We start from the raw sequence: 72,089 nt of genomic DNA on the forward strand, positions 1-72,089 counted from the left end.
AGGCCTGCGCCACCGCATTAGCAACGCCGGGTTCCCGTGGGGCCAAGGCCTACAGTTGGGCAAGGTCTTCCGAGAACAAAAGGGCCGCGAGCGGACAGTCACTGGCCGGAAAAAGGCGCGCCGCGAGGGACTGCGGCGGCCCCCAGCTTCCCGAGCCGCGCGCACGCCCCACGGCCCCCGCCCGCCGCGAGCGCAAACCCTGGTGCCAAGCTCAAGGGGCGGTAGCGCGTGCGTGAGGGAATGCACGCGCGGAGGGGCGGTGCGAGAGCGGGGGAGCATACGCAGAGGGGCGGGGCGAATGTGTAGGGGCGGGGCGAGGGCGGGGCGACGGCGCGTGCACGGAGGGACAGCGGGTGCGCGGAAGGGCGGCGCGTGCACGGAGGGACAGCGGGTGCGCGGAAGGGCGGTGCGTGCGCGGAGGGACAGCGGGTGCGCAGAAGGGCGGTGCCTGCACGGAGGGAGGGACAGCGGGTGCCCGGAAGGGCGGTGCGTGCGCCGAGGGCTCCTTGGGGGCCCGCGGCGCCGCCTGAGGTGGCAGAGGGGTGTGACCGGCGGGACCGGCGGCGGCCCGCGGACTATGCTCGCCCTCCTGGGCACAGCGGCCCTGGTGCTGGTCGCCGGGGCGCCCTGGGTGTCTCCCGCAGCCGCAGGTGAGAGACGAGGGGCTCCGGCGCGGGCCTGCAGGCGCGAGGCTGCGCGGCGGCGGCGTTGGAAACGGAGCGCCGGGGAGGTGGGCTGGGGAGGGACAGACGGCGCCCCGGGGAGACCTCGTGCCGCGGTGCAGGGGGGTCCGCGGCCGCAGCGCCCAGGTTGACACGGGGCCGGGCTGGGAAATGAAGCCGGAGAAGGCGGTGTCGAGGTCCCTCCCGCCCGCCTGCGAGCCGGCTGAACGGGAGCCCTGGTGTCAGATTGTTTGAGGCCGCTCGGTCAACGAGGCTGTAGACATCAGCAATGCTAAAAAAAAAAATAATAATAGTAAACCCAAACCCGATGCAATGCAGTCGATCCCGACTCCTAGCGACCCTGTAGGACAGAGTAGAGCTGCCCCATAGGGTTTCCAAGGATCTGCCCACCTTTGGCTTAGCAGCTGAGCTCTGAACCACTGCCCCACCAGGGCTCCATACCAGCAGTGCTGCTGCGCTGAAAGGCGGTTCCTCAGTTTAGTAAAGACTTAGTCAGTTCCAAGTGGGAGTAAAGTAAACGCTGCGGGGATTTTTCTGCCCTCAGGCTTTGTACTGTCTAATACAAAACAGTAATGACAGAGAAGTGAACAGCCAAAAGAAAAAGATGGGAGCCACCAGGCTGCTTTACTGATGCTGAGCAGGAGCGCGTCAGGGAATGGCAGCGATTACAAGGTCGACCGGAATGGAAGGGCATTTCATAGGGGTAAGGGGTACTCAAGGCAAAACGGAGCTTAGCAGTTGAAGGCTGGAATCCAGGAGGTAGATGCGGCCACCTAAAAAAACCACTGCTGTTGAGTACTGACCCTGTCGGATAGAGTGGAACTGCCCCATAGGGTGTCCAAGTTAGTAAATCTTCACGGGGCCAAATTGCCACCTCTTTCTCCTGCGGATCAGCTGGTGGGCTTGAATCACCAACCTTTCTGTTAGCAGCTGAGCACTTTAAACACTGCACCAGGGCTCCTAGAGGCCACCTAAACAAACAAACAAAAAAAACCCAAACCCATTGCCATCGAGTCGATACCGACTCATAGCTACTGTATAGGACAGAGTAGAACTGCCCCATAGAATTTCCAAAGACTGCCTGGTGGATTCTAATACCCACCTTTTGGTTAGCAGGTGATGTTTGGGTTTGCAGCTGTAGCTCGGAACTGCTACACTATCAGAAGGCGCCTAGTGGGGTCAGAATATTTATGAAGTGCTTCCTTAGAAAACTGCACCCCTATATGTGGTACATGAGGAGTCCCTGTGTGGCGCCAACGATTGAGTGGTCAGCTACTAATCGAAACGTTGTGGCAGTTTGAACCCACCCAGAGGCATCTCAGAAGGAAGGCCTGGCAATCTGCTTCCGTACCAGTGAAAACTCTGTGGAGCACAGTTCTACTCTGCACACCTGGGATGGCCGTGAGTTGGAATCCACTCACTGGCGACTGGTTGGTTGGATGTGGCACATGATGTCCTGTGTCTCAAACGCTTCCACAAATATAGTATACGGATACTGGGGTCCCGGTGCAGCCCATGAGCATTTCTTTGAAGTCTTGTTCATGAAAAATTTTTGTGTTTGTTTTAATATAAAAATAATTTCTCCAGAACTTTCATGTAAAATTCACATTCCAGGCGGATGTGCATTAAGAAATTAATTTTAATCTAGATCATAGGAGAGCTGTTAAAATATAATTCATATGTAGTTAACATTTATTGAGCTCTTTACTGTGTGCCAGGCACTATTCTAAGTATTTTAAATGCATACCCTGTTCTGGCTCTCAGAAAAACCCTAGGCACTCTTGTTGTTAGGTGCCGTCCAGTCAGTTCCAACTCTCATAGCGACCGTATGTACAGCAGAAGAAAACACTTCCTGGTCCCGCTCTATCCTCATAATCGCTGTTATGGTTGAGCCCACTGTTGCAGCCGCTGTGTCAGTCTATCTCATTGAGGGTCTTCCTCTTTTTCACTGACCCTCTGCTTTACCAAGCATGATGTCCTTCTCCAGGGACTGGTCCCTCCTGATAACATCTCCAAAATATGAGACAAAGCCTAGCCGTCCCTGCCTTCTAAGGAGCATTCTGGCTGTACTTCCAAGACATATTTGTTCATTCTTCTGATAGTTTATGGTATAGTCAGTATCTTCACCAACACCATAATTCAAATGCATCAGTTCTTCGGTCTTCCTTGTTCTCTGGCCAGCTTTCGCATGCTTGTGAGGCTATTGAAAATAGTGGCGTTGTTCTGAATATTTTCAATGCATAGTTTCTTTGTAGCTCTCAGAACAGCCTTAGGCACTGTTAGCTTCATTTTACAGATGAGGGAGACACAGAGATTGACTAACTTGCCTAGGGCCCTGCAGCCAGCCACTGGCAGGGTGAAATATCAGACCCTGGGGCTTCACCAGACTACACTGTTTTTCCAAAGGCAGTTTAAAAATTCTTGATTATTCAACGATGTGTTAAGGGCCTAGTTACCAGTTTATCTTTCAATTAACTAATGTATTTTCCAAAAAAAAAATCATAATGTCATTCAAAACCAAATGAAATGTGCACGCAAATGTGATAACTAAAACTTGAGATCACAGTGTTGCTCTTTCAAGTCATTAAAATATTCATACTTTTCGACCTAGTAAATGCAATTCTGGGACACTAGCCTAAGAAAATAATCCAGAATATGGAAGGAAGTTTGTATTTATGTGAATGTGCCTGTTGGGATTTACATCAGACTTGAAGAGATGGTAAACCACTTCTGGTCATCAGTATGAATGTGAAAGATTGGAAGCGACCAATCAGATATGAATAATTGTTGGATTAAGTACCCATTTATGCTAAAAGGGTAAAATATACTATTATTAAATTAAAAGGAGTTTGCTAATATTAATAGATCGACTCTACAGAAACTAAAATCCTGTTTCATAGCTCTCTTTCCAAGTCCCTGTCGCTGTTTGTGGGTCAGTTTTATTAAAGATTTATTCATTAAGTCTCTCAAATGACACCAAACTAAAAACTAAACCCGATGTTGTAGAGTAGATTCCAACTCATAACAACCCTGTAGGGTAGAGTAGAACGGCCCCATAGGGTTTCCAAGGCTGTAAATCTTTTTCCTGCAGAGCTGCTGGTGGGTTTGAACTGCTGACCTTAGGGTTAGCAGTTGAGTGCTTAACCACAGCGCCATCAGGGCTCCTCCCAAATTACAAGACACCTACCTCTAACTCCAGGATCTCCTTTAGCAGTAAAAGGATTGCATCCTGAGGAAATTCTGGCTCGACCCCCATCACATTTCCTTTCCCTGTTTCAAAGTTCAGAAGCTAATAGGATTAGAGTATTCTGGAGATGATTTATCAACTCCTTTAAACATGATCTGTGTCCTTTGGCTACATTGAATCTGTAAAGTCCCAACAAATGAGATGGAGATCCAGTTTAGAAGACTGGTATAAGGGGCATAGTCTGTTCAGGGATGAAGTCCCAGTGAATACAGAGTGAAACAGAAAACTCAGGATGGGAAGCCTGCATGGTCACCTCCCCAAATTAAAAAAAAAAAAAATTCAGGAAATGTTTTCTCAGATGTCTCCCCTTTTGACCACATATAATATCCCTAAAAGTAGAGGAAGCAGTCCCAATAAAGTTCTAGACAAGGATACCTGTGGTGGAAAAAGCCTCTGAAAGGAAATTAACATGCTTTCCCTGAGGCAGAAGTAAAGGCTAGAAATATTGTAGGGACCAGAATTAAGTGTAGAAGTTGGTCTTTAAAAAATTACAGCTTACCATAGTGCCAAAAGAACAAACAAATCTGTCTTAGAAGTACAGCCAGAGTGCTCCTTAGAAGCAAGGGTGGTGAGACTTTGTCTCACATACTTTGGACATGTTAACAGGAGGGACCAGTCCCTGGAGAAGGACATCATGCTTGGTAGAGGGTCAGTGAAAAAGAGGAAGACCCTCAACGAGATGGGTTGACACAGTGGCTGCAACAATGAGCTCAAGCATAGCAACAATTGTGAGATAGGCACAGGACCGGGCAGTGTTTTGTTTTGTTGTATATGAGTTGGAATCGACTGAGGGCACCTAACTGTAGTGAAATATCAGTCCTTGGTGATATTAAAGAAGTTTTTGTGGAGTCAGCATTATGCTGAGTACTCTGAACATGCAAATTAAGTATGAAGTGATATAGACCCTACTCTTCAAGAACTTTAAGTCTGCTTGCATAGAGATTTGTGTTTAACACAAACAGCAAAACAAATTGAAAGTACATTTTTCAGCAAAAATCGGAGAGCCTACTAGATGTCAGATACTGTGGCAAGTGTGTCTCCTTAAGCATGAGTGGTACAGTATGTGAAAGAAGAGCAAGATGAGCGTGCACAGCAGTATCTGGAGAAGGTCTTCTACAAGGGCCATGCTTGAGCTGAGCTTTGGAGGATGTGGGTAGTCAGAGAGGAAGAGACATGCACTGCAGGCTGGAGGAGTCACAAAGGAAAAGTGAGAAGGGAGGAGATCCAGCTGGTGGGACACGTGTGTTAGAAGTAATAAGAAATAAAGTAGGACCATGGATGGAAGTTCTCAAAAATGAGAAGGGTTCAGACTTAATCTGTCAGCAATCAGGACCGTCTCAGGTTCCTGAAGAGCTTGGCTGATGTGATAAACGTTCGTACCCGTTCGTACCTCTCTCTCTCCATTTTCTGACTTCAGTTCCTGTGAATAGCTGTCAGCTTTGAAACCGTGTTTGTTCAGTCCTCTAGTGAAGAGTATGGTGTCTTCATCTCTGAGCCTAGCACGTGCAGCCATGTTAAGACTGTTCAGTAGTCTTTCCATTAGTATCACTTCAAAGACCAACGCAACTTTCCATTTTTATACATTATATTTTTTAATAATTTTTATTGAGCTTTAAGTGAACGTTTACAAATCAAGTCAGTCTGTCACATTTAAGCTTATATACACCTTACTTCATACTCCCACTTACTCTCCCCCTAATGAGTCAGCCCTTCCAGTCTCTCCTTTCGTGACAATTTTGCCAATTTCTAACCCTCTCTACCCTCCTATCTCCCCTCCAGACAGGAGACGCCAACACAGTCTCAAGTGTCCACCTCATACAAGTAGCTCACTCTTCATCAGCATCTCTCTCCTACCCGTTGTCCAGTCCCTTCCATGTCTAATGAGTTGTCTTCGGGAATGGTTCCTGTCCTGGGCCAACAGGAGGTTTGAGGACCATGACCACCGGGATTCCTCTAGTCTCAGTCAGACCATTAAGTATGGTCTTTTTATGAGAATTTGGGGTCTGCATCCCATTGTTCTGCTCCCTCAGGGGTTCTCTGCTGTGCTCCCTGTCAGGGCAGTCATCGGTTGTGGCCAGGCACCAGCTAGTTCTTCTGGTCTCAGGATGATGTAGGTCTCTGGTTCATGTGGCCCTTTCTGTCTCTTGGGCTCATAGTTATCGTGTGACCTTGGTGTTCTTCGTTCTCCTTTGATCCAGGTGGGTTGAGACCAATTGATGCATCTTAGATGGCCGCTTGTTAGCATTTAAGACCCCAGACGCCACATTTCAAAGTGGGGTGCTGAATGTTTTCATAATAGTATTATTTTGCCAATTGACTTAGAAGTCCCCTTAAGCCATAGTCCCCAAACCCTGGCCCTTGCTCTGCTGACCTTTGAAGCATTCAGTTTATCCCGGAAACTTCTTTTCTTTTGGTCCAGTCCAGTTGAGCTGACCTTCCGTGTATTGAGTATTGTCCTTCCCTTCACCTAAAGTAGTTACAGAGGCCTTTTTGTTTTGTTCAATGAAAAGACCAAACTTACTTTTTTTTTGTTTTTGTTTTTGATAACTTTACATCCTTTTTATTAAAACCACTTTGACATGATTAACTTCTGCCTTAAACTATGCACTTCTGACAAGGGAATACCTTTTTTTTTTAAATTAACTTTTATTAAGCTTCAAGTGAACATTTACAAATCCAATCAGTCTGTCACATGTAAGTTTACATACATCTTACTCCCTTCTCCCACTTGCTCTCCCCCTATTGAGTCAGCCCTTTCAGTCTCTTGTTTCCCGACAATTTTGCCAGCTTCCCTCTGTCTCTATCTTCCCATCCCCCCTCCAGACAAGAGTTGCCAACACACTCTCAAGTGTCCACCTGATTTAGTTAGCTCACTCTTCATCAGCATCTCTCTCCCCCCCCCCGCTGACCAGTCCCTTTCATGTCTGATGAGTTGTCTTCGGGGATGGCTCCTGTCCTGTGCCAACAGAAGGTCTGGGGATCATTGCTGCCGAGATTCCTCTAGTCGCAGTCAGACCATTAAGTATGGTCTTTTTATGAGAATTTGGGGTCTGCATCCCACTGATCTCCTGCTCCCTCAGGAGTTCTCTGTTGTGCTCCCTGACAGGGCAGTCATCGATTGTGGCCGGGCACCAACTAGTTCTTCTGGTCTCAGGATGATGTAGGTCTCTGGTTCATGTGGCCCTTTCTGTCTCTTGGGCTCTTAGTTGTCATGTGACCTTGGTGTTCTTCATTCTTCTTTGATCCAGGTGGATTGAGACCAATTGATGCATCTTAGATGGCAGCTTGTTAGCATTTAAGACCCCAGACGCCACATTTCAAAGTGGGATGCTGAATGTTTTCATAATAGTATTATTTTGCCAATTGACTTAGAAGTCCCCTTAAGCCATAGTCCCCAAACCCCCGCCCTTGCTCTGCTGACCTTTGAAGCATTCAGTTTATCCTGGAAACTTCTTTGCTTTTGGTCCAGTCCAGTTGAGCTGACCTTCCGTGTATTGAGTATTGTCCTTCCCTTCACCTAAAGTAGTTACAGAGGCCTTTTTGTTTTGTTCAATTAAAAGACCAAACTTACTTTTTATAGACAAAAAAAACTCTAATCTCTTTTCCAGGTCTCTTAAATGCAGAGATTGTAATAATCAGTAGCCTCCCTTTGCTGAGAGTAATCATTAAGTTTTTTAGATTTTTTGTACACTTTGTTACTTTTAAACATATTCATTCTTTAATCAGTGATGTGAAGTGAACAATAACTTCTTAGACATATTTGTGCAGTGCATATTAATTATTTTCTTGTTGCCTTTATAGGTGGAAAAAACCTCACATCTCCTCAAAACGTAGAGGTCTGCATCATAGATGACGCCTTTACCCTGAAGTGGGACAGGAGTGACGAGTCTGTCAGCAACGTGACTTTTTCAGCAGATTACCAAACGTGTGTGGCTCTGCTTGTTGACTTGCCAGAATTAGCTGAATAATTTTTCTAATTTTAACACCAGTATTTTGTTCTCAGGTTTAAGAAACATTTGATTGTTCCATAATGAAGTTATAAATACTATGTAAATTAGGCATAAGTTTTTTAAATAATGGAAGTTTCATTTTCTTAATTATGTTGATTTACATAATATTTATAACTTCATTTCTACAGGATCAGAGTGGTTTTTTTTTGTGTGTGAAAATATACACAGCAAAAGATATACCATTTCAACAATTTTTACATGTGTCATTCAGTAACATGGATTACATTTTCAAGTTGTGCAACCATTCTAGCTATTTTTTTCCAAATTATTTCACCACCATTAACATAAATTCACTGGCCCCTGAGCTTCTCATCTAACCTTTTGAGTTGCTGTTGTCAGTTTAATCTCTCATAAATACTACTTTAAAAGCACCGTACTCAAGACAGACATACTTTACTAATTAAGCTGTTGTTTGGTTCAGAGAATACTTCAGGGGACAATTTTGGTTTAAAGTTCGAAGATTATCTCAAGACAGTAGGTTCAAGGGTTCATCTAGCCTCAATGGCTCCAGAAAGTCTGGATTCCGTTGAAAATACAAAGAGTTTTAGTCAAATTCATCGTTTTGGGGCATGGAAGCAAAAAAGATTTGCAGATGAAGGTAGGAGACAGCTTCTCTATTCACAGCCATCCGTCTCTGGCTGTTCTGGACACTCCAGCTTCATTATGTAGAAAATAACAAAGAGCCACAGCCTGTTCTCAAACTGCTGTTCTTTTGCAAGTTATTGCTTATACTAAATTTTCTAGTCCATAATAACCTTTTACCCTCCCATTCAGACTTTTAACATCAAATGCACTATTTCAGTGCGTTCTCACCCTGTTTTATTCTGCCAGCTTTATAGACCATTGCCTTGCAAAAATACGCCACACTACAAGTTTGAGAGACAGTGTGGGATAGTGTCGTGTAGTACAGTCTTGAGCCAGGCTGCTTGGGCTTAAATCTATCCTCTTAGTTACTCTGTGTGCCTCAGTTTCCTAGCCTGTTAAGCAGAGATGATAACTTAAATGGCCACGTAATTGATAATCCAAACCAGGATGTTTTGAGAGTGAAAAGAGGCACTTAATTTTAGGTAAGTTGGACCAGGACTGCCGAGCAAAACGGGATAGGGTACCCCCAAAATAAAGCGTCTAACTCAGAAGGTTGTCTTGAGTACTGAATAATGGTACATGAAGTCCTCAGAGCAGTGGTACAGAGCACGTGGTCTACTGAAGTATAAAACCAATAGTAGCAGCAGACAGGTATTTTTTAATAGTGTTTCTGAGAATGTGTGATAAGCGATACACAGATACGTAAATAAGTCATTAAGATTCCAGCCTGTGGAACAAATGCTATTTAAAATTTCAGTGTTTGCTTCTTATAGCTGGTGGGTTCAAACCACTGACCTTTTGGCTCACAGCCAGTGCTTAACCACTGCACCACCTGGGCTCCTACTTAAATCTACAGTTTATTATCACGTATGTGGTGTGTAGCATTCATTCTTGCATTCAACAAATACTGAATGCCTTTTATGCCAAGCACTTTTGGGTACATAGAATACATCAGTGAACAAGAGAAACAAAGATAGCATGAAGTTATATTAGTGAAACTGGTTTTGTGAAGTGAATATTATATTGCTTGTACAGTCATATTTTAAGTTAGAGTTTATCCAGACCTAAACACTGTCTACGATAAAGGTGTTCTGTTTTATGAAGCTAGGAGCTGCTTCAGCTGTGGTACCTCCGTTCCATACAGAAGCAGTTGTAAAAAAGCACACAGCTCTATCTCCTGGAGCAAGAGAGACAAATATAAAAGCTGGTATTGAGGCAATAGTAAGGTTTAGTTTTAACTTTTTTTGATAAGGTTTTAGTTTATGTCTCTGGATTTTTTAAAATAAATTCTGACATGGAGAGGTTTCTCAGGGATATTTGTGTTGAAATGAAGGTATCATTAATCCCAGCTCTTATCTCAGAGCTCAGGAAGTTCATATGGAAGAGGAAACTGGCCAAGAATGAGGTGTTCCACATGCTAGTGTAGATTTTTCATAATTTTTTAAATGTTTCCCTTTGAAAAATAAGGTAGACTTGTATATGGGCATCCCTGGTTTCTAATATCCTAAAATACCTTTAAAAGAAAAAAAAGCTGGTGCTAGAATGATGAACTAGATTTCAAAAATGTCCTCTCAGAGGACTGCTTCTGTGCCTGGCATAGGGCAGACAGGGCTGGCCACAGGCAGAGCACTGAATGTCCCTCCCTTTCACCTGTCTCTTCTCCGCACCTAGTGCTAGCGTACTGTCTCTGCTTTAGGCTGTCCGTGCCAACTTGAGTTCTTCACCGGTTTCCCTTCTATAAATAGAAGACAACTAACATCAATCACTTAAACTTTGTATTGGCCAGTTTTACTTTGAGGAATTTATTCGTTTATATTAACATTTTAAGTTTTTTTGTTTCTAATGATGAAATTGAAGGAATTGTAGAGATCAGCAAGCTGAGAGGGTGCTTTGGTTTTGGGGAGGGCAGAGGAAAACTGAAATCACACTGATTTTGAGGTTATCCTCAGGACAGGTCATCTACTCTTATGAGGAAGTCAGAAGAGAACCATCAAATCTAATTCTCAGATTTTCAGTAAGCAAGCCAAGGTCCAGAGTAGTTTGCCAGAAGCCACACAGCTCTTTGTAACAAAGCCGACGTTAAATGCAGGTCTGCCTTACAGCTCATTTCTTCTCTGCTTCTGTGGAACCCTAATGCATTCACCACACAAGTGTATATAGAACCATGTTTTAAAAATTGACTCTGTGTTGAACTATTCCATTTTATAAATAACAGCTTGATACAGATGCATGAAGAAGACTACAAGCTATAAATTAAAATGCCATTAACTTCCAGGAGAAGAAATAACTACTTAAACCAGCTTTATAATATTAGTAAACAGAAAACATTGTTTGATTCTCTTTTTGCATTTCTCTACTTGCTCGTTCATTCATTATTTGTTTTTTTTTTTTTGTAAAGACCTAAAATGCGTAACTGGGAAAAACTGCCTGGGTGTCAATATATTACTGGTACCATGTGCAACTTTTCTTCAGTCAAGCTAAACGTGTTTGAAAAAATTAAGTTACGTGTAAGAGCAGAAAAAGGAAACGAAACTTCTCCATGGCATGAGGTTGGCTCATTTGTCCCCTATCGAAAAGGTAAGAGAAACTGGCTAGCTACATAATATATAGTTCTTTATTAAATATTACCAAGCCAGCTCATTTCCCAAGTGATTTATTTACATAATGAAGTATCACCCATTTGAAAAAAAAAATTTCCGTTTTCCTGCCTGCCGTATTTTCCTCTAGTGGTGCTTCTCAAAGTATGATCTGGGGGCTTCTAGGGGTCTCTGTGATCGCTAGAGGGAATCTGTAAGGTCAAAACTATTTTCATACTAATTCTAAAACTAATATCTTTTTCATTCTCATTCTCTCACACATGTACAATAGAGTTTCCCAGAGGCAACATTTCTTTTCTCATATCCTACATCTAGTCCAACAAATTCTGTCTGTTCCACTTCAGCATATATCCTGAATCTAATCCCTTCTCAGGTCACACTGCCACCAGCCTTGACCAAGCTACTTCTGTTTCTCACTTGCACTACTACAGTTGCTGCTTACTGGTCTCCCTGCTTCCTCAAATGTTGTCTTAGTCATCTAGTGTTACCATAACAAATACCACAAGTGGATGGCTTTAACAAAGAGAAATTTATTTTCTCACAGTCTAGTAGGTTACAAGTCCAAATTCAGGGTGTTGGCTTCAGGGAAAGGCTTTCTCTTGGCTCCAGAGGAATGTCCTTGTCCTCAATCTTCCCCTGGCTGAGGAGCTTCTCAGGTGCAGGGACCCTGTGTCCAAAGGATGATCTCCTGGTGCTGTTTTCTTGGTGGTATTACGTCCCCAACTCTCTGCTTGCTTCCCTTTCCTTTTATCTCTTGAGACAAAAAAGGTGGTGCAGGCCACACCCCAGGGAAACTCCCTTTACCTTGGATCAGGAAGGTGACTTGAATAATCCTTTTAACCACAGGCAGAGATTCTAATTTATAACACATAGGAAGATCACAAAATGGAGGACAACTACTACACATGGCCTAACCAAGTTGACACACATTTTTGGGGGACACAGTTCAGTCCACTACGGATGTTAACCAGGATGATCTTCCCAAAATGTCAGTCAGATCATGGTACTTCTCCAAGCTCAACCCTCCAGTGATTTCCACAGATGCTACCATGACTACAAAGCCCTTTGTTCCTTGCTTCTAGCTACCTCTCTGACGCTGCTTCCAGTCTCTCGGTCTTGTTTGCTGCCCTTCGGTCTAGCTCTGTTACCCTCTCGGAAATGACAAGCATCCTTGGGGCGTTGCACTTGATGTTCCCCAGGCCTAGAATACTTGTTCCGTAGATGTTTGCGTGACTTACTCCTCAGTTTATGCACGTTTCAGCTCACAGTCACTTTCTCAGGCTTTTCTTGACCAACTTACCTAAAGTACTTGCTGCCCTTCTTTGCCCCTGGCATCATTTATAGCACACATGCCATTGTATGTGTTTGTGTGTTCGTTTGCCACATCCCCCGCTAGAGTTTGAGCTCCATGAGAACAGGGACTTTTCTGTTTTGCTAAGACGGGCACATATTAAGCACTCAGAAATACTTGTTGAATAATTATTTTGGCATTATATTAATGATGTTATGTAATGATTGACTTTAACAGCTCAGATTGGCCCTCCGGAAGCGCGTTTAAAAGCTGAAGATAAGGCCATAATAGTCGACATCTCTCCTCCTGGGACAAAAGACAGTCTCATGTGGGCTACGGATCGGTCAGCCTTTACGTACCGCTTGGTGATCTGGGAGAACTCAGCCAGTGTAGACGTAAGCATGGTTTTCACCTTTGTTTGATGTGAGAGAAAAATGCAGGGAATTAATTCTACAATTTGATTTTATACTTTTTTAAAGAACAGACTCCTTTTCTTATCTCGTAGGAAAGGACTGAGACTGTTTATCCTGGAGGTAAAATTTATAAACTCTCCCCAGAGACTACTTACTGTTTAAAAGTGAAGGCAGAACTACGTTTGCAGAGAAGAGTTGGTTCCTATAGTCCAGTGTATTGTATAAACACCACAGGTAAGAAGGGAATTTTCCTTTAGATTCAATAAGGGTATTACAGAGGGGCAGTATGTTAATTTGGGCATCTTCCCCTTAGGTGCAGAAGTTTCTGTGGTAGTTTAATAGATATTAAAACAAAAGTACTGGCTATAACAGCATTTACATAAGCAAAAAAGTGTTATTTGGGATTTTTGTCTAAAGTAAATGGTAAATTAATTTTGCTTAAAAGTACAGATATTTTATTATGGACAAAAACTGCTTTTATTTGTTCAGAATCCACAAACAGGGGAATAGTTATCAGTAGAGCACCGGGTCTTCCAGAGAACGTACCTTTATAAGTGTTGTAGTGTGGTTGAGAGGAGTGCCGGTAGTGCAGCAGTTAAGTGCTCAACTGCTAACTGAAAGGTCAGCAGTATAAACTCACCAGCGGCCCTGCCGGAGAAAAGACCTGGCTATCTGCTTCCATAAAGACTACAGCCTTGGAACCCCTATGGGGTGTTAGAATGTGAAAGCATCCTGACATACACTTAGTGTCGTCTTGCCAGTAAAGTCAGAACTATCGTTGTTATTGTCAAGTGCTGTTGAGTCGATCTTCAACTCGCAGTAGGGACCCCAGGTGACAGTAGAACTGCCCTGAAGGGTTTCTGGGCTGGCGGGTCACCAGGCCTTTGTCCTGCAGAGCTGCTGTGCTGGTTCAGACCACCAACCTGTCGATTGGCAGCCTAGTGCTTAACTGTTGTGCCACCAGGGCTCCTAAAGTCAGACTAGGTGCTAGGATTTGTTTATTATTGTAACTATAAACATAATATGCTTTATTTTAAAAATCAAGCAATACTGAAGGGTTTAAAGTATAGCTTTCCTCTGCTGCCTCCATTTATCAGAGGCAAGCCTCGCTAGCAGTTTGTGTATATCCTCCCATGTTTTTTTCTGGATTTACATAAGCATATATATAAAAAACAGGATCATGCTAGACATATTTTATCATTTGGTTTTTTTGCCTAGTATATTGAGGATCTCTTTCTGTCCCAGAACGTACGGATGTAGTGCGTCCTTTTGAACAGCCGCATAATATCACATTGTGTAAATGTACACCTTAACTTATCTGTTACCTTACAGAGAGAAAATGTGAGTCTTTCACCTTGTCTCTCCCATTATCTCACGACAGTAAAAATTTGTGTTCTTGTGTATTCTTTGGCTTCTAGTTGAAAATAAACTGCCTCCACCAGAAAATATAGAAGTCGATGCTAAAAATCAGAGCTATGTTCTTAAATGGGATTACACGTATGAAAACGTAACCTTTCAAGCTCAGTGGCTCTAGTAAGTTCTATTGCATAAGTTTTCTTTTGCCCAGTTTATCTGATTATGCTTCTTTTTACTGTCTTCAGCAGCCTGAAACTCCTTGCACGGGTTCAGGTTGCTGAACTGAGAGACTGACAGAGAGGTGATTATGACATACTAGAAATGAAGGAGATTTCATTTCAGTCCCAAACTCTGCCAGAATCTAGCTGAATAGTATTGAGCTAACCACTTTGCCTCCCTGGGCCCCAATTCCTTTGCTGTTTGTAAAATGAGGGGTGAGGGTGTCCTGAGCACATCTCAGTGCTTACCAGCTCTGAACAAGGCGTGGCTCTAGCTGCATGGGTTCCTTCCCCAATCTGGAATGTTTGATACTTGAACCTGATCTCGTCTTCAGAATTCACCTCTTCCCTGAGTCCTTGAAATGACCTCAGTCTGTTCACTCAGACTTGTTCAATTCAGAAAGCTAGCTGTCTCATTTTCCTCCTTTCTTTTTTTTTGGGCATCTGTTGTTTGGTCGGTAGTGAAGATACGTACGTTTCTTCTGCTAGATGTGAGTTTCTTGAGGGTGGGAAACAGTGTATGTCTATAACCTTCGCTCCTAGAAAAGTGCCTATCATATTATAGGTACTCTGTAAATACTTAAGACACTGATACACTAAAATTAAAAAGAATTTTTTTTTTTTTGGTCTTAAAGTGCCTATTTTAAAAAGATTCTTGGGAACCATTCAGATAAATGGAAACAAATACCTGGCTGTAGAAATGTCAAAACTACCCAGTGTGTATTTCCTCAAAAAGTTTTCCCAGAAGGAACTTACCTTCTCCGTGTACAAGCCTCTAATGGAAATAAAACATCTTTTTGGTCTGAAGAGAAAGCACTTGATACTGAAATTAAAAGTAAGCAGATAGTTTTTACTTTAGATTGTTATTCTCCAGTTTGTGCAAGTTCTTAAAGTTGTTTTTCTGGTTTAATTTGAACATTGTGTCTTCACATTGTTTTTTTCTAGCTGCCATACTTCCTCCAGTCATTAGTATGAAATCCATTAGTAATTCACTGCAGATCTACATTGGCGCTCCAAAGGACACTGAAAACAAGTCTGTGAGCCAGGCTTATGTACTTACTTATGAAATTATTTTTTGGAAAAACACTTCAAATGCTGAGGTAAAAAGACTACATAGTATAATTTTGTTGCTTAGAGTTATAACTATGATTTAGATAAACAAAGCTTGAAGCTACAATTTTGCAGAAATTTTTAAGACTGTGATTAGCTCAGATATTTACACTACGAATAATAAGAGAACAGGTGGCCCCCAACTTATGACGTATTCAAGTTACAAAGAATTGCACTTACAACTGTCTTTTTTTTTCACATCTTATCATTAATAGTACGTACTACATACAGTGTTGCAGTGCGTAATTTGCTGATGTTAGCATTCTCAGATATTCAGTGTTATGGTTTATAAAGATACTGATAATGAAAACTAAAAAAAAAAATGAGGTATTTGACTTACATTATAAGCCGACTTAGGACGGAGTCATCAGAATGGGACCCCGTCGTAAGTCAGGGACAACCTTGTATATATTTTCACTTTTGCTTTGTAGAGCCATGAATCTCCAGCATCTAGGCTCTATTAAAATGCAGATTCCTGGGCCCCATTCCTATTGAATTCAAATTTTTCTGGGGTAAAACTTAGGAATTTCCATTGTCAACATGATTTCCAGGTGTTCCTCTAAACCAGAGTTTCTCAGCCTTAGCACTGTTGACATTTGGATCAGATAATTCTTTGTTTGGTGGAGGGGAAACTGATCTGGCCACTGGAGGATGTTTAGCAGCATCCCTGGCCTAGGTCTAGATGCCAGTAGCACTGCCCCCCCCACCCCGCCCCAGTTGTGACGACCAAAAATGTCTGTAGATGTTGTCAAATGTCCCTTGGGGAGTAAACTTGCCTCTGATTGAGAACCACTGGTCTTAGTCATACATTCTCTGTTGAGGTGATGCCACCTGCAAGAGGGTAAAAGACTCAGACACTGTAATGATTAATGGCTCTCCACAGCTGAGTTCTGCCCAACAACATCATATTCCTTAGTATTTAATTTCATGCTAGAGGAGCAATTAGAAAAAGCTTATCTAAAAAAGGCTCCTTAGAGGGGACGAAATGAAAAAAGGCTTGAGAAACACCGTCTAAACACTCAAAAACTCAAAAACCTCTGACATAGTATAGAATATCAGATATGCTATATGGTCCCTGGATCGCTTCTCCTTGGAGAATTACAGTCAAGGAATCAACCTTTAAAAATCCTGTACTGCTGAGCTGTTGGTGAATTCTGTAACTTTGCCTCACGTTCTGTTGGAAAATCTAAGCAAATTCCAGTGACTTGGCTGCTTGCCCTATAGTTGTCTGTACACTGGGACCTTAGCATAATCTGGCCCGTTTATTATCCTGGTCAGTCCTCAGTTGTCCCTAGATCAGGCAAGCCTAGATTTGTGTCTCAAACTACCAAATTGTGTAGCTTTAGGCAAGGCGCTTTACCTCTCCAAGGCTTTGTTTCCCCTTATCTAAGGCAGAGCTCATTAATGCACCCAAATTTTTCAAAAAAGATGTTTACAAGGTTTAAAATTAGATGAGATGTAGGAAAATATGTAGCACGTTGCTTGACAAATAAGAGATTCAGTGAATTTTAGTTCCCACCCCATCCTGTGTCAGTAATTACTATAATAACAACAACTAAGATTTACTCAGTACTTATCACGCGTCAGGTACTGCGCTAAGCGTTTTGCATGAACTGTCTCAGTCAGTCTTCAAAATAACCCTGCCAGATTGTGTGATAGATGAAATGATTGTTGAGAAATACTTGGGATGGAGCATTCTCCCCTGCCTCACTAATGCTGGTCTTGGCCCTGTGGCTTGCTTTAGACAACGGAACATGAATGAATGTGATGTGAGCCGAGGCCTTAAATGTGTTTGTGTGGTTAGCCTGGCTCTTGTGTTCCTGCTGTTTGCCCAGCATATCCTCTGGGCCAAGCTGACCTAAATGTGACCCACAGCCTCACCAAGAGCTGGCCCAGCCAAACCAGAAACTTGTGAGAAAAATACAGAATTGTTCTTTTGAGCCTCTGAATGTTGGGGTGGTTGACTGATACAGATACAAAAGAAAATCCAAACTCACTGCCTACGAGTTGATTCCAACTCATAGCGACCCTGTAGGACAGCGTAGAACTGCCCCAGAGAGTTTCCAAGGCTTTAATCTGTACGGAAGCAGATTGCCACATCTTTAAGACAACTGCATCACCAGGGCTCAGTACAGATGAAAAAATACAGGTTAAAAAACCAAAATGAAACCCATTGTCCTTGAGTCAGTTCTGACTCAGCCACCCTATAGATAGGAACTGTCCTCATTTTACAGTCAGGAAACCAGGCACTGAAAGATTAAGTAGTTATTACCTTGCCTAAGGTCACATAGGAAACCCTGGTGGTGTAGTGGTTAAGTGCTACGGCCGCTAACCGAGAGGTCAGCAGTTCAAATCCACCAGGCGCTCCTTGGAAACTCTATGGGACAGTTCTACTCTGTCCTATAGGGTCGCTATGAGTCAGAATCGACTCGACGGCAGTGGGTTTGTTTGGTTTTTTTTTTTTGGTTTAAGGTCACATAGCAAGGATACCTAAGCACAGGAAGTTCGAGTCCATAATCCCTTCTCTTAACCATTCTGCCACCAGAGGTAAAAACCAAAGCCAAACGCAGTGCCGTTGAGTCGATGCCGACTCATAGCGACCCTATAGGACAGAGTAGAACTGCCCATAGAGTTTTCCAAGGAGCGCCTGATGGGTTTAAACTGCCACCCCTTTGGTTAGCAGCCGTAGCACTTAACCTCTGCGCCCCCGGGGTTTCCGCCCAGAGCTAATACAGTGGCCATTAAACCGCATCACCAGATACTTAGGAAATCAGCTAGAGTTATTTTAGGGGTATTTCATATGCTTTTCTGGCAGCAGCATGTTTAACTTCCACATTCGGTTATAACGTATCATCCAAAGGAGATTTACATTTCTTAAACATGTGCCAGTTCAATGTTTAGGAGAGGCCAATCTTATATTGACTATTTAAAGATTTCAGAAAATAGAAACACCGTATCTGATTATTCATGAGGTAACTGTCTCAGTGATTTGGTTGTTTTTATAGCGCAAAATCCTGCAGAAAAAAGGTGATTTTGTTATTCCCGATTTGCACCCGTTGACTGTATATTGTGTCAAAGCCCGAGCACTCGTGGAGGGTGAACGATGGAATAAAAGCAGTGTTTTTAGTGATACCGTGTGTGAGAAAACAAAACCAGGTCGGAATCTTTCATTTTATCTTCTTTTTAAAATGTAACTGGGCTTGATAAAATAACTCAATACTTGAAAATTAAACCTTCAAGCTAAAATTGTTCAGTTTTACAAAATATTTTTAATGTTCAACTCAATTCGGTTTTTTCGCTTTCTGTTTCATCCAATATCCAAATAATTCATTTCCTTTAATTATTGCTCATTAGCATTTAATAAGACTTTAATTTTTTTCATAGTCTTTAATTATGTGGAAATCACTTAATTAGTTCACGGATTTTTTAAAAATGGGAACGGTTTACTCTTGTTCTCTGTTGACTTGTAGATGCTTAGTCACAGAATATTTTTTAAATTTTACTGATTTTATCTTGTAGAAGTAATGCTGGAGAATACTGTGCATGTTGGGGGCCTATGTGTCAGTGTTGTGCTCTTAGCTAAGGACCTCTTATTTTAGCTCCTAGACCACTCTTTAAGTAAAAATGCCATTGCCTACCGCTGTCGTATGCTTCCTGCTACTAGACATGTTTTTAAGGATATCACTTAATAGATTTTATATTTGTCTGCACACAGTTAGTCTGTCACAAAATCTGTCAGCACTGTTAAAGCGTTTGTGCGTCAAAACCTGTGTTGATGCTAAGCATAATTTCCTCGTTTTTAGGGAATACATCCATAGCCTGGCTTATATCTGGAGTTTGCACTGTGGTGTTCTTCATCCCGGCTGTCATTTATGTTGTGAAACACCTCTTGGGATATATCAAATATGTATTCTTTCCATCATGTAAGCCTCCTCCCAGTATAGACCAGGTATGTTATTTTTCTTTGTCAGCAGCTGGGTTTTTCTTAAAATGAACAGGAAACATGGCAGATTTCAACAATGTCTACATATGATTTCTTGATATCCAGAAAAATAATAGAGACTGATGTGGATATTTTCTTCAAAGTTTTGGTAAATTACCGTCATGAACAGGCATTTAATGTTAAGAACATAACATGAAATAGTAAGGTTTGTCTTTAATCTGATATTTTCTGGCAAAGAGATCGAAGCATCATCAGTGTAGAAACTATGTTCTGTGGATGAAATCACAGAAGACGAAATAACTAAAAACACAAGTTTCCTTTGACAACACCTCAAAGCATTTTGCTTGGCACTCCTGTGAGGTTAGCATGTTTAATGAAAACTCAGTTATGAGGACCTAAGCACAGAATTTAGCCTGGGGAATGATATGTTCACCTAGCAGGGCCAGATTACCCAATAAGCAAGGCACACACAGGCCCGATTGTGCCTTCCCACCAATGTGCAGTACATAATATCACTTGTCCCCCGCCACGTCAAAGATGTGGTGAAACCCATGTGAAGTTGCTCACCACAGATTAGCAAGTAAATACAATTAAACTCATGCTGCCTAGCTCAGTGCAGGCTGGTGCATAGCGTATTTACTGGTTAGTCCACCCCTGGGTGGGTGTCAGGTTGCTTATCTTGCAGGTGCATAGTTAGAGCCCAGGCTTTGAATCGGACAGTTACAGTCTACTCTGCTGGGAATGACAACTTGAAGAGGAATGACATTGCAGTCCTCATCAAAAAGAACATTTCAAGATCTATCCTGAAGTACAACGCTGTCGCTGGTAGGATAATATCCATACATCTACAAGGAAGACCAGTTAATACGACTGTTCAAATTTGCACACCAACTGAAGATGAAGAAATTGAAGATTTTTACCAACTTCTGCAGTCTGAAATTGATCGAACATGCAGTCAGGAGGCATTGATAGTGCAGTGGTTAAGAGCTGCAACTGCAGCTGACCCAAAGGTTGACAGTTCGGATCCATAGGCCGCTCCTTGGAAACCCTGTGGGGCAGTTCTCTGTCCTGTGGGGTCTCTATGAGTTGGAACCAACTCAGTGGCAATGGGTTTGGTTTTGGTTTGGAATACGAAAGTTGGAAACAAAGAAGAAGGATTGGTAGTTGGAAAATATGGCCTTGGTGATAGAAATGATTCCAGAGATCTCATGATAGAATTTTGAAGACCAACGACTTCTTCATTGCAAATACCTTTTTTCGACGACATAAACAGCAACAATAAACATGGACCTCACCAGATGGAATACACAGGAATCAAATCAGCTGCATCTGTGAAAAGAGACGATGGAATAGCTCAATATCAGCAATCAGGACAAGGCCAGGGGCCGACTGTAGAACAGACCATCAATTGTTCATAAGCAAGTTCAAGATGAAGCTGAAGAAGATTAGAACAAGTGGAGAAGAGCCAAAGTACAACCTTGAGTATATCCCCTGAATTTAGAGACCGTCTCAAGAATAGATTTGACGCATTGAACACTAATGACTGAAGACCAGACGAGTTGTGGAATGACATCAAGGGTATCATACATGAAGAAAGCAAGAGGCCGTTAAAAAGACAGGAAAGAAAGAAAAGACCAAAGTGGATGTCAGAAGAGACTCTGAAACTTGCTCTTGAATGTCAAGTAGCTAAAGCAAAAGGAAAAAATGATGAAGCAGAAGAGCTAAACAGAAAATTTCAAAGGGCTGCTCAAGAGGACAAAGTAAAGCATTATAATGATATGCGCAAAGACTTGGAGATAGAAGACCAAAAGGGAAGAACACACTCTGCATTTCTCAAGCTGAAAGAACGGAAGAAAAAATCCAAGCCTCAAGTTGCAATATGGAGGGATTCTATGGGGAAAGTATTAAACGATGCAGAAAGCATTAAAAGGAGGTGAAAAAATACAGAGTCACTATATCAAAAAGAATTGGTCGATATTCAGCCATTTCAGGAAGTAGCATATGATCAAGAACCAATGGAACTGAAGGAAGAGGTCCAAGCTACACTGAAGGCATCGGCAAAAAACAAGGCTTCAGGAATTGACGGAATACCAGTTGAGGTGTTTCAACAAATGGAGGCAGTGCTCACTGGTCTGTGCAAAGAAATATAAAGACAGCTACCTGGCCAATAGACTGGAAGAGATCCATATTTATGCATATTCCAAAGAGAGGTAATTGAACTGAATGCAAAAATTATCAAACGATATCATTAATATCACATGCAAGTAAAATTTGCCGAGGATCATTCAAAGGTGGTTGCAGCAGTACAGGGAACTGCCAAAAATTCAAGCCAGATTCAGAAGAGGCTGTAGAACCAGGGATGTCATTGCTGATGTCAGGTGGATCCTAGCTGTCAGTGGAGAATACTAGAAAGATGTTTTCCTGTGTTTCATTGACTATGCAAAGACATTCAACTGTGTGGATCATAACAAATTATGAATAACATTGTGAAGAATGGGAATTCCAGAACACTTAATTGTGCTCCTGAGGAACCTGTACTTAGACCCAGAGGCAGTTTTTTGAACAGAACAAGGGGATACTGTGTGATTTAAAATTAAGAAAGGTGTGTGTCAGGGTTGTATCCTTTCACCATACCTGTTCCATCTGTATGCTAAGCACATAGTCTGAGAAGCTGGACTATGTGAAGAAGAATGTGGCATCCGGATTGGAGGAAGACTCATCAACAACCTGCGTTATGCAGATGACACAACCTTGCTTGCTGAAAGCAAAGAGCACTTGAAGCACTTCTGATGAAGATCAAAGACTACAGGCGTCAGTGTGGATTACACCTCAATATAAAGAAAATAGAAATCCTCACAACTGGACCAATAAACAACATCATGATAAATGGAGGAAAGATTGAAGTTGCCAAGGATTTCATTTTACTTGGATCCACAATCAAAGCCCATGGAAGCAGCAGTCAAGAAATCAAAGGACACATTGCATTGGGCCAATTTGCTGCAAAAGACCTCTTCAAAGTGTTAAAAAGCAAAGATGTCATTTTGAGAACTAAGGTGCACCTGACCCAAATCATGGTGTTTTCAGTCACCTCATACACATGTGAAAGCTGGACGGTGAATAAGGAAGACTGAAGAAGGATTGATGCCTTTGAATTATGGTCTTGGGGGAGAATATTGAATATACCATGGACTGCCAAAAGAACGAACAAATCTGTCTTGGAAGAAGTACAACCAGAATGCTCCTTAGGAGGAAGGATGGCAAGACAACATCTCACATACTTTGGACATGTTATCGGGGGGATCAGTCCCTGGAGAAGGACATCATGCTTGGTAAAGTAGAGGGTCAGCAAAAAAGAGGAAGACCCTCCCTCAACGAGATGGATTGACACAGTGGCTGCAACAGTGGGCTCCAGCGTAACAGTGTTTTGTTGTACATCGGGTTGCTATGAGTTGGAGCAGACTCGGCAGCACCTAACAACAACAGGCTTTGGAGCTGGAGACACCTGACAGTGAACTGTGGAGGAGCTCTAGTCTATTTGCTCTTATTATCTCTGTAACCTTGAGCAAAGCACTTAGGGCATCTTTAGGCTATAAAACAGGGCCAGTCATAGGGTTGTGAGGAACAAAGGAGATAAAAGGTTTAGCACTGTAAAAATGCGCAGTAATTGTTGGCTGTTTTACTCTCATACCCCTGGGTTTTTAAATATCAAGCTCCTATACATTCTTAATATTCATAGCCATTACTTAACAATAGACTTAAAACTAGCTAGTTACAACAGCTGATATTATTCTTAGTTGAACAGAAAATGTTAATGTATTCCCTGTGTTTCCTCTTTTGGATTTGTGAATTGGATACAATCATTCTGTTGGTGGCACAATCCCAGTGCTCTCTCCCTTCTCTCCTCTGACATCTTCCCCCTCGGCCCCTGATACCCCATCCGACTTTCTCAGGCCCTTTTTACGGACTCGCTGGAAAAGGTTAGATGGAAGTGCCCCGACTAATGCTGGTTTTATTCCAAACATTACAGTGTTGTTGGTGGGCTCTTAGCTGTCTTTTGAACATGCATGCCAAAAGAGAGGTTTTCTAAATAATGAACATAAGAAACTAAAGAGATTAAAAAAAAGAGAGATTAGAGCTAGAAAACTAATTTTTATTATTCTAAGTAATCCATTTCTCTTCTTTCCTTTTTCAAATTAGTATTTCTCTGAACAGTCACTAAAGAATCTACTCCTTTCCACTTCTGAGGAACAAACTGAAAGATGTTTTATCATTGAAAATACGGACGCTCTTGTCACAGTAGAAGAAACTAACCAAGTTGGTGAAGATCACAAAAAATACAGCTCCCAGACTAGCCGAGATTCAGGAAACTATTCTAATGAGGATGAAAACAGCGGAGGTAAAACAAGTGAAGAACTTGTACAACAGGAAATCTTGTGACCAGAAATGACTCTAAAATATGAGTGAGGTTGGTGGAAGTTACTCTGGGAGCCTGAGTTCTTGGTCCTCTCGGTGACTAAAATGCGGACATTTGCTTGTTGGGGAAGAACAAAAATCTTCAAATCATAGATCCTAAAAATATGGGTAAGCACTTAACTATTTAAAGTGGAAGTACAGAAGCTTGAAGAAAATTTTCTATATTCTCTTCCATATGTAAGTCTTGAAAGACCTGTCATCAGACCTGCCTTTGACAAACTGAGTTAAACCAAGAAGATGGCCAGCCACCTTTCTAATGACATCTTAAGCGTCACTATGTTAACTGTGTTTAGTGGCTAAGGATAGTATTTGTGTTCCGGTCAGGGAATACTAGGAGCCCTGGTGGCACAGTGGTTAAAGCACTCAGCTGCTAACCCAAAGGTCGGTGGTTCAAACCTACCAGCCACTCTGTGGGAGAAAGCTGTGGCAGTCTGCTTCTGTAAAGATTACAGCCTTGCAAACCCTATGGGGCAGTTCTCTTCTGTCCTAAACGGTCGCTCTGAGTCAGAATCAACTCGATGGCAGTGGCTTCGTCCTGGCTGCTGCTGGTTACAACGTATGCCATCTGTTGGTTCTCCATTCCCAGTATTGTATGTCATCATCTTAGATATTTAGATTTCATCTTGTCTTTTGACCCTGAGGTAGCCCTAGCCTAAGTAGCTTACCGTAGAAAACAGCTCCAGATGCCTGAAAGCTGATGGGTGAAAATTTGGGGGCATTCTGTCCATTTATCCCAAGATCCATTGGCCCCTATGTTACCATCACCACCCCTTACATGATTAGGATAAAACCAGTGGTCTCTTTACTGGGCATTAAGACTTCCTGGTGAATAACTTACCCAACAATAGTTTGATCAGAATTTGCAGTCACTGAAGTTATAGGGAAATGGGCAGCTATGTAATTAGAGAAGTAACTTCTTTTTCAAGATCTGGGAATATGCAGAGGTGGGTCAGTTCATGCAAGGAGCCTTGGGGCCAGAAAATGCTGATAAGGTAAGAAGTAGAATAACCTCAGTAGGAATAATGTATATAATCAACTTTTAATTGCTAACATACTCTGAGGTTAGCTTGTTTTTATGGCTGATCTTGGACATTTTTAATACCAGGCCAACTTCTCTGCACTGTCTAGCAGTATTCAGGATTGAGGTACCCCTTCTGCTCAGCCTGCATGTTCTCAAGAAAATGCAACTTACTTAATATCAAAATGAGGGAGAAAATGTAACTAGGAAAAAAAAAACTTATTTATAAAAATTAAACAATCCTTTCCAAAGGCAACGTATAACGTATTTTTTAATTGTTTGATATGTGGGATTATCCATGGATACCCTTCTAATGAAGGAAGCCTAGGAATTCTGGTGGCCTCTAGGGCAGAATTCTCAACTGAGTTGTAACAGGGACCAATGAAAGAGAAAGATGAAGTTACAGAGAACATTCTGGGAAGTACACATAACTGTTCTTTCTACCGTATTTACTGAAGTAACAGGCCTGTCTTGGCGGGAGAAAAGGTTGAAAGCAGCTCTTCTAGAGAGGGCTGGGAGGCTCAGCATACCTGACACCACAGGCCATACCATCCATCTTACCGGACCTGAGGTCAGGCGTCCGGAGTTATGTTATAATGGGAGACCAAGGAGGCCAAGGATCTTGGAGACAGTTCTCTGCTGAAGAATCCCCACAGTGACCCAGAGGGCTTTGGTTTAAAGTACATCTTCTAGGTTGCATTCAGGCCCTGGATTTACTGCACTAAAAAAAGCTTTCTTGAGCTGGGTAGCCTAAAAACAAACCACGGCTTTGTAAAACGTGGAGAGTGAAAACTTAGACATTAACAATGGAATTGTTAGATTTCTTAGATGTGGGCCCACATTTCTTCCGGCGTGAGCATTAAAACAGACTCCGTTTCCATGCGTAAGCACCCCAGTAGCAAATAGGAGAAACAAAACCAGATTTCTTTACTCCTGCCTTGTCTTCCAGACATGAATTGTCCATTCCATTCCATTCTTTATTGTATTCTACATGTTGCTTCATCAGAATGTGCTTACTTGTAAGGTGATGGGTTTTTTTTCTGAAGAGTATTTTACTTGGGCATTCCATGTACTTGGCACCAGTCCACTGCCTCAGAATTAGAATATTGATAGTTCTTGTACAGGCAGGGTATAAGAATTGGTATGAAGGAACTTTAGAGCCAGAAATAGTAATGTTAATATATGTAAGTATTGTATATGGTGTGCGTATATGTACACAGATATATAAACAGTAGCATGGACTTGTAAACACATACACCCATGTGCGCACGCATGTATCATGGCAGCCTTATTCCATTAGTATGGCCTAAAGTACTTGTTAGTATAGATTCTAATTAGAAAATTAGAAGTGCTGCTCTGAACTATGAACTTTAAGAGTCCGACCAGAAATTTGCGACATATAAAACTTACTTTAAAATATGATTGAGAATTTGTATCATTTTCCCAAAGGAGCCCTGGTGGTGCAGTGGTTAAAGCACTTGACTGCTAACTAAAAGGTCAGCAGTTTGAACTCACCAGCTACTCCACAGAATAAAGATGTGGCTGGTCGGCTTCCTTAAAGATTACAGCCTTGGAAACCCTATGGGGAAGTTCTGCTCTGTCCTATAGGGTCACTGTGAATCGGAATCGACTTGAAGGCCGTGGGTATAGTTTGGTTTTTTATTTACATCTTCCCGAGCTACTAGCTTGGGGGTTGTATAGATGCTTTCCCTTGTTTTCTCACCCCCTGTAATCACAATGACTACTTGACGTGTAGAATGTTTGTTTTGTTTGGTGTATGTCTCCCTGCCCCACTAGAATGTAAGCTTCAGAGAGCAGGGACTCTGTTTTATTCATTACTGGATTTGTAGCAGCTATCACCATCTGGTGCCTTGCACATAGAAGGTGTCCAGAAAACAATTATTGAATGAATGAAATCTAAAATTTGAATCAAAAGGGTTGTTCGTGATGCTTGTATGGTTTATCAGGTTGTGGAAGGACATAGCCATGTTTTCAGCGTTTTTATGCAATAAATTTATATCTTTTTTATTTTCATCTTAAACCCTACTGTTGTAAACAATTTTATAGAATAAACATCAGTCTTAAAAGTCTTGGTTTTTGTTTTTATTATTGTACTTGAACTTAAATTTTTATGCACCGACGGTGCTGCAGCTGATGCCTGTCCCAAGATGAGTGTCCCCAAGGGGCCACCCCGCCATTCCTGTCCCGAGGCTTCAAGAGACATAGCTTGTTTGCTTGCTTTTTCTTCTCACACCATAAGCCTAAGATCTGGCTAGAAAATAGCCTGAAGTGAAAGTTTGCAGTGGCATTGCACGCTCCTTCCCTCCTTGAGATAAACTGCTCTCCTCTTACAAATACGTCTTAGGCCAAAAATCCTTTCTGAGAAGGCTCCTCAGCCCCATGCGGAAACAGATCTCTCCTGCCGTGCAGACATACTTGGATCGGAAGGTGAGCGCAGTTTACCTCTAAGCTGGGAACCCTCCTTAACTTGTTTTTAATAAGCTCGCTCACCTTCTCTTTCAAAATGGACAAGGAAGCAAACATGAATGTAGATTTATTTCTGATGCCCGAGAACTGTCCCATTACTTAACAGCAGTGACAGATACCAGTAACATCCAGTGTTTTCCACCACCTTTTTTCTTGGACTTCGGTGGTTTATAGACTTATAGGTCTTGAGGGCCAAGTAAATGATGTGAACATTTGTGGGGAGTATTTACATTGATGGAAAAATAGGAATATCGTTTTACCTGAGGGGAAAAGGGGAAGAAGAGGAAGTTGATGCTGCCTTTCATACAAAGGGAGCCCTGGTGGCACAGTGGTTAAGCACTCGGCTGCTCACCAAAAAAGGTCAGCAGTTCAAATCCACCAGCTCCTCCTTTGAAACCCTAAGGGTCAGTTCTACTCTGTCTAGGTTGCAATCAGTCGTAATCAACTCAACTGCATCGGGTTTGTTTTGTTTTTTTGTTCATGCAAAGAATATACTGGTTTTCTACCCTTGCTGTGGTTTTGTCCCCACTTGGAACTCATGTTCCAGCCGGGGAGATCATATGGATGAAGAATTAGTAATTAGCGATAATGGAAAAAAGGAAAGGTTGGCAGATATTCTGACAAAAAAGGGACTTGAGAGGAAAGAGAAAAATTACACCACCTGATAACTAAGCTCTTCTCATGACTCACCTCTATCCCTTCAGAAAAGTTTCCTGGGCCCCTGGTAGAGGAAGAGGCTGAGAGGAAATGGAATGAAGAAGAAGAAAGGTGTTTTTCTCTCTAGTAGGAAGATGGTCCATTTTTCCAAAAGGTTGGAATTAGTCCTTAAAGATATAAAATATATAAGGTAGTACACGTACTTGGCTCTTGTTGATTCCCAAATTTTATAATGTTTCTAATACTACAGAACTTTACTTATAAAAAGAGGTGGTTGTGAGTTTTATAGTACAAAGCTGCATCACCCCCTCTAAATCTTAGGCCCTTCCCCACGTACACATACAGAAGGCGTCTCTGTACCCACCCGTACCTGAATGTCCCGTATGTCCTTTAGAAAAGGAATTCAGAGCATTTGCCCAAATACAGCTCCCCGGAATACATGGCAGCCTCCTGAAAGCAGGCACTATGCTTTTCTTAACTTTGTAATTGACACTTGGTGAGTGAGTGATGAAGTGGGGCGTTGAAGGTATACACGTTGCCTAGATTCACCACTAGGGGGAATGAGTCTCCTTGCTTAGGTTCACAGCTGGTACCAAAAAAAGAAAAAAGAAAACCTACTGACTTCTAGTGGATTCTGACTCACAGCAACCTTATATATAGGACAGAGCAGAACTGCCCCATAGGGCTTTCAAAGCTGTAATCTTTATGGAAGCAGACTGCCTCATCTTTCTCCCATGGGGTCGCTGGTGGCCTTGTACTGCTGACTTTTCTGTTAGCAGCCGAGCACTTAGCCACTGCGCCACCAGGACTCTGATCCCTAAATAGCTGTGTTATGAAGAAGCATGAAGGCAGTGTGTAGCTAAGATTGTGTATATCGTTTAGGGATATTGTTTGGGGTTGCTGGAGGTAGCAGAAAGAAATATATGACGACCAGTTAAATTAGAATTTTAGGTAAGCAATGATTTTTTTTTTATTGTGTGTATGTCCTAAGGGGGCCCTGGCGGTGCCACGGTTAAGAGCTCAGGTGCTAACCAAACAATCAACAGTTTAAATCCACCAGCCACTCACTGGAAGCCCTATGGGGCAGTTCTACTCTGTCCTGTAGGTCACTATGAGTCAGAATCGCCTAGACGGCAACAGGTTTTTTGGTTTGTTTTGTTTGTTTTATGTCCTAAATATTACATGGGACATACTTATACACTAAAAATTTTTTTGTTGTATAATATTTTGAATAATCTGACATTTTACTCACAGAAAGAGATGATTGTGAATTTTATAGCATAAAAGTACGTCATTCCCTCTTAGAAAACTTCCTGCGTGGTTTCTACCACACACACGTAGAAGTCACCTTTGTTCCCCGTCTGTAGTTTCAGATAACAAATAATTTTTTCAGTATAAGTTGCTCAATGCTTTATACAGAAATTTATGTTAGATACATTACATATAAGACTTTACACATAATTTAAAACAATGGTAAGTGTTAATGTTGCAAATACAGCCAAAAAATAAATCCCATTGTACTTTTAGGACATTTGCTTTGATTTACTACAGTAATTTCCGCACCTTCTTACCCCAGCTTTTAACCTGGGTCCTGCCTTCCTGTGGTTGTTGTAAAGAGAAATAAAGGGCTCACACGTTACAGAGCATATTGGTTACCCAAACTTGCTAAGGTTCAAAGTAAGCAAAAACTAAGCTGGGAAGACTGAATTTGGAGAGTACACAGTGAGTGTATTTCCATGAAACAGGAATACTTAGGGGAATATGTGGTCCTTGGGTGCTGTTGAGTCAGTTCCAACTCATAGCAACCCTACAGGACAGAGTAGAACGGCCCCATAGGGTTTCCAAGAAGCGGCTGATGGATTTGAAGGGCCAACCTTTTGGTTAGCAGCTGGGCTCTTAACCACTGTGCCACCAGGGCTCCTAGGGGAATATAGTGTGTTAATTTTAACTATGCATTTAAAATATATAAGAGCCGTGGATTATCCGCAATGTATGTGGCTTTGTTAGTTGCTTGACTCCCATTGAATTTAAGACCATCACCCGGGGCCTGTGGAGGTCTCTGCGGTACTGGTGCAGCAGTCACAGACGTTGAGCTGTGTCTTAGGCTCAGCACTACCCAGTGCTGAGATTTCACCGGGGGCTGCAGTCCTACAAGCTCTGCTGAGCCCCTGGGCATTGCGGAATCACATTTAACTTTGATCAGGGAAACCCAGTACTAGAATTTCCCCAGAACTGTATGATTGTTACCCTTAAAAAACAAACCAAACCCATTGCCGTCGAGTTTATCCCAACTCATAGCGACCCTAAAGGACAGAGTAGAACTGCCCCATGAGGTTTCCAAGGAGTGGCTGGTGGACTTAAACCGCCAACCTTTCTGTTAGTAGCTGTAGCTCTTAACCACTGCGCCGCCAGAGCTCCTTTAGTACCCTTAGTTTATTCAAAAATCCCTAAAATAACCAAATCAGCACTTCTTTCTGGACCTAGAGAGCTACTGTGTATATGCAAAGATATTCTAGTTCTCATTGAAGCCTACCTGTGTGCCGCTGGTAAAACTGCCAGAGGTCCTCCCTTCCTTCCCCGCGTATCCTTAGAATAAACCTTCAGAGCTGAAGGAACGTGAGGAGCCCAGAACTCTGTTCCTGCCGTCGGCAAAAGCTTAGCTAGCCCTAAGAGGCTTCCTGCTTGCTAACCACCCTGCGTCAGGCTGTGGTCAGGCTGGTGCATCTTGTCCAAACGAAGGATAAATCACCACATCCCTTGGTTTTTAGAAATTCAGGTAAAGCTAGTGTTATGGATTATGTCCCCCAAAATATGTAATAAAATCCATACTTGTGGAAGAAGCCCTGGTGGCACAGTGGTTAAGTGCTCAGCTGCTAACTGAAAGGTCAGCTGTTGGAACTCACCAGCCACTTCAAGGGAGAAAAACGTGACGGTCTGCTTCTGTAAAGATTTATAGCCTTGGATCCCCGAAGTTCCCCCTTCAGCCAAAGATTAGACAGGCCTATAGGGCAAACAATAACACACATGAGAAATGTGGTCCATAGGTGAATCACGGATACGAGCCAAAAGCAAAGATGAGAAGGCAGGAAGGGACAGGAAAACTGGGTAAATGGAAACAGGGAAACTGGGGTGGAGAAGGGGAGAGTGTTGACACATTGCAGAGTTGGCAACCAATATCACAAAACAATTTGTGTATTAATTGTTTAATGAAAAACTAATTCTTTCTGTAAACTTTCACCAAAAGCACAATTTCTTAAAAAAGGTTTTATAGCCTTGGAAACCCTATAGGACAGTTCTACTTGTCCTATAGGGTCGCTATAAGTTGGAATTGGCTCGATGGCAATGGGTTTGGTTTTTGGTTTGTATACTTGTGGATGTAATCCCATTTGGGAATAGGGTCTCTTTTGTTATGTTAATAAGGTCGTATCAGTTTATAATGTGTCTTAAGCCAATCACTTTTGAGATATAAAAAGGGCAGATTTGGCCCAGAAGCAAGGCAGCACAAATGGAGAGACTGATGCCACCTGGAGATCTCCAAGAAACTCTGAGAAGAAAGGATTTTCCTCCAGAGCAGACAGAGCCTTCCCCAAGAGCCAGTGTCTGAATTTGGACTTCAAGCTTCCTAAACTGTGAAGGAGCCCTGGTCGTGCAGTGGTTAAGCACTCAGCTGCTAACCAAAACATCCATGGTTTGAACCCACAAGCTGATCTGTGAGAGGAAGTTATGGCAATCTGCTTCTGTGAAGATTATAGCCTAGGAAACCCTATGGGGCAGTTGTACTCTGTCCTGTAGGGTCACTGTGAGTTGGAATCAAGTCCATGACAACGGGTTTGATTTGGTTTGGTTTAAACTGAGAAAATAAGTTTCTGTTCATTAAAACCAGCCACTTGCAGTATTTCTGTTATAGCAGCACTAAGAAACTAAGACAGCTAGCAAGATATTATAAACAGCTCAGAAGAAACTACACTGAAAACCTATTTTCATGAATATACATTTAAAAATTGTTTCCATAGTCATTTTGCCCCCAACATTGACAGCATCTTCGGTACAGTGAATTGCTATTACACTAGCCATGGTCTTGTAACTCCCACAAAATGATTGGTTGCGACCATGCAATTAAGTGCGTGGAACCCTTATAGGGGATTTGTCAGTTTTGCTATCAGATTAGGCTTAAAGGGAGCCAATCTCAGAGCCTGAGGGAGGACCTCACCACCATAAAAAAGAAGAGCCGGGAGGGGAGCACATCCTTTGGACCCAGGGTTCCTGCACTGAGAACCTCCTAGACCCACAAAGTGAGAGATCTGAGCACCTTCGAACAGGCATTTGCTGGCAGAGTGGGATGCCTCTAGGCACTTATTGGTAAAGCTAAAGAACTTTGTAACTTTGTAACATTTGCTGGAGGAAGACCAAGGGCCTAGGCCAAGGACACAGACTGAAGGCCCAGGGCAAGAGTGAGGTCCTGGTGGTAGCAATGAAAAAAAAGCTGTTCCTGATCAAAGAGCTGTATCCTGACTTCTTCCTGTTACTTCCAAGTTGATCCTGATCCTGAATTGTAACTTGTTAAAAAAAAAAACTTCCTAGTAAATCCCATAATCATAAGTATGGTCTGTGAGTTCTGTGTGGCCATTGTGATGAATTATTGAACCCAGCAGGGAAGCAGAGACAGCCATAAGAGGGACCGCTGCTGTCAGAACTGATAAAATGGTTGGAGGGTGGAGGTATGTCTGACCTCCTCCTCATAGGAATCAGCCTTGGGCTGATGATACTGATCTTGATTCTTTCTCCTCCCCCTGAAGTCAAAGGAGGTCTGACGCCACTCCATTTTTTAAAATTTTTATTGTGCTTTAAGTGAAAGTTTACAAATCAGGTCAGTCTCTCATACAAAAATTTACATGCACCTTGCTATACACTCCTGAAATTGCTCTCCCTCTAATGAGACAGCACAGTTCTTCCCTCCACTCTCTCTCCTCGTGTCCATTTGGCCAGCTTCTGGCCCCCTCTGCCCTCTCATTTCCCCTCCAGACAGGAGATGCCAACATAGTCTCAGGTGTCTACTTGATCCAAGAAGCTCCTTTTTCACCAGTATCATTTTCCATCCCATATTCCAGTCCAAACCCTGTCTGAAGAGTTGGCTTTGGGAATGGTTGCTGTCCTGGGCTCACAGAAGGTCTGGGGACCATGGCCTCCGGGGTCCTTCCAGTCCCAGCCTGACCATTAACTCTGGTCTCTTTATGAGAATTTGGGGTCTGCATCCCACTGTTCTCCTGCTCCCTCAGGGATTCTCTGTTGTGTTCCCTGTCAGGGCAGTTATCGGTTGTGGCTGGGCACCATCTAGTTCTTCTGGTCTCAGGCTGATGTAGTCTCTGGTTTATGTGGTCCTTTCTGTCTCTTAGGCTCATAATTACCTTGTGTCTTTGGTGTTCTTCATTCTTCTTTGCTCCAGGTTGGCTGAGACCAATTGATGCATCTTAGATGTCCGCTTGCTAGCATTTAAGACCCCAGATGCCACACTCCAAAGTGGGATGAAGAATGTTTTCTTAACAGATTTTATTATGCCAATTGACTTAGATGTCCCCTGAAGCCATGGTCCTCAAACCCCCACCCCTGCTACGCTGGCCTTTGAAGCATTCAGTTTATTCAGGAAACTTCTTTGCTTTTGGTATAGTCCAGTTGTGTTGACCTCTACTGTATTGTGTATTGTCTTTCCCTTCACCTAAAATAAAACTTATCTACTATCTAATTAGTGAATACCCCCTCTCCCTTCCTCCCTCCTTCCCCCCTCTCGTAACTATCAAAGAATATTTTCTTCTCTGTTTAAAACTATTTCTCAAGTTCTTATAATAGTGGTTTTATACACTATTTGTCCTTTTGCAACAAATTTCACTCAGCATAATGTCTTCCAGATTTCTCCATGTTATGAAATGTTTCATGGATTCATCATTGATCTTTATCGATGCATAGTATCCCATTGTGTGAATATACCATAATTTATTTATCCATTCATCTGTTGATGGGCACCTTGGTTGCTTCCAACTTTTTGCTATTGTAAACAGTGCTGCAATGAACATAGATGTGCATAGATCTGTTCGTGCAAAGGGTCTTATTTCTTTAGGATATATTCCAAGGGCCACTCCATTTTTACATCTTGGTGATGTTAATGTCTATGGCTTTATGTCTATATTCTTTTTCCTTGACCATGAGGATGTAGGATCTAGTATGTGCAAATTGTCCATCATGCCCATTAGCTATATATCAATATCCAACTGTCAGCACCTGCAACTCTTTGACTGAGGGCTTCCTCTATGTCTTAGCGCTGCTTTAACAGAAATACCACAAGTGGATGGCTTTAACAAAGAGAAATTTATTCTCTCTCAGTCTCGTAGGCTACAAGTCCAAATTCGGGGTGTCAGCTCCAGGGGAAGACTCCCTTCTCTGTGTTGGATCTGGAAGAAGGTCTTTGTCATCAATCTTTCCTGGTCTAGTCACTTCTTAGGTGCAGGAACCCCGGGTCCAAAGGACACCCTCTGCTCCCGGTGTTGCATTCTTAGTAGTATGAGGTTCCCCCTCTCTCTGCTGGCTTCTCTCTTTTATATCTCAAAAGAGATTGGCTTAAAATGAAACCTAATCTTGTAGATTGAGTCTTGACCCAATAACATAACTGTCACTAATCTCACATCATTAACATCATTGAGGGAGGATTTACAACACAAAGGAAAATCACATCAGATGACAAAATGGGGGACAATCACACAATACTGGTAATCATGGCCTAGGCAAGTTGACAGATATTTTGGGGAGTCACAATTCAGTCCATGACACTCTGGCTATGGTGTCCACTCTGCCTGGGCAGACTGAACGGACGGGAAATGCCAGAAAGTCCATACCTCAGCCAGGACTGACAGTATTTAGTGGAATAATACCCCAACTCCCTTCTGTTGGGGGCTAGATGACACCCAAGTATCTGTTCTGTACTATCTTGCAGGGTTTCTCAGAAGGATTAAGCTTCAGTTGCCCACAGTGGTAACTAGCTTGATAACCCCATACTAGCTTCCCTTACCTGTTCTGCCTCATTTCCCTGCACCTCTGGTGGTGGTTCTTGAGATCACCTCCCAAAAAACTGCCCTGAATCTTGGAGTCTGCTTCTGGGATAGCCCAAACTAAAAGAAGTGGGCACAGAAGTAGTCCCAGGAAGCGGATTCTCAGAATGGGATTCAGGAGTTGGATCCCTTGCCAGACAGTTGGCAACAAGAAGTATGTTAAAATGATACTATAGGGATTATTATTGTTATGTGCCGTGTAGTCGGTTCTGACTCATTGCGACCCTATGTACAGCAGAACGAAACACTGCCTGGTCCTGCGTTATCCTCACAATTGTTGCACTGTAGGGACAACCAGCAAATTCCAGAGCGTAAGAAACCCTATAAGACAAAATCTAGAGGATAAACTACAAGGAGAAAAAAAGAGACGGGAACTCGAAACTAAAAGAGATCTCAGAGACAAATCAAAAAAACATAATATGTGAATCTTGTTTGGATCTTGATTCAACACACCAATGTAAAGACAAAAAACTAAAGACCATGTGACCACAGCCTCCACCAGACGGAGTCCAGCACTACCGGATGGTGCCTGACTACCACCACCAACTACTCTGACAGGGATCACAATAGATGGTCGCAAACAGAGCTGGAGAAAAATGTAGAACAAAATTCTAAGTAAAAAAAAAGAAGACCAAACATACTGATCTGACAGAGACTGGAGAAACCCCGAGAGTATGGCCCCCGGAAACCCTTTTAACTCAGTACTGAAGTCACTCCTGAGGTTCACCTTTCAGCCAAAGATAAGACATGCCCATAAAACAAAATGAGACTAAATGGGCGCACCAGCCCAGGAGTGAGGATGAGAAGGCAGGAGGGGCCAGGAAAGCTGGTAATGGGGAACCCAAGGTCAAGAAGGCGAGAGGGTTGACATGTCGTGCGGTTGGCAACCAATGTCACAAAACCACATATGTATTAATTGTTTAATAAGAAACTAATTTGCTCTGTGAACCTTCATCTAAAGTACAATTAAAAATAAAAAAGACAAAAAATTGAAATAACCACGGCAGTTTCACCTCTGACTGGATGATATCAAGAAATTATTGTGATTTTTTTTTTTAGGTATAATGATTTTGCAGTTATATTTTTAAATCTTTATATTTTAATTAAAAGCATTGAAATATTAACAAATGTCTAACTTTTTAGGAGCTGCCAGACTGTTTTCAAAATGGTGTACCAGTTTCCATTCCCACCAGCAGTGTGTGAGGGTTCTGATTTCTCCACATCTTCACCCATGCCTGTTTCAATTAGAGCCATCCTAGTGGGTGTGAGAGGAGCCTGGTGATGCAAGCGGTTTGTAATCGGCTGCTAACTTAAAGATTGGTGGTTCAAGCCCACCAAGTGGCTCTGCAGAAGAAAGGCCTGGAAAACTGCTTCCATAAAGGCTACAACCAAGAAAACCTGTGGTGCAATTCTACTCTGTAACACATGGGTTTGCATTAGTCAATCACCCTGACAGCAATGGGTTCGTTTCTTGTTGTTTTTTGGTTTAGTGGGTGTAAGGTGGCTTTGATTTGCATTTCCCTAATGTCTAATGATGTTAAGCACCTTTTTTTGTGTTTATCGACCATTTTTATATCCTCTTTGGAGAAATGTCTATTCAAATCCTTTGTCCATTTTTTAATTGGGTTAAATGTCTTTTTATTGAGTCTTCTTAAGGGTTCTTTACATATTCTAAATGCTAAAACTTTATCAGATACATGATTTGCAAATATTTTCCCGATTCTGTGGGTGCCTTTTCACTTCCTTGGTAGAGTCATTTGAAGCAAAGAGGTCTTAATTTTGGTGAAATTCAATGTATCTACTTTTTCTTGATTGCATGTGCTTCGGTGCCATGTATAATTTGCCTAATTCAGGGTCATGAAGATTCACATCTATGTTTTCTGCTAAGGATTTCTTTAGTTTCCACTCTTACATTTAGGTCTCTGATGCATTTTGAGTTAATTTTTGTGAGTGGTGTGAAGTAGGGGTCTAATTTTATTCTTTTGCATGTGGACATCCAGTTGTCCCATCACCGCTTGTTGAAAAGACTATTCTCTTTCCATTGAACTGTCTCAGCACCCTTTCCGAAAATCAATTACTGATAACTGTATGGATTTATTTCTGGACTCCCAGTTTTATTTCTTTGATCTATATGTATATCCTTGTGTCAGTACCACAGAGCCTTGATTATCATAGGTTTGCAGTAAGTTTCAAAATTAGGAAGTGTGAGTCCTCCAACTTTGTTCTTCTTCTTCAGGATTGTTTTGACTATTCTCTATCCTTTGCATTTCCGTATTAATTTTAGAATAAGATTGTCAATTTCTACAAAAAAAGTCAGGTGGGATTTGATAGTGATTGCACTGATCTGCAGACCTATTTGGGGAATATTGCCATCTTAACAATATTAAGTCTTCCAATCCATGAATATGGGATATCTTTTCATTTATTTAGGTCTTCTTTAATTTCTTAAAACTCACTTAAACTCTATGGGACAGTTCTACTCTGTCCTATAGGGTCATTATAAGTTGGAATTGGCTCAACAGCAATGGGCTTGGTTTTTGTTTGGTTTTAATTTCTTTCAGTGGTGTGTTGTAGTTTTCAGTGTACAAGTCTTGCACTTGTTTGGTTAAATTTATTCCTAAGTATTTTATTCTTTTTGATGGAATTCTTAAGTGGAATTTTTTTTAATTTAATTTTCATTGATCGTTCATTGCTGGTGTATAGAAACACTATTTTTGTATTTTGTTCTTGTATTCTGCAGCCTTGCTGAGCTCATCTATTAATGATAGTTTTTTTTTGTGGATTTCTTAGGATTTTCTATATACAAGATCGTATCATCTGCAAATAGAGATAGTTTTCCTTTTCAATGTTGATGCCTAGTATTTCTTTTTCTCGTCTAATTGCCCTGGCTAGAATCTCCAGTATGATGTCGAATGGAAGTGACTCAAGTGTCTTGTTCCTGATTGTCATGGATTGAATTGTGTCCCCCCAAAATATGTGTCAACTTGGTTAGGCTGTGATTCCCAGTATAGTGTGGTTGTCCTCCATTTTGTGATTTCCCTATGTATTATAAATCATAATCTCTAGCTGTGGTTAAAGAGGATTAGGGTGGGATATAACACCCTTGCTCAGGTGATCCAATGTAAAGGGATTTTCCTTGGGGTGTGGCCTGCACCACCTTTTATCTTACAAGAGATGAAAGAGAAGAGAAGAAAGCAGAGAGCTGGGGACCTCATACCACCAAGAAAGCAGCATCAGGAGCAGAGCGCGTCCTTTGGGCCTGGGGTCCCTGATCCTCAGAAGCTCCTTGACCAGAGGAAGACTGAGGACAAGGACCTTCCTCCAGAGTCCACAGAGAGAGAAAGCCTTCCCCTGGAGCTAACGTCCTGAATTTGGACTTTAGCCTACTTTACTGTGAGAAAATAAATTTCTCTTTGTTAAAGCCATCCACTTGTGGTATTTCTTTTACAGCAGCACTGGATGACTAAGACCTGATCTTAAGTGGAAAGCTTTCAATCTTTCACCATTAAGTATGATGTTAGCTGTGGGTTTTCTGTAAATACCCTTATCAAGTTGAGGAAGTTCCTTCCTATTTCTAGTTCGTCAAGTGTTTTTATCATGAAAGTGTGTTGGATTTTGTAAAATGTTTATTTGAGATGATCATGTGTTTTTGTCTTTTATTCTACTAATATGGTGTGTTACATTGATTTATTTTTGTATATTAAACCAACCTGCATTAATGGGATAAATCCAGGTGATCGAGGTGTATTATCCTTGCTGTATGCTTCTGGATTCTGTTTGCTAGCGTTTTGTTGAGGATTTCAGTATCAATACTCATAAGGGATATTTATCTGTGGTTTTCTTTTCTTGTGATATCTTTGTCTGGTTTGGGTATCAGGGTAATACCGGCCCTACAGAATGAACTACGAAGGGTTCCTTCCTGTTCTATTTCTTGGAAGAGTTTGTGAAGAATCGATTTTAGTTCTTCTTTGAACATTGGTAGAATTCACCAGCAAAATCATCTCGTCCTGGGCTTTTTTTCTTTATGGGAACGTTTTTGACTGCTAATTCAATCAATTTTCTTCTTATAGGTCTATTCATATATTATGTTTCTTCTTGAGTTAGTTTTGGAAGTTTGTGCCTATCTAGAATTTTCCCTTTTCAACTAGTTCACCTAATTTTCTAGGATGCAATTGTTCGTAGTATTCCCTTATAATCCTTTTTACTTCTGTAAAGTCAGCCGTAATGTCCCCTCTTTCACCCCTGATTTTAGTAGAGTTCTCTCTCTTCTTTTTTCTTTGTCAGTCAATTTTGTTGATCTTTTCAAAAAACCAACTTTTGGTTTAGTTGGTTTTATTCATTGTTTTTCTGTTTTCTATTTATTTTTCACTCTAGTATTTATTATTTCCTTTCTTCTGCTTGCTTTGGGTTTAGTTTGCTTTTCTTTTCCTAGGTTTTTTTTTTTTTTTAATCTCCCTCCTGCCTTCTCGTCCTTGCCCCTACTTTTTTTAGTTTTTTAAGGTGGAAGTTTAGATTATTGATTTGTGACCTTTCTTTACCTTAAATACAGACATTTACAGCTATAAATTTCCCTCTGAATACTGTTTTCACTGCATCCCATAAGTTTTGGTATGCTGTGTTTTCATTTTCATTCATCTCAAAATATTTTCTAATTACTATGTTATTTTCTCTTTGACCCAGAGAGTGTGTTTAGTTTCCACGTATTTGTGAATGTCCTAAATTTCCTTCTGTTACTGATTTTTAATTTCATTCTATTGTGGTCAGAGAACACACTTTGTATAATTTCAGTCCTCTTAAATTTATTGACACTCAAATGTCCTACATATTGTCTATCCTGAAGAATGTTCCATGCAGACTTGAGAAGAATGTGTATTCTGCTATTGTTTCGCAGAGTATTCTATAGATATCTAATTCATCTATAGCATTGTTCAAGTCTTCTATTTCCTTGTTGATCTTCTACCTAGTTGTCTTGTCCATATTGAAAGTCAAATGTTGAAGTCTCCCCTCCAATTATTATTGTTGAGCTATCTATCTCTCTTTCAAATCTGTCAATTTTTGCTTCATTTATTTTGGGGCTGTGTTGGTAGACACATGTGTGTTTATAATTGTTATATCTCTTTTATAGATTGACCCTTTAGTCATTATAAAATTGTCTTTAGTAAGAATTTTGTCTCTACTAACAATTTTTGTCCTGAAAGTCTACTTTGTCTGATATTAGTATAGGCACTCTGGCTCTCTTTTGCTTATTGTTTGCATGGTATATTTTTTTTCCATCCTTCTAGGGTATTTTTTAAAAGCTTCTCAATTGATCCTGAGGTGCATTGAGGGTTGAGAACCACCAGAACAATCACTGTAAGCTAGGAGAACAACAGGAAAAACCTTTCACCGTGAGATTTGTTTATTTAGCAGAGTATGTCTCAGACTTGAGAAATGTTGGCACCCCTTTAAGGAAAAGAAACTTCTTGGGAATCCCCTGGTATTGACTTAAGTTACTTTTATTGTAATATTACCTGTGAATTTAAAGCTAAATATAATCTTAAGTTTGTAACTCTAATAAAACCACAAAATCAAATCCAATTTATAGATTAATTATAATCAAAACTGTGAAACAATAAAGTTAAAACAAAAAATATTAAATGCATGTTCAGAATAATGTTGTTTTGTTGAAATTCACTTGTCATTGGCAGAATGAATCTAAGACCAGCTTAGGGTGAAGAGCCACGTTCAGTAAGGTTTGTCCACCATGTACCTTGTGAAGAAGTGGTTTAGGTATTGCTTTTTTTTTTTTTTTTAATCTGTCAAACTATTGTGAAACCCTGAGTATAGTACATTGTTAACATTATTAGGCTGCATTTGACTGTCTCTGTTTATGTCTCATTACCTGGAAACCATCAAAATAGTGCTATTGGGCCCCGAGGAGATCCTAAACACAAATACATAATAGGTTCATCCTGATGATTCCAGAATACGTTTATACTAATTTTTTAAGATTAATTAAGATCAAAGCGAAAGGAAAATTTTTAATTTACAGAAGAGAGCTGTTATACCCCCCAAATAAACCTGCAATTTGATAAACACTGGCTTAGAACTTTTCTTTAATGGTGTGCCTCAATCCTTTCCAAAGGCTGTGTGTGAGTCATATGACTGTTACACTCAGGAGGTACTTACTCAAAGTGTGGTTCTGCAGGGAATTTCTTAAAGTGCTGTTTGTCATTATCTCATCTGGATCAATGAGGAAAAAACAGCAAAAGTAAGAATCAGGGGCTGGGCACCATGACCTGACCCAGAAGTGGTGTGGTTGTTGGTTTTACTAAGTGCCACAAAGAAGTTCAGCAAATAGTCCGGCCTTTACACTTTTATGAGCATGACTTTGGAGTAAACGAGTGAGAAGGCAGTCCCAGGTGCAAAGTAACAGACTTGGAGAGGATGGGAAGACGTAGGCCCGGCTTTTGAGCCAAAATGGACCTGAAAGGAGACCGGGCCCAAGCCCCAGAGCATGACTGCACACTGCATACCCTACTGGTCGAGATGACTCATTAAGTTCGGACTCACTAGCTTACTTTTACCTGTTGAACAAGCCACTAAAGAATGAGGGTAACGAAGAGTCAGAGCCACAACCCAAGAAGGATTAATAACAGTGCCATGCCTCCTGCTTTGTTCACCCCAGGGAGAGGCCAGACCACTTGGAGATACCACCTTGAGGTTATGGCTCGGGTGGGGTGTTTTGGTATCACTATGTTCTTTAACCACTGCACCCAACAAATAGGAAATAGCACAGATCTCCTCCTTCTGCAGAGCACGGTGTAGTGATCAGTTCCATTGACTCACGTGGAGAGGTTTTGCAAGGACTGGAATAGAAGGCTTTCCTTTCGTCTTAATTCAGCTAGTTAACTCAGGGGTGATATGCAACAATGGTTAATGCCTTTTAGAAGATGAAAGAGAGCAAAGGTAAACATTTCCCAAAATGATAGACAAATTAGTTTGTTAGATAGACTCTAAAATTCTCTCCCAAATTTCTTCTCAACTACGAGGAGGATTCCTTTTAGGCCCAATTATCATGTTACTAAGATGATAGCATAGAGCCCTGGTGGCACAGTGGTTAAGAGCTATGGCTGCTAACCAAATGGTCGGCAGTTCGAATCTACCAGCTGCTCCTTGGAAGCTCTATGGGACCGTTCTACTCTGTTCTACAAGACCACAATGAGTCAGAATTCACTCTATGGCAATGGGTTTGGTTTGGTTTTTGAAGATGATAGCTTCATGGATGACATTCAGCATAAAGCTGATTCCCAGGAAGTGGAGATTAACCACATTGCTGCTTTCCCACTTCTTTATCATGTCTGACATCAGCCGCCCACACAGCACTTATTCTCTCTGACTCCAGCCCCCGAGGCTAGATCAGGCCTTACAAGTTAAGAGGACACAATCCTTGGGTTGGTTAGTTCCCTGGAATGACTCACAGAACTCTTGTAAAACATTATGACTGCTGATCGTATTACAGTAAGAGGATGTAAGTTGGGGTCATCATAAGGAAGACGTGTAGGCCAGGTCTGGGGAGGGTCCCAACGCAGAGCTGCCGTGTCTCAGACAGGGCTGTCATCCTCCCTTTTCCAGACAGGAAGCTCTGACCCTCTGTTCTGGGCTTTTATTGGCCAGCCCTGAATGGCAGGCTGAATCATGCCCCCGAGGCTAGTTGATATTGACCTTGTAAGTGAGTCTTTCTGGTCTAGCTATCCTCATTCACCAGCACAAATCCTTGGGTGTGGCCTGGAAGTCCCAGACCAAGGCATTCCAGTCACCCCAAGGGTTATTTCTCCACAGCCAAGAACAAGGCCGCCTTACTTTAGGTGAAGCTAAATTCTTTACCCCACAGTTAGTGAAACTTTCTCTACCTGCATCTCACCAACATCTGTTAAAAGTTCTGTGGAGGCTGTTTGCGAGGTCCACTGTCCTTTTCTGTTTGCGGGGCATGTGCAAGGTCCACTGTACTCTGCTGTCTGCAGGGCATGCTAGGAGGCGCAGGGGTGGCTTTCCAGTGGAGGGAGGTCCTTCACCTTCACCACCTGGCCTCTCTCCCCTCCCAATCAGGCTGCACAGCCACAGTCAGGCACACCCCAGGGCTCAACCTGGAAGAACTGATCCCTGTCTTGTCTAAGCCTGGTCAAGGGACCATGGCAAAAGCGTTGAAGAGTGAGCATTTCTATAAAAACTGACTTCTCTGAACATGGAAAGCAGCGTATGGGCTTCTGTGCGCCCTATCAATGTTCCTTCACTAAACCACAATGCAATGCTGATCCTGCGCTTTCTAAGGGGCATGATCTGCCCCGCCTACCTCTCCCACCTCCACCTCCTGCCTCTTTTACACTCACCCACTATACTCCAGCCATTTTGGCCTCCTTTCAGTTTTTCTGGGGTCCCTGGGTGGTACAAATGGCTAGTACACTCAGCTGTTAACCGAAAGGTTGTCAGTTCAAGTCCACCCAGAGGTGCCTCAGAAGAAAGGCCTGATGAGCTGCTTCTGAAAAATCAGCTACCGAAAACCCTGTGGTGTGCAGTTCTACTCTAACACACATAGGGCGCCATGAATCAGAGTCAACTCAATGGCACCCGCTGGAAGAAAAAAAAAAAAAAACTTTGCCGTCGAGTCAATTCTGACACATAGCGACCCTATAGGACAGAGTAGAACTGCCCCATAGGGTTTCCAAGGAGTGGCTGGTGGATTCGGACTGCCAACCCTTTGGTTAGCAGCCAAGCTCTTAACCACTGCACCACCAGGGCTCTGGCTTACTGCTCTGTTTTTCTAAGCTCTTTCCCACCTTAGGTTCTTCACAGACAGCGGTCTCTCCACCAAGATGGCCCCACTGTCCCTCCTCACCCATCTTTGCCTAGTGGTCTCCTCTTAGGTCCCAACATTCATACCACCTCCCAAGAGAAACTTTCCTGTTAGTCCCCGACCCGTCTCCTGGACCATTTTCTTCAGTTCTTACCAGAATTTGTACTTGTTTTTATTTTTTGATTGCTAGTTTATTTTCTGCTTCCCTCGCTAGGATCTAGACTCAGGGCAGAACTAGGTGTTTTATTTACCAATATACCCCAGATCCAGGCACAGTGCCTGGCATACATGAACACACTATTCATATTTCTCTGTGAAGTGGTAAAGAAATGACCACTTAAGTATCTCCTTATCTTCTGCAGAATCATGGCTGAGGAGATCATCTGTTATATTACCCGATGATGCCTCAGCAAGGATTAATGAAATAAAAAAATTTTTTTAATACTTTTTATTGTGCTTTAAGTGAAAGTTTACAAATCAAGTCAGTCTGTCACATATAAGCTTATATACACCTTACTCCGTACTCCCACTTACTCTCCCCCTAATGAGTCAGCCCGCTCCCTCCTTCCAGTCTCTCCTTTCGTGACAATTTTGCCAGTTTCTAACCCTCTCTACCCTCCCATCTCCCCTCCAGACAGGAGATGCCAACACAGTCTCAAGTGTCCACCTGATACAAGTAGGTCACTCTTCGTCAGCAGCTCTCTCCAACCCATTGTCCAGTCCCTTCCATGTCTGATGAGTTGTCTTCGGGAATGGTTCCTGTCCTGGGCCAAGAGAAGGTTTGGGGACCATAACCGCCAGGGTCCTTCTAGTCTCAGTCAGACCATTAAGTCTGGTCTTTTTAGGAGAATCTGGGGGTCTGCATCCCACTGTTCTCCTGCTCCCTCAGGAGAACAGGAGTTCTCTGTTGTGTTCCCTGTCAGGGCAGTCATCGGTTGTGGCCGGGCACCGTCTAGTTCTTCTGGTCTAAGGATGATGTAAGTCTCTGGTTCATGTGGCCCTTCCTGTCTCTTGGGCTCGTAGTTATCGTGTGACCTTGGTGTTCTTCATTCTCCTTTGATCCAGGTGGGTTGAGACCAATTGATGCATCTTAGATGGCCGCTTGTTAGCATTTAAGATCCCAGATGCCACACTTCAAAGTGGGATGCAGAATGTTTTCATAATAGAATTTGAAATAAAAATTTTTAAGTGCTATATCCTAACTTCATCACAAACTTTGAACAAAAAATTTTGATTGGCTGACAATTATGCCAGAATACATAAATCTTAATAAGAGAAGCTTATGTGTTCAAACGTTATAAAGAATAGAAAAACGGAAACCCCGCTAAGGCAAAAACAAGATCAGTGAGCCATGAAGACAAGATCTCTGGTGTCTTGGAAACAGAACATGCTCATTAATCTGCAATTGTTCTCTGAAAGAATAAGTTTCAAGTGTCTCAGTGAGCCTGATCACCTAGACACAATTGTGTAAAACAAGACAAACTACTTCTAAAAGTTAGTTATAGTTCAAGGCATAGGTATACACAAACCCCGCTGCCACCGGCTGAGTCGATTCTGACTCATAGTGACCCTATCAGACAGAGTAGAACTGCCCCATAGAGTTTCCAAGGCTGTAATCTTTACACAAGCAAACTGCTCCATCTTTCTTCCTCATAGCAGCTGGTGGGTTGAAACTGCTGACCTTTCATTTAGCAGCCAAGTGCTTAACCACTGTGCCACCGGGGTTTCCACCAGGGATATAATTCACCAGGGATTATACAGAGCATTTACAAAAGGGGGCTGGAATCTTGGGGGCCATCTTAGACAAGCTACTTCTGCCTACCACCCCCAGTATTATAGATTGCATGGTGTCCCCCAGGGGGTATCTGGCAATGTCTGGAAACAGTTTTGGTTGTCACAACTTGAGCGGAGAGTAGGAAGGGTGCTACTTGCATCTAGTGGGTAGAGGCAATTGATGCTGCTAAGAATTCTACAATGTCCGTTGCTGTTGAGTTGATTCCAACTCATGGTGAACCCACATGTTACAGAATAGAACTGCTTCATAGGGCTTTCTTGGCTGTAATCTTAACAGAAACAGATCACCAGCTCTTTCTTCCATAGTACCATCGTATGGGTTTGAACCTCCAGCCTTTAGGTTAGCAGGTGAGTGCAAACTGTTTGCACTATCTCGCATCTGAACCCAAATGTCAATCATGCCAAGGTTGAAAGACCTTGCCTTAAAATGGTTCATGTCCACTTATTACTTGGAAAGCCCCCAGAAGTGTGCATATCCCTGACTTTGCCGTTTCTTTGGGAGAAATATCTCTTCGTTACTGAATCCAGGAAGATGGGTCCTTGCTCAGTGTGCTCAAACTTGCCAATTATCTGGACATCAATCTTTGAGAAAGTGACTTTATTGCAATGCGCAGAGCAAGGAGCCGGGAGGAAGTTCCTCAGATTTGGCTCCCTGAGCTATGGGAAAACAGGGCTTCTATGTGATTTGGGCAGCAAGATAGCCACCGCACAGGCATACTGGGGAGGGAAAATTCTAGAAGGCAGCCAAGAAACAGGAGGTGATGTGGTTCTTTGGAATAGGGCCTGGATGATGGTTTTCCTTCTGATTCGTTCCTCCCGTTGCTGTGTCCTCTGTTGAGGTCAATTAATAGTCACAGCTGGCCATTCTTTGCATGCAGAGCAGCCAAATCTGGCTTGGGCTAGTTTAAGGACTAATGGAAATTTACTGGCGTTCCTAGGATGCTGAGACTTCATCTCCTGTACTTCGGACAGGTCATCCGGAGGGGCCAGTCTCTAGAGAAGGACTTCATGCGGTTCATGTGCTTGGCTGCTACCTGAAAGGTTGGAAGCTTGAGTCCAGCCAGAGTGCCTCTGAAGAAAAGCCTGGTGATCTACTTCTGAAAAAGCACCCACTGAAAACCCTACAGAGCCCAGTTCTCCTCTGTCACACACGGGGCTGCCATGAGTTAGGACTGACCCAGTGGCAACTGGCTTCATAATATATATGCCGATTTTACTTTCCAAGTGTCTAAAATTATACTGCAAGTTTGCTTAGAAACTGAGAATTCATCTGAAATGACGAATTACTTATGGTGCTTCAGTATATGGTTACCCTAAGCAAGAAGGGTTTACTTGATTAACTGTCTGGAAAATAAATTAGTTTCAGATATTTTTAAAAGGAGATTAGTAAGATGAGGCATTCGTCTGCGTATTTGTACTCCCCTAAAACTAAGCCAGGGTTGTACTCTCACTTCCTTCTGTTGCTGGCCCCTTACCAGCGTTGGCTGGCTATCCACTTCCTGTAACTCACATCTTTATGAGGATGATTATCAAGAATACATACATGAACCCGAACCTGGGCCTTCCTGGTTCTGTTGCTGCTTGTCATTTCAGGAAAAAGGAGTTTAAAAAAAAGGAGGCTGGGTGCATTCATTCATTCTACACGTCCTGCGTGGGGCACCGTATGCCCTGCTCCGTGCTCGTCTGTTCATTGCCATGTGCCAGGATCGTCGGTTCAAACTGGAACTTGGGATGTAGCCTGTGCCTCTGTTGTCCCTTTGGTTGAACAGTTATGAAGAACTGTAAACACCTCTGCTGCTTCACTGGCCTGTTGGCCTGTTGACCCACTTCCTCAAATTTATGTTTTTTATTTGGAAATTTTCCTCTTGACTAAGCATGCAATGTCTATTTACACTTCCTCTCTAATGCTGGGAAGTTTATTTTCTCCTGCGTTGAACTTAAAAAGCAAAAACTCAACTACCGTAAAGAAAAAATTACAGAGTTCACCATCCTGGAGTGTGGAGGTGGATGAATTCAGAGTTGTTATCAAGCATGTCTTTCTGAGGCAGCGTAATGTTCACATTGGCTATCGGGCATGAAATAGTGTCTGGAAGGGGTAGGGGTTTCAGGACCCAGTAGCCGGGTTCCAGTCCCATCTCTGCCACCTACTAGCTGTGTGAGCTTGGGCAAACATCACCTCTCTGTGCCTAAGACCCAAGAAGTGCTTCGTAACTATTGCTGTTGTTAGCTGCTGCCAAGTCAGCCCCTGACTCACGGCAACCCCACGCACAACTGAATGAAATGCTGCTCAATCCTGTGCCATCCCCGTGACTGGTTGCAGGTCAGAGCGTTGTGATCCATAGGGTTTCATTGGCTGATTCTTGGAAGCAGATTTCCAGGTCTTTCTTCCTAGTCTATCTTAGCCTAGAAGTGCCACTGAAACCTGTTCAGCATCATAGCAACACACAAGCCTCCATTGACAGACGGGTGGTGGCTGAGCACGAGGTGCATTGGCCAAGAATCGAACCCAGGTCTACCAAACGGAAGGTGAGAATTCTTACACTATAATAAAAAAAAAAAAAAACCAAACCCAGTGCCGTCGAGTTGATTCCAACTCATAGTGACCCTATAGGACAGAGTAGAACTGCCCCATAGAGTTTCCAAGGAGCGCCTGGCAGATTTGAACTGCCGACCTTTGGTTAGCAGCCGTAGCACTTAACCACTATGCCACCAGGGTTTCCTCTTATACCATAGTATAATACAATATGGTACATAAAAATAATAATAATAATACAATATGGTACGTAGTAATGAATATAAAACCAACACGCTCACACCAGCGTCACAGGGATGTTACAAGAACACACAGCTTCCCCATCCTGTGCAGCTTCCAGCACAATGAGTGCTTCATGGTTGGCAGCATTTTCTAGAAGACTTTGAGAATCGGGTGCTTCAGGCACATTTTCATTAAAAAAAAAAAAAAATGTCTTCAGTTTTAAAATGAGGGATCCTGATGCTGATTTGAAGCTAGGTCATCCTGTCCCAGTCTTCAGTCTTTCTCGTCACAGCGAATAGAAACATCTGTTAGTAACTTCCAGGTGTTCAAGCCAAGAACGTGTAGCACCCTTGACCCCCGCCTCTCTCATGCCCCAGATTCTATCAAATCCGTCAGCGCTACTTTCAAAGTATCTCTAGAATCTGACCACTTTTACCACATCCACCGCTCCCACCCTGGTCCAAGTCACCATCATCTGTTGGCAGATTGCAGTCAGTTCCTCGCTAGTCTCCCCACTTCAGCTCTTGTTCCCCTTCAGTCATGTTAGGTGACCTCCCCAACGTAAGCCAGATAGTGTTACTCCTTGACTCCAAACAAACCCTGCTGTGGCCCCCTTCCCAGAGTGAAATCCCAAATCCTTCCAGTGATGTACAAGGCACCTCGCAATCTAGCCCTCATCACCCCCTCACCTCTCCCCTCCTCCCCCCTCGCTCCCTCCTCTTCAGCCACTGGGTTCCCTGCTGTTCCCCAAGCAGACACTACAGGCAGACTCCTGCCTCTGGGCCTTTGCACTTGGCACTTTTTCTGCCTGGCCCTTCTATTCTATTCTATTCTTATACCCAGGGCTCACATCTTCAACTTCCTTCCAGGTTTTACTAAAATGTCATCTTCTCAGAGAGGCCTTTCCAGCTCACTCTGTCTTAAATCGCACCCCTGACACCTGTTTCCTACCTCCCTTCACTGACTTATTCTTTTCTTTAGAAAAAAATATTTTAAATCTGATTTGTTTACTTTCTGTCTCCTCTACTAAAATACAATCTTCACAGGGGCAGGGGTTTTTGTCTTTTTTTTAAATCTGTTTTTGTCATTGCAGCATTCTCAATGCTTAGAAAGTATCTGGCACATAGTAGGTGCTCAATAACAATGGATGGATGGATGAATGTGTGGATGGACGGACTGACGGACGGATGGATGGATGAAGTGCAGCCCTATTCACTAAATTACAAAGTGTTAAGAAAAGCTACATGCATTAAGCCCTATTTGTTAACTTGGCATGACTTTAATTGGTGGGACATGTAGGAGGGCCTCTCTATCTCAACTTGTCCAGAAATTAAGCTTCCAGTTTGGGGGATGGCGCCTGGCCAGCAAGTCTGAGGGGTGGGCGTTGGGGGTGAGCTGTGGCTCTGATTGCTCTGTATACAAAGCATTATCCAGGGTACCTGGTGCTTCCAAGCTCTGAGCCTCTCCAGGGTTTGCCGAACAGACCAGCTTCCCCATCCTTCTCTGCAGGCAGTTTAGGCTGTAGCTACGTGCATCCAATCAAATCTGTTTTCTACTTATTCCTTAATTATTTCACGTGTATAAGCGGGCTGTAAACCCCAGGCAAGAGTAAGAACCATGTCGAATATTTTCTTGTAGTTTCCCTGTCACAAGGACAGGACTGAACATAGTGATGCTCAATAAATGAACGAATAGTTGATGAATTCATTAAAATAGGAGCTCTGTTGGCTTCCACCACAGGTCTGTCAATTTGTCATCCTGTGGTGGCTTGTGCATTGCTGTGATGCTGGAAGCTATGCCACCACTATTTCAAATACCAGCAGGGACACCCATGGTGGACAGGTTTCAGCAGAGCTTCCAGACTAAGACAGACTAGGAAGACAGGCCTGGCCATCTACTTCTGAAAATTAGTCAATGATTGCTATACAGATCACAACAGAATATTGTCTGACTTATCTGCTCTGGACATGTCATCAGGAGGGATCATAGTTGGAGGAAGACATCATGTTTGGTGAGGTACAGGACTAACGAGGGTGAGGAAGACCCTTGGTGAGATGGATTGGTACAACAACTGCAACAATGGACTTGAATATGTCTGTGATTGTAAGAATGACACAGAGCCAGGCAATATTTCACTCTGTTGTACGTAAGGTCACCATCGGTCAGCCTCAACTCAATGGTATCTATCTATTGGCTTCATTTAAGCTATTATCATTAAAAGAATAAAGTTTGCTATTTAAAAAATATATTAAAAATTCATTTTTTTCTTTTTAATAAACAAAAATGTTCTCCACCCTAATTGTATTTAAGATGTTTTAAAGAGTTAAAAGAAAACAGGCAAACGTTCTAAAATTGGATTATGGTAATGATGGCAGAAAGGAACCCTGGTGACCAACGTAAAGTGCTTAGAGGTTCTAATCCACCCAGTAGCTCTGAGGGGGAAAGACCTGGCAATCTGCTCCTGAAAAGATCACAGCCTAGAAAACCCTGTGGGGTAGTTCTGCTCTGTCATGTGGGGTCACTGTGAGTCAGAGTCGACTTGAGGGCACCCAGCACCAGAAACAATTGCGCAACTCTATAAAATTACAAAGAATTATTGAATAATTCTAAAGGGTGAATAATTCTTAAGAAGGATGAGTTTTGTGTTTTGTAAAGATTTTTTTAAATAATGAAATGGGTGATAAATGAGCTGTTAATCGTATAAAAGTATTTCTATTTCATTAAAAAAACATCCAAGCAGGAGAGAATTCAGGGCAAGACAAAACTAGACTCCACAGTATGCGGTCATAAGGAAGAGAAAATCTGGGGACACCTGAGTAACAGTACTACAGACAAGGCATTGAGCAGACACAGGAAAATCGTCTTTAAAAAATTCTGAAAATATTACGCTGAGGGAAATAAGTCAATCACGAAAGGACAAATGCTGTCTTTTTGGGACTGACGTAAAATGACAAGAACTGGCAAATATATACAGATCGGAGTTTATTAGCGGTTTTGGAGGGCTGGTGAGGGGAAGCCATTGTCTGGGAAGCAGTGGGCTTCTGCTCATAGTAATGGGAAATTTGTCATCCACTAAGGTAATGGTTGCACAACCGATTGCTCTAATTGATAACACTAAAAATAACACTGAACACCTGAAAACTGTGTAACACTGTCCATCTGAAAGGTGTTGAACTGGCAAATGTTATATATATTAAAAAAAGAAAGGAGCGGCTGCTGAGGCTGCTTATGTCCAACCAAACACCTCATGGGATGTGGTTACTTGGTTTGGAGGTATAGGGTCACGCTTTCATGGGCCATCCCAGTCAATGGGCCTAGTACTGTTTTTAGTGCTTCTGTTCTACCTCCTAGTTCGTTGTGTAGTGCCTGGGGTCTTAAAAGCTTGCAAGCGGCCATCCAAGGTGTAACAATTGGACTCCATTCGCCTGGAACAACAGAGGAAGAAGTGTCAGGAATAGGAGGAGGAAACGGAACGCCAGTCTAGCTGCCTTCACGACCGACCAGCTGCCCCCTTTGCCAGGAGGCCAGAGGAAGCATCACGTTTTTGTTTATGGGGATGGAAACGTGGCAAAGGATGTTGGCGAAGGCTGCACGTGACTGATGTTATAGATCCTACCGAATCGTATATGTGAAAAATGTTGAACTGGCAAATGTGGTGCTACCTACATTTTTATGACAATTTTCAAAAAATCTAAGAGAGAGGAAATTTTTTTCCGTTTACGGAGGTAATGCAAGTATTTTGTTGTATATTTCTATAACGCTAGAAGTGTTGACTGCTTAGGGAAGTCAAAAAAGAAAATAACTAATGAGTATCCTTTGGATTTAGCCATGAAGAGGTCACTGGTGGTGCCCTGATGATGACTGACCTTCTAGAGTGTTCTAGAGACGCGGGAGGGATGCGCACTAGGCTTCTAGAGATGCCTGGGGGAGGGCACTTCCATTCCCTCCCTCTGCCTGGTCCTTCCCAGCCCAGCTCATCCCACGAAAAGGATAAAACCTTCCAGAGGAAGAAGACCACTGCTTCCTGCGGCAACCACATCGTTCTCAACCTGCCCTTTTCATTGATCTGTTCTCCTCCTTTCTGCCTAGCACAACCCTCCTCTCTGCTTTCTCCAACTTTGACAATTTTTCTTATGGGCTTTAGGGTAAGTTGGATTTTCCCCCTGTTGTGAATTGAATTGTGTCCCCAAAAATGTGTGTCAAATTGGCTAGGCCGTGATTCTACATATTGTGTGGTTGTCCATCATTTCTAAATCCTACCTCTATTTTTTTTTTTTATGATGCTAATGAGACAGGATTAGAAGCAGATATGTTAATGAGGCAGGACTCAATCTACAAGATTGGGTTGTATTTTGAGTCAACCACTTTTGAGATATAAAAGAGAAAATCAAGCAGAGAGGAGAGGGACCTCACGCCACCAAGAAAGAAGAGCTGGAGTCCCTGTGCTGAGAAGCTCCTAGATGAGGGAAAGATTGATGACAAGGGCCTTCCCCAGAACCAACAGAGAGAGAAAGCATTTGCTGGGAGTTGATGCCCTGAATTTGGACTTACAGCCTGCTAGGCTGTGAGAAAATAAATCTGTTTGTTAAAGCCATCCTCTTGTGGTATTTCTGTTACAGCAGCAGTTGATAACTAAGACACTTTCCCCCTCATATTATCAAATTTCTCATCCTCACAGCATGACTGAGATTATCACCATGTTTTGGCAGGTGGGAGATGAGACTCAGTAGGGTAAGGCCAGCGTGAGCGCAACTTCCCTGAATGTGTAGGCCCTTTTGAAAGGTGCTGGATTCTATGGGGACACAGCACAGGTGCCCGGAAGGAATGACTAGGGAAAAGGATGCCTTAAAAAGCCTGGACTCCCAGCAATACAAGCCAAAGGCCACCACACTGGGTGGAACCTGGGACATTCCAGAGACCTTGGTATAAGGGAAGGCTGTTGGTCTTTCTGCAAACCTTGGTGGCATACTGGTTAAAGAGCTAGGGCTGCTAACCAAAAGGTCAGCAGTTCAAATCCACCAGGCGCTCCCTGGAAACTCTATGGGGCAGTTCTACTCTGTCCTATAGGGTCGCTATGAGTCAGAATCAACTCGACAGCAACCGGTTTGGGTTTTTTTAGGGGGGGTTAATCTTTCTATCACCCATCTGTCAGTTTTTGGTGGCTGTGTGTTGCTATGATGCTGGAAGCCAAGCCACCAGTATTTCAAATACCAGCAGGGTCACCCATGGTGGACAGATTTCAGCAGAGGTTCCAGACTAAGACAGACTAGGAAGAAAGGCCTGGTGATCAACTTCTGAAACTCAGCCAGTGAAAACCTTAGGGATCCTGACAAAACACTGTCTGACTCACTTGCTTGGGACATGTCATCAGGAGGGATTAGTTACTGGAGGAAGACATCATGCTTGGTGAAGTAGAGGGCCAGGAGGATGACAGAGACCCTCCCTCGGTGATGGCCACAACAATAGGCTCAAATCTGCTGGCAATTGTGAGGATGGCACAGGACTGAGCAACGTTTACTTTTGTTGTACATAAGGTTGCCATAGTTGGAGTCAACTCAACAGCAGCTGTCTATCTGTCATCTATCTGTAGCCCTGGTGGTGCAGTGGTTAAGAGCTCAGCTGCTAACCCAAAGGTCGGCAGTTCGAGTCCACCAGCTGCTCCTTGGAAACCCTATGGGGCAGTTCTACTCTTTCCTATAGGGTCGCTATGAGTCAGAATTGATTCCACGCCAATGAGTTTTTACCATCTACCTACCTACCTATCTATTGTTGTTTGGTGCCACTGAGTTGATTTCTGACCCATAGCGACCCTCTAGGACAGAGTAGAACTGCCCTACAGGGTTTTTTGGCTGTAAAAAAAAAAAAAAATTTTTTTTTTTAATCTCCATCCAGGTGTTTCTCCTGTGGAGTCGCTGGGTGGGTTTGAACCAGGAACTTTTCAGTTAGCACCTGAGAGCTTAACCATTGCGCAAACAGGGCGCCTATCTATTAGTCTTATATTTATATATTTATCACTTATCCAGCCACTTTTACAAGCTTATTGATACCAGTAAAACTTTTGGCTGAGTCTCTTGAGTATTCTAGAACAGCAGTTCTCAAAGTGTGGTCTGAAGCCCTTTCAGGAAGTCTGCAAGTTCGAAACTATTTTCATAATAATACCAAGAGTTGTTTGCCTTTTTCACTCTTATGCTCTCATGAGTTTTCCAGAGGCTACATGACATGTGATACTGTATCTGTTGAGTGCAGAAGCCAGCAGAAGAACCCGGGAGACTTCTGTTGGGCCAGATATTACAGAGATTTGAAAATTGCCAAGTACCACAATTCTTACTTAATACTTTTTTGTTTTGAAAAAATAATTATTTTTCATTAAAAAAATATGCTGTTCATGTTAACATGCCAATGGTTTATTTCTCATTTAAAAAAATCTTTTATTGTGGTAAAATACATATAACAAAACTCGCCATTTTAACCATTTTTAAGTGTACGATTCAGTGACATAAATTACATTGATTGTGTCATGCAACCATCACCACTATCTAGTTCCAAAAATTTTTCACTACCCCAAACAAAAAGTCAGCCGCCCTCGCTTGTTATTTTTGAATGAATGAATAAGTATTTAAGCTTTCTTCTCTATTTTAATTTCTAATATAATAAATATCGATATATATAACCCACATAAACAAAAGTTCTTTGGTGTCCTCGGTAAATTTGAAGATAAAGGGGCCCTGAGACCAAAAGATTAGAGACCTGCTGTTCTGGTAAAGATTATCATATTCTATAAAAAAAATTTTTTTTTTATGCACATGGTTATAATTTCATATTCTTATTTTCAATAATTATAACCAGTTGCCACTGAGCCAATTCTGACTCATGAGGACCCCACATGTGTCAGAGTAGAACTATGATCCATAGGATTTTCAACGGCTGATTTTTCAGAATTAGATCACCAGGCCTTTCTTCCTTGGTACCTATGGGTAGACTCCAACCTCCAACCTTTCTATAAGCATCTGAGAGCATTAACCATTAGTACAACCTAAGGGACTTCCCTCTTGTTTACTTCTTGTCTTGCTTTTTGTGAGCCAGACCTTCCAGAACTCCTATAAACAATCGTCGTTAGAGGGCGGGGAGCCAACTTAGTTCCTGGAGGGGACAGACAGTCTGCTCACATTTCCTGAGGCCCAGCTCTGTTTCCCAAGCTGTGTTCTGTTCCTGGGAATGCTGACAGATGTTCTACAAGAGCGGCATCTGGGGACGCGCTGCTCTGGCTTTTCAGAGTTGTTTCAAGGAAAAGTTTTGTTTTGTATCAAAAATAGTCCTTTATGACTAGTTACTTTGTGATTTTTGAGCAAATCTTTTTACCCACCTGGACCTCAGTGTTTCTCGTCTGTAAGTGAACGTGTTGGAATAGATTTGTGCTTCTAAACCTGGTTGGTTGACGTTAAAATCACCTGTGAAATTGATGAAGACAAGCTTTTGTCACAGAAGAATCCTAGCCACTAGACGCAAAAGGAATGAAAGAACCACCAAATTAACGTATTGCAGTTCCCAATGGAATCACTGATTCCGGAAGCTTATGAACGGTTGTTAAAACCATTCAGTGGAAGGTTATTGGGAAGAGTATTTGCAGAGTCAGCCTGTTAATCCAGTCACTGCTTACTAATTGCAGTGGTGCAGGGGGTATACCTTTACAGTGGGCAGATCTGGCTGTCACCACTTCAGCGAGCAGTCACTAAACGTGGGACAGCCAGATATATGTGAGTACCAGTGTGATGCCTCGCTATGAAACATTCCTGCCAAAATGTTTAGCCTGAACCTAAGAGAGCCGTTAGGCAAGGGGCAGATCCAAGTTTTGTCATACTGCGGTGGCTTGCAAGTTCCTGTGACGCTGGAAGTTATGCCAGCAGTATCTCAAATACCAGAAGGGTCACCCATGGTGGACAGGTTTCAGCAGAGCTTATAGGGGGAAACAGACTAGGAAGAAAGGCCTGGTGATCTACTTCCAAAAATCAGCCAATGAAAATCCTGTGGATCACAACAGAATATTGTCCAATATCATGATGGAAGATGAGGCCCCTAGGTTGAACCAAAACCAAAACCAAACCCGTTGCCATCGAGTCGATTCTGACTTATGGCAACCCTGTAGGGCAGAGTAGAGCTGCCCCACAGAGTTTCCAAGGAGCATCTGGTGGATTTGAACTGCTGACCTTTTGGTTAGTAGTTGTAGCTCTTAACCATTATGCCACCAGAGTTGAAAGGCACTCAAAATTCACAGCAGCCACAACAATGGATGGAGCATACCAATGACCATGAAGATGTCCCAGGACCGCGCAACGTTTCCTTCTGTTGTGCACGGGGTCACCATGAGATGGAGCCGACTCAATGCAACTAAGGACAACAAAACTCACACAATGTTGGGGGACCCTCTCTAAGGCAAAGAGTCCAAAATTAGGCATGAAAGTGAAAATGAGTATGAGAAATAAGGTAGAATGTATGTAGAATGAGAAAATAAAATTAGAACAAGTTACGGATTTGAAAAAGGGGTTAACTTTCATGAACATCACAAAGTCCAGGAAAATAACATGTTTGTATCAACTACCCGCCTGGGACACCTCTATAGTTCTTTCTCCTCTGTTTTTGGCTCCATGTTCTTTGATCTCCTCTTCGCATGACAACAATTCTGCAATCTTGATTTCTGTAGAAGAGGGTTCTCACACTGGCTGCATAGTAGAATTACCTGGGAAGCTGACCCCATCCCCCACTCCACTTGTCTCAGAGACTCTGGGGCAGACCTGAGCGTTGCTGGTCTCTAGCTGCAGCCGGGGCATTTCTGAAGTGCAGCCTGGACTGAGAACCACTGAGCTGGGCCGTCTCTAGGCCTCCCACACTCCCAGCTGTGACTTCTGTCTTACACAGCAGATGGCAGAGGCTTGGTGAGAGACAGGAAGCCACAGCCCTAGGCTCTACTAGCTCTGTGACACAGAAAACCCACACTTGGTTGAAATGGTCTGAGTTGTGAATTCCTGGGTTGCTTTGTCCCCCCTACCCTGCCGCCTGGGTTGGCCTGATCTCTTTCTCCCTCCCCCACCTCTCACAGAGTCCTCTACAGGAGCTGGGTTTAAGGCATAACCAAAGCCCATGGGTACACGGGCTAGAGGGATGTTATGGATTGAATTATGTCCCCCCAAAATATGTGTTCTGAATTCTAACCCCTATACCTGTGGATGAAGCCCTGGTAGTACAGCGGTTAAGAGCTATGGCTGCTAACCAAAAAGCGGGCAGTTCAAAGCCACTAGCTACTCCTTGGAAACCCTATGGGCAGCTCTACTATGTCCTATAGGGTCACTAACAGTAGGAATCTGGTCTGGTTTGGTTTTTATACCTGTGGATGCAATCCCATTTGGGAATAGGGGGTTCTTTGTTATGTTAATGAGGCCATATCAGTGTAGGGTGTGTTTTAAACCTGTCACTTTTGAGATTTAAAGTTGCAGACGAGGAACAGAAGGCAGGAAGTACAAATGGGGGAAGGATAGACATCATGAGATTTCCAAGGAATCAAGGAAGACAAGCTGAAAGAGACAGGGATTTTCCCCAGAGCCTTCCCCTAGAGCCAGCGCCCTGAACTCAGGCTTCCTAGGCTGTGAGAGAACAGATTTCTGTTTGCTCAGCCACCCATGCGTGGTGTCTCTGTTACAGCGCAGAGAAAATGAAGACAAGGGATACAGGCACATCCCAGGAGGCGCTGTGTGACCCACAACATGACGGAGCAGCTATGCCCAGATGTCCCCACACAGCACCAGGAGGTACCACAAAATAGGAACACAGTTTCTTCTATTTCCGGATTGTAAAAAACTGTGGCTGTTGATTCCAACTCATAGTGACCCTGTAGGACACAGTAGAACTGCCCCATAGGGTTTCCAAGGAGCAGCTGGTGGATTTGAACTGCTGGCCTTTTGGTTAGCAGCCGATTTCTTAACCACCGTGCCACTGGGCTCCCTTTTTCTGGATTATAGCAGGTGTAAAGCCCCACACACATAATCACCCAGAATCCTTGTCTTTACCTGGTTAGCTTCCACCTGCCCCGAGTGCAGGCGTGGAAGACAGTCACCAAGGATCTCACCTCCAGGCGATCCTGCTGCCTCATGGCCTCCAGGGAATCCTGCTGCCATGCTCACTGAGTCTGGTCACTACCCAAGCCCAGCCCGAATGGAGTCCCAGCAAAGCACCCACAGTGTCCCCAGTCAGCTGCCCAGCTCTTAGCTGAATTGAGATAAAATCTACATAGCATACATTTCACTGTTTTAAAGTGTATGATTTAGTGTTATGTAGTATACTCAAATGTCACAAACTATCTAATTGCAGGCTACTTCCATCACCGACGGCAGTGATTTGGTGGTGGGTCCATCACTCCAAAAGAAACCTCGGACCCATCAGCCCTCCCTCCCTCCACATTCCCCCTCCCCCAGCCCCTGGCAACCACCAATCTATTTAGGATTTGTCTCCTGCTGAAGTTTCACCTAAAAGGAATGCTACAGTATGTGGGCTTTGGCGACCGGCTTGTTTCGCTCAGGATAATGTTCTCAAGATTCACCTGTGTCGTTGATGCATCAGTACTTCGTTCCCTTTTACGGCTGAATAATATTCTATTTCATCCATGGACCACATTCTGTTTTCCGGTTATCAGCTGATGGGCATTTGGGTTGTTTCCATTTTGGGGCTGTTGTCAATAGTGTATTAGCTGCTTGCTTTTGATCCACACATGCATGGGCATTTCCCTGACAGTCCCTCACCACACCTCAGTGCCATGGCACCCTCCCCACACCTCAGGGCCGCAGCCCCTTCCCCAGGCATCGAGGCCACAGCAGCCTCCCCACGCCTCAGGGCCTCAGTGCCCTCACGGGCTGACCCAGACTTGCTCCTTCCCTAGGTTTAGGATCCCTTTAGTCCTAACCTTTTCTGACACCCAGCCCTTAGGGTAAAGCAGGGCCCTATCGTTCTTTCTCCCATCAGCTTCCAATGTATCAAAGCCAAAACCCCGTCGCCATTGAGTCCGTTTTGACTCATAGCGACCCTACAGGACAGAGTAGAACTGCTCCGTAGGGTTTCCAAGGAGCTCCTGGAGTTTTTGAACTGCTGACCTTTTTGTTAGCAGCTGAGTGCTTAACAAGTGCACCACCAGGGCTCCCTCATCAGAATAGGGTGGATCCTAAACCTAATCACTCCTGAGTTATAAAAAGATCAGAACAGACACAGAGACACACACAGGGAGAGTGGAGGGGACAGCCTCCAAGGAATGCCAAGGAACTCCCAGGGCTACAAACAAGGAAGGGCCATTCCCTAGAGCTGATGCCCTAATTTGTATAGAGCCTCCATTCCTGTTCTTTAAAGCCACCCCCTTGCGGCATTTTTTGTCGTGATGACCCTGGGAAACGAAGACACTCCCTCCCCAGCCCCTCACTGCCTATGTCTGTTAGTCTGTTACCCTGCAGCCTGCTATGCATCTCCGTGACCAAGGAAGAGTTGTCCCCAGGGCTGGAGAGCTCATCGCCTTTCACGTCTTGTTGATCAGGAAGCCATTCCCCTAATAAGAGCACACAAACACCCAAGACGAGACAACCCACTCATCCTAGCTTACCTGGGACTTTCTCTGTCTCCGCACTGAAGTCCTACCTCCCAGGAAATTCCTCAGCCCCTGGCAAACCTGGACAGGTGGACACCCTTGCAAAGCAAGGTACACTTTAGCCACAGCGTTGGTTAAAGACTGGGGCATGGTCTTTAGGAGACTTCAGGCTGGTCTCTAGGCTGTAGGAGGTGCCAGGTGATCCACGCTGTGATGAGTCCCAAAGGAAGCCAACCCTTTGCTGAGTGCCAAGACTGTGTCAGCTGGCTAACCTGCCCAACAGGTATTAGGATTCCCATTTCACAGATGAGTGAAGTGAGGATCAGTGGTGATTTGTTCTCGGTTGTAAGCTATGAGCAACGCATGCCTGGAGGGAAGAGTGCAGAACCCAGCAGGGTACAGAGCCCTGGTTCATTTTTGGTTACTGATGTTTTTAACCTCTCAAGTCAAATATCAATACGTTCTTGTTGCAAAGCAAACACACCAAAAAAACCAAACCCGTTGCCATGGAGTCGATTCCGACTCATACCGACCCTACTGATGCATCAAGCAATGGAACACCCCCACTCTGACTTGTTGCCAAGTCAGCTCTGACTCGTGGTGACCCCATGTACAACAGAATGAAACACTGCCTGGCCCTGCGCCATCTTCATGATCGTTGGTATGTTTGAGTCCAGGGTGTAGCCACTGCGTATTTTGAGTGTCTTCCAACCTCGGCGGCTCCTATTCCAGAGCTACTTGATCCATGGGGTTTTCACTGGCTGATTTTCAGATGTAGATTGCTAAGCCTGTCTTCCTAGTCTGTCTTAGTCGGGAAGTTCTGCTGAAACCTGTCCACCGCTGGTGACATAGTAGTAATCGAAATACTGGTGGCATAGCTTCCAGCCTCACAGCAACCACAAGCCACCACAGTACAACAAATCAACAGACGGGCGGTGCCTGAATGTGCAACAGCAGTTAAAAAAAAGCACAGGCTAGGTCCCTCGGTGGTGCCAGCAGTTAAGTGCTTGGCTACTAACCGAAGGGTTGGTGCTTTGAACCCACTCAGAGATGCCTCAAAAGAAAGTCCCGGCAATCTGCTCCCAAAGATCAGCATTGAAAACCCTATGGAGTGCAGCTCTACTCTGGCACACATGGGGTCACCACGAGTCAGAACGACTCCGCAACTGGTTTTAGGTTTGCTTATAAAATGTGGTTGGCACAGTGGTTAAAAGCTCAGGCTGTTAACCAGAAGGTCAGCAGTTCGAATCCGCAAGCCACTCCTTGGACACCCTATGGGGCAGTTCTACTCTGCCCTATAGTTTCGCTATGAGTCAGAATCGACTCGACGGCAACAGGTGTTGTGTGTTGTGTGTATACAACATGGAGCAAACGTAACCGACGGTCACATGGAAACACAAGTGGCTGTCCTCTCACTGCCAGCATCTTTAATCCCTCCTCCACTAGCACCTTCCTTTCTGCCTGTAAACATGCTCAGGTTTCACACAACTTAAAAAAAAAAAAAAAAAAAAACCTAAATTTCCTTTGACCCCCCTCCCCCCACTTCCTCGAATTACCACCAGGCTTCTCACAGGAGATCAGCTGGGTGACTCGGCTTCCTCACACCCACTCATTCTTTGCTGTTGTTTGCCCTCGAGTCTCCAATTCACAGCAACCCTGTAGGACAGAGCAGAACTGCCCCATAGGGTTTCTGAGGCTGTCATCTTCATGGAAGCAGACTGCCACATCTTTCTCCTGAGGAGGGGCTGGTGGGCTCGAACCGCCGAGGGTTTGATTAGCAGCTGAGTGCTGTAACCACTGTGCCACCAGGGCTCCTTACTTTAACTCCCTCAATTTTGCTTCCCTGCCCACTGCTGTACCCATGCCAGTCTCCAAAAGTCACTCCTGTTCCCAGCGGCCACACCCCAGGGACTGGAGAGCCTCTTCCACGCTTTTCCTCTGCAGTGTTTGGTTCCGCTGTCAGCCCCTCCTTTCTGACAACACTCCTCACCATATCTTGTCAGCATTTGTGTTCATATCTTCTACTCTTATTTAACTGCAAGCTCCCGGAGGCAGAGTCTGTGTTACCACTTACATGCTTGCGAATGACCCGCGCCTCATAGCTTTTCAGTAAACATCTGTGGACGTGAAGTCGGTGAGCTATTGGTCTACCTTTGTTTTCAGTGTGAGATGGGACCACCTATCCCAGCTTTTGCTACACCGACCTCGTGAAAGCCTCTCTTCTCCGTCCTAAAAGATCAAGGACATCTAAGAGTTATGAATGTCTGTTAGCGGCGATGGAAGAATTGGGAACGGAGAGTGGGGTAGTTGTACAACCTGGTGGCTGTAATCAATGTCACTGAATTGTGCCAGGAAAAAGGGTTGGACTGGTAAATGCTTTGTTATGTATATTTCACCACAATAAAAAATTTTTTAATAAAAAGAAGACCAAGAATCTCTCAGTGACTGTTTCCTCAGACTTTAGAATGGACCAAGGAGGCCTATTTACCAGGTCTGATTTCCTGACACCCCAAGAGGGTTTCAGCCCCTCTAAGAGCATGTAAGCTTGACCTGAGAAGAAGCGGTTTGATTTTTACGCAGTGCTGGGAGCAATCAGAAGGCTTCGAGGAATAGTTTCCTGAGTTTCCTTGATGTTCGTAGTGCTCATCGTTACTTTCACACTTAGCTCAGTAACTTTTGATACTGTGTGGTTATCACATAATAACCACATGCCTCTTTGTCTTCTGTCGCTGGTGGAAAATTTGGAGGACTTTAACCGCTGGTAAAAGTGTCTTCTCACATAAACCACATAGGAGCAAGTAGGATGCGCAACACGTGGCAAATTTTACTAAGTGGATGGAGCACAAACTACAATCCAATTGCAAAATTGTGGGGGCTGGGTTGAGTTTACGTGAGCTGAAAGACGTTACTTTGTGAGCCAAATCTCACATATCGATTCCTTTCCTGTTGGTGCTAACCCAGCCTTGCCTCCAGCCCCAGCATCAAAGGTGGCCCCAAGTTGTGTTTACCTAAGTGTGCTCAGGGTCATCTGGAGGCTGCTCTCGGGCTATCCTTTGCCAGCCAGCCTTTTTCCAGGTTCAGCGAGACTGATTCTAGGAGTGGGGGACCTCCCCAATAAGATGCCTGGGACTGGTCACTTGACATCAAATGTCCAGGGTTACAGACCTCTTCAAGGCATGGTTCTGGAGAAGGCTTCCCTCTTCTCTCCCTGTCCTGAGGGTCAAAAAACCAAACCAGTGACCCCACGTGTGTCAGTGTAGAACTGTGGTGCTTCATCGGGTTTTCAATGGCTATGATCTTTTGATGCTGAGGCACCTCTGGATGGATTTGAACTGCCAGCCTTTCTGTTTGTAGCTGAGCACGTAGGTGTTTGTGCCACCTAGGGACTCCCTCTGTGGTCTACCTTCTCCAAATGACCCATCAGCCCCAACCACATCACTGCCCCACAATCCCACCTCTGGGCCTCAAGATGTCTGTGTGTACATAGTGGAACTCTGCTCCACAGGGTTTTCTTGGCTATAATATATACATTTTTTTTTAATTTTTATTGTGCTTTAAGTGAAAGTTTACAAATCAAGTCAGTCTCTCACACAAAAACCCATATATACCTTGCTACAGACTCCCTTTTACTCTCCCCCCGATGAGACAGCCCGCTCTCTCCCTCCACTCTCTCTTTTCGTGTCCTTTTCGCCAGCTTCTAACCCCCCTCCACCCTCTCATCTCCCCTCCAGACAGGAGATGCCAACATAGTCTCAAGTGTCCACCTGATCCAAGAAGCTCACTCCTCACCAGCATCCCTCTCCAAACCATTGTCCAGTCCAATCCCTGTCTGAAGAGTTGGCTTTGGGAATGGTTCCTGTCCTGGGGCAGCAGAAGGTCTGGGGGCCGTGACCATGGGGGTCCTTCTAGTCTCAGTCAGACCATTAAGTCTGGTCTTTTTACGAGAATTTGGGGTCTGCATCCCACTGCTGTCCTGCTCCCTCAGGGGTTCTCTGTTGTGTGCCCTGTCAGGGCAGTCATTGCTTGTAGCCGGGCACCATCTAGTTCTTCTGGCCTCAGGCTGATGTAGTCTCTGGTTTATGTGGCCCTTTCTGCCTCTTGGGCTCGTAATTATCTCGTGTCCTTGGTGTTCTTCATTCTCCTTTGATCCTTTGCTGTAATCTTAAGAGAAGCAGCTTGCCAGGCCTTTTCTTCCCGGCACAGCTGGGTGGGTTGCAACCACCAACCCTTAGGCTGGCAGTCGAGTGCAAACGGTTTGTGCTACCTACAGACCTGTCAGGATGTCCTTAGTGGCTGGGAAACACTCTTCTCTTTTCCTGGCCCCCCTGAGGTCATTGCCCTGAGTGAACCACCATGTCCTCAGCTACCAGCTAAGAGACCCAGGTTTTCCCTTTTAGGAGGCCTCTCTCCAAGTGGGCTCCTCTCACCTGTTGGGGAAATTGTTGAAATCCTCAGTGGGATTTCCAGGCCTTTCTCTGCCACTGGCAAATGGTGAAACTGACTCAGTGGGGTCCTCTGCCCCAGCTCCATGGCTCCTGTCCAGGTGTCCCCCTTCTGGGGGGACAGTGGGGCTCTTCAGAGCTCTATTGTACAAACGCACACACATCCGGGGCGCCCTGAGAGCACAGGACAAGGGTTCACTAATGGAATGCCATCAACTGCAGCAAAGCCACCCACCCTGAGGTCCTGCCTGACCTGGTGGAGGAGCTTCTGCTCATGCCTTAAGCTCAGCAGCCTTCTCCAGGTAGGCTGGGCAGGGACTCTCACCCCAACATTGTCCCTGCTGCCCCTGCCAGCTTGAGCAGCTCAGTTTCTGTCGTTTCAGGGCTCCAGAAGCAATCTCACACTGTGGTTCTGGGCTCAGGTTTACCAGCCCCATGGAGCAGGGAAGGGGGCAGAGGAGTAAAACCATCCCCACTGGAAGATGAGGAGACAGTGAGAACCAAGTGAAAAGCTACTGGAAACAATCAAAGAATATAATAATGTAACTGATCACAAAATTAATATATTACACCAATGTTCACTGCAGCACTATTCACAATGGCCAAATGGTGGAAGCGACCTATCAACAGATGAATGCATGAACAAAATGTGGTCCACCCCTACAATGGAATATTACTCAGCCATAAAGAGAAACAAAGTCTCGATGCATGCCACAATATAGACAAACCTTGAAAACATTATCCTGAGTGAAGCAAGTCAGTCACAAGAGGACAAATGCTGTATCCTCTCACTTGTGTGAAATAGGTAAATATATAGAAACCAAAGTTAATTAGTGGTTTCCAGGGGTGAGAGGGAGGGGGAAGGGGGAGCCATTGCTTAGGGGGTGCTGAACGTCTCTTAATGGTGATGGAATAATTTGTAAAAGGATAGTGAGAATGGCTGCACCACATGATGGATGTAACGAACTTCACTGAATCATACATGCAGAAATTGTGGTGTTGACAAAGGTTTTGTTATATATATTTTTACCACAATAAAAAAATTAATATATATGAAACACCAAGTGTCGTATATTTAAAAAAAGAAACTAAAATATACATAACAGAAGAAAAGGTCCCTTTTACAATCCTCTCTGCAAAACATCAGAACATAAAATGCTGAGGAATAAATTTAGCAAGAAATGTATAGGGGCTATTTTTAGGGGTATCAGACTTTAACGAAGCTTGAAAGGTTAATACATCAACTCTCACCAAATTATTTTTTAAATTCAGTAGCAACCCAAATTAAAAAACATCAATATATTTGTGTATGTGTGTGTGTGTCTGTCTGTGTGTGTGTAGGAAGACCTTGACAACATAATAGTCAAATTCAATTGAAAAAAAAATCCTAGAAGAAAACATGGATGAATTTGTTAACAATATTAAATTATAGAAAAACTTCTTTTCTAACAACAACAACACCAAAAAACCCCACACAGAAGCATAAAGGGAAACAATTACAAATTTAATTACATTAAATAACTGATTCATTAAATAATTAACTCATTGAGAAGGTCTCAGAAAGGTCTCATCCATGTATCACAAAACTCAAAAAGGAACAAAAGAGTTTTCAATAAAGAGTAAAAAGTGACTCCCGTTCCCTCTTCTCTCGCAGCTGGTGCAGAGCTGCGTGTGTAATAAGCTACTGTTTGCCTTGTACAAAGGGGACAGATAGAGGCACACAAAAGCAATGCGTGTTCATGCACTGAACCACTGTCACTGTTTTCTTGTATATCCTTATAGAATACTCACTGCAGGTACAAGCATACTTTAAAAACACAAATGGGAGTATAGATACACACTCTTCTGCCCCTGAAATTTTTCATTTACTCCAACTTAAAGATCAAGCCCTATCCGTACATTCGTTTCCAGTTGTATAATAGTTCGCTGCTCTGCAAGAAAATGATAAATTTCCTGTATGGGAAAAATCACCATAAACTAATCCAAAAAAACAAACTACGGCCTGGGGGACATACCTGCAACACACGTGACTGAACAGAAGTAACATCATTAAGACAAAGTCACCAAAAAGCAACAACAACCGACTCAAACACAGGGCAAAAGATCTGGTCAGCTGGCTCACAGAAAAGGAAAGTTGAAATGTTCTTAAACCAAAGACGGTCAGCCTCACTCACAGTCAAAAAACGCAAATGAAACAAGAAGTTTTTTTTTTTTTCACCTTGTTACATGGGCAAAAATTGCTTGGTTTAACACTTAGTGCAATACCACTTCATGTTGTTGAGGTTGGAGGCAAAGAATATTTCCAAGAGAGCTGCTCTGTCTGTAGCCTGGCCTCATTTCTGGTCACAGGGCCTCCAGGCTGCTTTCCCACCCCTCTGAGGATTCTGCTACCCAATGTTCCTTAATAGGTTTGTTTTCTTCTTAAGCTAGATCAGGTGGTGTATTAGTCTTATAGAGCTGCCGTACAAAGTTGAGTTGCTGCCGAGTAGATTCTAACTCATGGTGACCCTATGTGTTAGAGTAGAACTACATTCCATAGGGTTTCAATGGCTGTAACCCTTGGAAGTAGACCACCAGCCTTTCTTTTGGAAGCACCTCTGGGTGGATTTGAACTGCCAACCTTTAAGTTAGTAGCCAAGCACTTAACTGACCTAGGTGGCACAAACAGTTTGGGCTTCACTGCTAATCTAAAGGTCGGAAGTTGGAACTTACCCAGCAGTTCTGCAGAAGGAAAGGGCTGTTAAGATTACAACCAAGAAAACCCTATGGAGCAGCTCTACTCTGTAATACATGGGGGTGCTATGAATTGGAATCGACTCACCACATCTAACAAGCACATAACAAAGTACACAAGCCGGGTAGCTTCGAGCAACAGAAATGTATCCTCTCAACATTCTGGAGACCAGAAATCTGGAATCAGGGTTTCAGCAGGGCATGCTCCCTCTGAAGGCTCTGGGAGAGAATCCTTCCTCAATTCTTCCTAGCTTCTGATGGTTGCTGGCAATCCTTGTCATTGCTCGCTTGTAGCGTTATTACTTTGACCTCTACCTCCATCTACACATGGCCTTCTTCACTTTGTGTCTCTGTATCTTTGTCTGTCTTAGGCTCGGTAGTCTAGATGAGTAAAACCAGTGAAGTGTATATATATATATAAATATAAAAAGATTATACATATATATGTATATGTATGTAGATAGATAGATAGATAGATAGATAGATAGATAGATAGATAGATAGATAGATAGATAGATAGATAGATAGATAGATAGATAGATAGATAGATAGATAGATAGATAGATTTATCTCAAGGAAAAGTCTCACACAGTTGTGGAGGCTGGAAAGTCCGAAATCCGTGGGTGAGGCATCAGGCTGGAGGCTTCTCCTGACTCACATGGTTGCAAGGGCTGACGAATCCAAAAGCAGCAGATCAGATGGCAGGCTGCTGGCTCAAGTCCCAATAATTGGAGGTCAGATGATGATGAGCCAGATGCAGGATCCAAAGCAAGGGAAAGCTTTGCCAGAACATCCATACATATTGGATACAGGTTACACCCCCAAGGAAACTCCCTTCTCATTGGATACTTGAGTAATGGCATGACTGGAATAAGAGTGTGACTTGAGTCACACTCTCCTGTAAGAATGTGACTCATGATTCACCCTACAATAATCCTGCCTCTTAACACATAGAAGTTAGGATTTGCAGCAAATAAAATGGAGGATAATTACATAATATCACAAAACAGAGAATAATTACATCAGATCGCAAAACGGAGGATAACCACAATCACAGCCTAGCCAAGGTTGACACATAACATTAACCATCACAGTGCCCAAATCTCCTCTTTTTACAAGGACATCAGTCATTGGATTTGGAGCCCACCAGCAGCAGTCAAGAAATCAAACGGCCCACTCATTGGGCGAACCTCCTGCAAAAGACCTCTTTAAAGCGTTGAAAAGCAAGTATGTCACTTTGAGGACAAAGGTGCACCTGACCCAAGCCATGGTATTTTCCATCGCCTTGTATGCATGAGATAGCTGGACAATGAATAAGGAAGACCGAGGAAGAATTGATGCCTTTGAATTACCGTGTTGGTGAAGAATATTGAATATACCATAGACTGCCAGAAGAATGAACAAATCTGTTTTGGAAGAAGTACGGCCAGAATGCTCCTTAGAAACAAGGATGGCAAGACTTCTCTCGCAACATGCTATCAGGAGGGATTAGTCCCTGGAGAAGTACATCATGCTTGGTAAAGTAGAGGGTCAGTGAGAAAGAGGAAAACCTTCAACAAGATGGATTGACACAGTGGCTGCAACAATGGGCTGAAGCGCGATGGTTGTGAGGATGGCGCAGGATCGGCAGCGTTTCGTTCTGTTGTACACAGGGTTGTTATGAGTCGGAACCAACTTGACAGCACCTGACAACAACAACTACTCCAGTATGACCTCATCTTAGCTTGATTACATCTGCAAAAGCCCTATTTCCAAATCAGGTCACATGCACAGGTACTGGGGTTAATACTTGAACATATCATGGTGAGGGGGGGCACAATCCAACCCACTGCAGGTGGATTGTTGTTTCCAATTTAGACCCTAACACAATGCTTCTGAGACTCAGATTCACTGAAGATACGAAGGTGAGACTGATTCTTTCCTTACAGGAGTATCCCCGAGATAACCTCCCAAGGTCCCAGGTCAAAGGTGCTCAATAAAGTGGAGTGGTTATCAGCAGAGACGCACAGTCCCTTATCTGGCAACCCCAGGGTCAGAAATGTCCTGCCATTTGTAGTTTAGGAAGATGATACTGCATCATAGTAGGGTCAGCAGGGTGCAGGGCAGCACCCTGTAATCAAATCATTTATAGTTCTCAAGGGAAGGGTATGATTATTTTACCTTTGCCAGCACAATGAAAGACTATATATAGCTTCATGGCAATTCAGATCAGGTTTTGCTGCCAAACGAGTTACAAAAAAGCTTTTGCTTTTCAAAGCTTTTAGTATTTTGGAGTTGTGGATTGGGATTGTGGGCCTGTGTTATAGCTATGATATTCTCACATGGCCTACTTTGTTTATTCTGTGATGCTTAGGCTTTCAAAACTCCTTCCACACCCAGCTAAAGTATGTGGTATGAAGTTCTCCATAGAGACAACTCCTCTGGCCTCTTGGTTATTTTCTCTTCTTATCAGCCCCAGTGACCTTCGGCCTGCAGGTGGGCGAGCCCCAGTTTACACATGACTTCACTGGGTTGTTGGCACGCCAAGTACCATGTGACGCTGGAGTTTCTATAGAACCACTTTGGGGTCAGAGCCAGGATTAAATGCAGACAACTTTTATATTTAGGCTCTGATCTGATTGCTATGGGAAGAAACCCCAGGATTCCCAATTCGGATTGAGTGGAATGTCTTTAGAGTTAAAAACCCCTCTCAGTGAAGTACTCTAACAGGTGGAATTTGACTCCTGGAATAATATATACGTCCTGGTCCACTTCAGTGACCAGCATGGACCAAGCGTTTTGTGGTCCAGCGTCTAAGGTCTTTGACATTTTGTGCAGTGTTTTTCTTTCAGCAGCTTGATTGGGGTGTAATTGACACACACTGTGCTGTACAAACTTGACGTACATTTCGATGAGTTTTGGCATATGTGAAACCATCAGCACAACCAAAATAATGAATATCCACCCCCGCAAAGCTTCCTCACTGTGCACAATTTTAAAACAAAGGATGCTGAGATTATAAGGGAAAGTAAAACTTCCCACGCTTAGCAAGCTCTTGCTTGTAAAAGACAAATCCAGTTGTATATCTTTTTGATCTTAAAGTCAATAGGTTGGATTATTTAAAAAAAAAACAAATAGGCACATCATGGGGTTGGCAACCAATGTCACAAAACATTGTGTGTATTCATTGTTTAATGAGAAACTAATTTGTTCTGTAAACCTTCATCTAAAGCACAATAATTTTTTAAAATAGGGCTCCAACTAAGCCCAGACTTCAACAGTACCAATAGGATGTCATACGGTGCATTCTATCCTGTTTGTCGTATCTGCCACTTGAAAACAAATCCAGTATACTGTGATGAGGTACCCTGGATTGAATCCTAGAACAGAAAAAAGGACAGTAACGGGAAAATTAGTGAACTCTGAATAACGTCTGAAGTTCCTGTAACAGTTACCGTACCAATGCTGGCATCTGGGATTTGAGATGTATCACAGTAAAGGAAGATGTTATCCTCGGGAAAAACATAAGCTGTGTAAGGAGCTTGTGGGAACTCTATACTATCTTTGCAACTTTTCTGAAAATCTAAAATTACTCAAAAAAAAATCCAATGATTAACTGTGATTAAAGGAAAGCCCTGTTTTAGCACAGTGCTGTGTTCTTAACAAAGGATTTTGTGTTAAACCTCTAAATAATGGACAAGCAACGGCTATTACATTGTAGTTTTCAAAAAACAACAACTAAAGCTCTACCTCTCCCTAACTACCGATTTATCATCTTTTCTCATTCTTTTCCACTGTTGCTGGTGGGGTACATCACCTCCTGTTATGGATTCAATTGTGTCCCCCAAAATTTTATGCTGAGGTTCTAACCCCTAGTACTCGTGAAATAGTCTTTGAAGATATTTTCAGTTAAGAATAGATCATACTGGAGTAGGGTAGGTCCTAACCCAATCTGAGTGGGGTCCTCATAAAATAGAAGAGACAGACAGACAGAGGGAAGACCGCCATGTGAAAACAGAGGCAGAGATGGAGTTATGCGAAAACCACAAGCCATGGAACCCCGGGGGCTACCAGAAGGCAGGAGAGAAGAGAAAAAAGAGAAAGGATCTTCCCCTAGAGCCTCAGAGGAGACCGTGCTTCTGCCCACACCCTGAATGTGGGTTTGTAGCCTCCAGAACTGTGAGAATAAATTTCTATTCCTATAAGCCACCCAGTTTGTGGTGTTTTGTTACAGCACCCCTAGGGAACCAATAAAGCTCTCAATCACAGCCATTTCTAAACTCAAGGCGGAGCAGAAGGTTAGTATTCTGATTCTCAGAAACAAGACTAATCTGTTTTGGAAGTCGAGGGACTAGACTGTCCTTCCCTCGGCATCTGCCCTGATGTTGACACAGCTGTAGTTCCAGTACAAACGCTGCCAGAAGAATACCCTGAACAGAAGATGTAGTCAGCCCAGGAGGAGGAAGGCCACTTCCCTCCCCCACTCGAGCGTCCAGGTCCCCAAACCTCTGTGGGATTTGGTTTCCTGGTCCTAGGCTCCTGGGTGGATAGAGCTGGGCTGATTCTGAGCTGGGCTGGATGCCTGGCCCAGGAAGAAGGGAGGGTCCAGCAGCCAGGGAGCTGGCTGGGGGGGGACGTGGAGGTGGAGGGGGTGTGGGCAGGTCCCGCGTGGCGCAGCCCTGCTCTCCCCCACCCCCTCGCCACCCCGCTGCATCCCCAGAGGTGGAGGAAAAACCCCTCGTGGGCTCCTA

The 72,089-nt window shown here is 43.2% G+C and overlaps 1 protein-coding gene and 1 long non-coding RNA gene across 3 annotated transcripts; one reads left to right on the forward strand and one right to left on the reverse strand.

Moving 5' to 3' along the window:
• The first annotated feature begins 521 nt into the window (after positions 1-521).
• Positions 522-26,997, forward strand: IFNAR1 (interferon alpha and beta receptor subunit 1). 2 transcript variants are annotated; one of them, XM_003410152.4, is made up of 11 exons: positions 522-650; positions 7,732-7,855; positions 10,924-11,102; positions 12,651-12,808; positions 12,919-13,060; positions 14,245-14,359; positions 15,036-15,235; positions 15,346-15,500; positions 18,516-18,666; positions 19,314-19,459; positions 23,651-26,997. In XM_003410152.4, the coding sequence occupies exons 1-11, from the start codon at positions 578-580 to the stop codon at positions 23,888-23,890; spliced, it is 1,683 nt and encodes a 560-aa protein (XP_003410200.1). In that variant the 5' UTR covers positions 522-577; the 3' UTR covers positions 23,891-26,997. The 2 variants fall into 2 exon arrangements, with proteins under 2 accessions (XP_003410200.1, XP_064129276.1); XM_064273206.1 differs by lacking the exons at positions 18,516-18,666; positions 23,651-26,997 and having other exon boundaries at positions 19,314-19,449.
• Positions 26,241-30,981, reverse strand: LOC135228309 (uncharacterized). Its single transcript, XR_010318726.1, has 2 exons — positions 30,622-30,981; positions 26,241-28,255 (listed from the first exon to the last, which is right to left on the reverse strand). It is a non-coding gene; the product is annotated as an uncharacterized LOC135228309 (long non-coding RNA).
• Positions 30,982-72,089: the final 41,108 nt, after the last annotated feature.

This window comes from Loxodonta africana, chromosome 20 (assembly GCF_030014295.1).
Source record: "Loxodonta africana isolate mLoxAfr1 chromosome 20, mLoxAfr1.hap2, whole genome shotgun sequence".
NCBI classification, from domain to species: domain Eukaryota; kingdom Metazoa; phylum Chordata; class Mammalia; order Proboscidea; family Elephantidae; genus Loxodonta; species Loxodonta africana.

Bases quoted from the DNA above. Each gene is read 5' to 3' on its own strand.
- IFNAR1 (XM_003410152.4), top strand. From the start codon at position 578: ATGCTCGCCCTCCTGGGCACAGCGGCCCTGGTGCTGGTCGCCGGGGCG. The intron at 7,856-10,923 runs GTGTGTGGCTCT...TTTTTTGTAAAG, and splicing joins TTTTCAGCAGATTACCAAAC to ACCTAAAATGCGTAACTGGG. The intron at 18,667-19,313 runs GTCGGAATCTTT...CCTCGTTTTTAG, and splicing joins GTGTGAGAAAACAAAACCAG to GGAATACATCCATAGCCTGG.